This window comes from Hyperoodon ampullatus (assembly GCF_949752795.1).
Source record: "Hyperoodon ampullatus genome assembly, chromosome: 13".
Taxonomy (NCBI): domain Eukaryota; kingdom Metazoa; phylum Chordata; class Mammalia; order Artiodactyla; family Ziphiidae; genus Hyperoodon; species Hyperoodon ampullatus.
In genome coordinates this window covers 30634459-30706090 of record NC_136926.1, presented here as the reverse complement: position 1 = coordinate 30706090, position 71632 = coordinate 30634459, and the positions used below count along the sequence as shown (strand labels likewise).

At 42.9% G+C, this 71632-nt stretch overlaps 1 protein-coding gene across 1 annotated transcript; it reads left to right on the top strand.

Moving 5' to 3' along the window:
- Positions 1-12393: 12393 nt before the first annotated feature.
- Positions 12394-52021, top strand: VAPA (VAMP associated protein A). The gene is made up of 6 exons (XM_079717925.1): positions 12394-12663; positions 31793-31945; positions 33985-34088; positions 34607-34687; positions 47832-48005; positions 51272-52021. The coding sequence occupies exons 1-6, from the start codon at positions 12585-12587 to the stop codon at positions 51428-51430; spliced, it is 750 nt and encodes a 249-aa protein (XP_079574051.1). The 5' UTR covers positions 12394-12584; the 3' UTR covers positions 51431-52021.
- The last annotated feature ends 19611 nt before the right edge of the window (positions 52022-71632 follow it).

Genomic DNA, 71632 nt, shown 5'->3' with positions numbered 1-71632 from the left:
ACTGTGTTCTTGTTGATGGGACAGTGTGATATTAGAATTTCCTTTGGTGGAGATATTGGAAGTCCAGTTGTCCCCTATTTTTTAATCTTGATTTTTTTTTTTTCACTCACTCTTGAAAATTCAGCTCGTGTAATCCTAGTGGCAACACTGGAAATTTAGACAATTCTTCTGTAGAAGGACATGTTTTAATGATGAGTGGAAATTTCTGATGTTCACATACCTTTGGGATATCTGATAAGAAAGTAAAGAATTTGAAGGATTCACATATATCTAACCTCCTTCACATGGGGGAAGTGCTATGGAGGCCTCAGGAAATGTCACGGGCTCCACAAACATCTAGGGGATTCTTTGGTATCAGAGCTGAGACCAAGGCCATGTTTCCAGATTTCAAGTTCAGGCTTCTTTCTACTGATCCAGGCTCACAAAATCTGAGACAGCTCAAAACTTCTGGTTTTCTCACACCAAGAGCTTTATGGTTCAAGTTTAAATTAGTGTGATCCTTGGTGCCATTATGACATCAGCAACCTAGTAGCAGAGTTCCTGCTTTGTCATCCTGGTAACTGGGTTTCTGATACCTGCTCTCAGGTGTTTCAGAGTGTGTGTGTGTATACACATATATATTGCATATATATGCATATATTTAATATATACAATTTGGTGAGTTTGGACATATGCATACACACGTAATACCATCACCACCATTGAGGTAATAAACCTACCCATCATCTGTTTCTACAACTTTCTCTGTGTGTCCCTTTCCTTGGTGTGTGTGTGTTAAGAACACTTTGCATGAGATCTACCCTCTTAACACATTTTAAGTGCACTATAGCATATTAACTACAGACACTATGCTGTCCAGCAAATCTCTAGAACGTATTCATCCTGGATAACTAATTTTATACCCACTGAATGACAACTCTGCATTTCCCCCCGTTCCCTGTCAGCCACTGTCTTATCTTCTGCTGATCTAGACTGTTTTAAAGAATTTGAGGGCTTCCCTGGTGGCGCAGTGGTTGAGAGTCCGCCTGCCGATGCAGGGGACACGGGTTCGTGCCCTGGTCCGGGCAGATCCCACACGCCGCGGAGCGGCTAGGCCCGTGAGCCATGGCCGCTGAGCCTGCGCGTCCGGAGCCTGTGCTTCACAAAGGGAGAGGCCACAACAGTGAGAGGGCCGCGTACCGCAAATAAGAAAATAAATAAAATATTGACTCTTATGTCATATATCTGGCAAATATTGTTTCAGTTTTTGTTTCTCGTGTTTATATTTTGGAATGGGAACTTTTTTTTTTCCAAGATCAAGGTGTCGGCAGGGTTGGTTTCTGCTGAGGCTTCTCCCTGGCTTGGAAGGTGGTTCCTTCTCACTGTTCTGTCTTCGCACACCTCCCAGGTGTCTGTGTGTCCAAACTTCCTCTTCTTAGAAGGACACCAGTCAGACTGGATTAAGGCCCACCCTAATGACCTCATTTTAGTTTAATCATGTCTTTAAAGAACTTATCTTCAAATACAGTCATTTTCTGAGGTACCAGAGGCTGGGACTTCAACATATGAATTTTGGGGAGGACACAATTTAGCCCTTAACAGCTCAAGATGAGGCTCAGAGCCTGGCCTGAAGACTCCTCTGGGCTGCATCACTGACACAGTCATTTCCAAGGAAGGCCTAGGAGCCAGGGAGCACATCCTGACGTTACATGTCAGAGAAGGGGGGTATCCTAAGAAACTCTGCCCCATTCCCTGTGGAGTCAGCCCCGAAGTGGAAACAGGGGCTTCTTCAAAGGCCCAAGAGGAGACTGTGCCAGGGGGTCAGTGGTCCCCCTTGAAGGCAGGCCTTGAAGCACAGACCAAGAAACCATGATGCCAAGGCCTCAGATGGCAGTGAGGCCAGTGTCCATTGCTCCAAATGATACTCCCACCTTGAAAAAAGGCTGGGGGTGAGTGGAGGGCCCATCACCGAGCTCTCGTACCCTAGGGCAAAAGGCATGCTCTGACTTCCTACTCTCAAGCAGGCTGGACAGTGGGAGGCCGTGTCGAACTCCTTTCTGCTCCCCATGCAGGAGGAGGGGGAGTGAACTAAGCGTGGTCAGGGTCATGTTAAATCAGCGTTTCTCAAACTAGCGGTCATAGAACCACATGTGGTGCTATTAGACACTCAGATACCTAGGCCTCTGTTCTCAAGAAATCAGATTCAGTAGCTGTGGGCCAGGGCCTAGGAATCTCTCCCCATAGTTAAAGGAAAACGTCCAGCCATCCATAGTTCAAGTCCAGCCCCCATAAGCTCCCGTCCCGAACGTGCTTCCTCAACTCAGGACATCTGCTCTCCGGCATAGCATCACCTTTCTCTAATCTCCACCCTCCTTTCCAGAAACCCCAAGCCCTAGCCCACAGGGTGGTCTTATCCTAGATTTGGGTCCCTCCCAGCAGCCTTTCCTCCCTAAGTCTCGGAGACTCCGTTTAGAACACCACCTCCAGGGAGAGAGGGCCACATGGGCCATACAAGAGGCTCGGGCTTGGGTGGGTCCAGTCTCCCCTGAGATCTCCCCAGTAGCTTGAATGCCCACTAGCATGCCCCTAAATCCTCTGACAATCCAGAGCACAACTGCTGTAACAAACACACTTCCACGACAGAGTCTCTCCTATGGGACTGAATTGCTGAATCCCACAAGGACCTCTCCCCTGCAGGAACCTCTGCCTACCTATCCCTATGACATGCGAGGCTGCTTCTTTTCCAGTGGAGTTAGGACTTCACATTATTTTGTTGTTCTTATTTTTTAGCCACACCGCGCGGCATGCGGGATCTTAGTTCCCCAACGGGGGATGGAACCCACATCCCCTGCAGTAGAAGAGCAGAGTCCTAACCACTGGGCTGCCAGGGAAGTCCCTGGACTTCACATTGTCTATGGAACATCCTTACTTCATCCCCTCTCTCTCAACTTGGCCCTGAAGACCTACCTGGAATAAGAAAATGGGTTCATTGCTGAATCATAGTTACAGGCTGTTAAAAGATAAACTGAGGCATATTACAATTTTTAAGAGTTTATTTGAGCAAAAACTGATTCCAGTTAGGCAGCACCAAACCGTTAATGGTTAGGGGGGCTCAGACGACAAGAGCTGGGGAAAGACTGACACGGAGAAGGTGGGGAAGCAAAGCAAGGAAATGGTTGGACTGCTGCAGCCTGAAGCCTGGTTGGCTGTGATCCTCAGGTTTCAATTTCTTACCCTTGAGGCATCTCAGGCTTTGGTTTTGTTGGCTTACAGAGGCCACCAAAGCCCTGGAGCCATTTCTGTCTAATGGGCTCCTTGTTTAGTTGCTTTAACAAGGGCTACAGGCCAGAGTCCTGCTGGAGCAGGCTGTGGGGTCTGGGTTACATGCCTCCTAAGGGTCTGGCTAGATGGAGGGCCTTCCTTCCCCCAGTCAATGCTTATAAGACATATGGGGACCGGGAAAGCAGGACTCTGCTCTTCCAAATTCACTCAGAAATGAAAAATGGAAACAAGAGAATAAAAAGGTCCAAATACGAAGAACAGGATGATCCCTATTTTATTTGAAAATGGAATTAAAAGCATAAAGTGTTGTCATTGGCTCTCTCTGTATCGATATTTTTTCTTTCATTCTATTTTTTCCCGCTTACTTATAATAGAAGAAAAAAAACCAAACAAACAATTAATAGAGTACTTTGGAGACCCCAGTTGCTTAGAAACTGCTGGGAAATACAAAATTTGGAAGGACAAAGCAAAGGGGAGTGAGCACACTGGCCCAAGGTCACAGAGGCTCTGGTGGAGTCTTTTTTTTTTTTTTTTGCGGTACGCGGGCCTCTCACTGTTGTGGCCTCTCCTGTTGTGGAGCAGCGGCTCTGGACGTGCAGGCTCAGCGGCCATGGCTCACGGGCCCAGCCGCTCCGCGGCATGTGGGATCTTCCCGGACCGGGGCACAAACCCGTGTCCCCTGCATCGGCAGGCGGACTCTCAACCACTGCGCCACCAGGGAACCCCTGGTGGAGTCTCTGAATGCTGAACTTAACCGCAGGTTCTGTGTTCCAGTTGTGCACTCTGGGCCTTCCCGGCTTTACAGGACAGAGAGTCATAGAGACTAAATCAGTAGCAGTTCTTCTTTTGGAGATGAACTGCCTTGGTGATCTTGGGTGTCGTGGGGTAGGTGATATATTCGCTTTTTGGTGGCGAGTGACGGAAACCCAACTCAAACCTGCTCCAGCAAAAATGGAGGGAGTACTGGATCTTGGAAGTGGAGATTCTAGGGGGACAAACTGCTTCAGGTGGGTGTGGGTGTTCAAACAACAGCATCAGGACCTGATGTTCTCCACCTCTTGGCTCTGCTGCTCGTGTTGATTTTAGCATCGCTTGCTTCGCTGGCTTGTGATCACAGATAAAACGTGAGCGTGTTTCCTAATAACTCAAACCAAAGTCCCTGGGAAGACTTTGACTGTCTAGTCATATGCCAATCCCTGCACCATCCTGAGTACTTGGGGGAGACCTTGCAGGCCTGGGTCAGTGCCATGAAAGCATCAAAGCTAAGAAGGACCACGGGGGGAGGGGGAGGAGGGAAGAGGTGCTGGGCAGACTAGCGTGTCTGCTGCAGGGGATGGCGATGATGTTGGACACACTGCCTTGGACCAAGGGCTACACCAAGAATGTGGTCAGCATCAATCAGTTCCCAACCTGATAAGAAGATGCTGTGCACTTACCCAGTGCCTTTCAAACACCCCTTCTCATTTCATTGTAATCCAGTCTGATTTCCTTAAGTCTGTACCTATAGGACTTAGAAATCAATATACTCCGTGCCTTATGCAAATGACAAATTATCTTATGGTAACACTTGAGTTTCGCTAAAGATGGCATACGGAATATGAATCCAAAGACAGCATGAAACACTTAGCAACTAGATACTTAGAAAGATGCAAAGGATATGAACAAGGTAAGACAGTTTTGGGGTCTAAGTGATGCTTTAGAAATTTATTTTTCTGTAAGTATGAGCAATTTGATTTCATAGTGGGGATCTATACAGACTGTTCCTTGGATGCTCAACACGCTTGTCTTTTTGAGGCAGAAATGTTCAAATAAATTATACTTACTTAGCAAATATGGAAAAGATGTGGTATATTGTTGCTTAGAGAATTCCATTGTGATTTGGGGCAGGTTTTTAAGATCTTGCAAGGGAACTGTGAAATGGTACATTCTATGGAGATAGAAGTTAACTAAAAAACAAAATAAACCAAAAAGTACAAGGAGAAGATGACTGCAAATTCTGAAATAATAGTGACTCTTTAATCAGGAGATCCTTTAACACCCATGGTGAAAAGTGTCAACCAGGGCAACAATGACAAACACTGGGTTCAGAATAGCATGGATCCAGATTAAAGCTTCATGGTTTAGGAAAATCAGGATTTTTTCAAATTCTAGAATGGAAAAAAGTGATTGATGTGAATATGAAAAAATGGAAAGCGGTACACATGAAGTTAAGGTTGGTAGAAAGGCAGTGATTGAAACAGAAGAAAGTGAATTGTGAAAACTGAAAGAAACTGTGATCATTCTGTCTCCTATTGATAGGAAGTGTAGTGCTTTTATGCTCACATGTTGAGTCATCTTCTTTTAGGTTAAGATGGCGACTTCAAGCAAGAGTGAAACCTGGCGTGGGAAGCTCGGAGAGAAGCAGGGTCGTTCTGGCATCGAAGGTGTCTGTGGACTTGATTGCTGCTTTCACTAAGCACCCCGGGGGTCCACCCCGGGGGTCTCTGGCCTTCGGAGACCACTTACTGGTGGGTCTTGAGGAGGGTGGACAGAAGGGCTGCTTCTCTCTCCGTGCCTTTTGGTCTTTGAAAGGCAAAGCTAAATGCAGGTCTAATGACTCATAGATCAATATCTTTCAGGGACATAAGGACAACTTGGAGGAAGTCACCAGTCAGCTAATGATTCTCAGTGCAGAAATGGCAGAAGAGGCTAGGCGCCTCCCAGAGACGGCTTTAAAGAAGATTTCCTTTAAATCATGCCAGTTAACAAGGGCCAGGCTATAGTGTGTTGTCATGCTCTCATGGACAAACAAATGACTGGAACTGGAGCAGCCTCTCAGTGAAACGATTCAACATTAGTGGATTTGGGTGATCTCCTCCCCGTGTACATCCCCTTAAATAATTTGATCTCTCCCTCTGGGGGCGAAATCACTCGTATGATAAAGATGATTACTTTCAAATAATCTCTGCTTTTGCATCTGAGGTTTGTAAAAAAGCATTTACAAAGCCAAATTATAATCCCACTTTATTTTGGATTGCTACATTCATATATGCCTATAGATGTAAAAATGCTAAAATAAAATGGGTAGATGTATATGTTGCATACCAGCTGCCATCGTTTCTCCTCTTCAAGTCCCATTCATGGTACCGATTCTTTCCTTGTGTGCTTTAAAAAGAAAGGGGCCAAGATTTATTATGTGTGGTTCAGACACTAAACATGTTTATAATTGATATTCGGGTTGAAGGCAAAAAGATGGGTGCATACGTCAGAAATGAGCTCTATTCAGAATTGACAGAGAAACTGTTTTGAATGAGGTAAATATTTGGAAACCACAGGCCGTCCTCTGGGAAAACTGTTTAGAGGTACATGGGATACCAAAAACTCCTCTGTTTCTAATTAAAATTAATAAATTGATTTCTAATTCTCAGGATTCTTCTCTACCTCATTGACTTGCTTAAATGTGAGATCTTGATAACCCTTGTTTATTCTCTTGGATGGAGATTCGATGCCTTTCCAACAATTCAAGTGAAACACATCCAAACGTCCCCTCTCCAGGAGGGAAGAGTTGAGCTGACCAGCAGGGGCATGGAGAGTTCCTGAAGGTCAAGGGCAAGCAGAGGTCTCTCTCATCCCAGGCAGCAGAGGATGCCAACAAGCTGAAAATGAAGCAGTGAAGATGAGACCCAAGAAACTGGGAGGGGACTGCAGAAGTTTCTGAAGACATAAGGGTGATCTGTGGGTAAAAAAGTCAGAACCTGGTTACCGGACATGGGAACAAGATGCGCTCAGGGAAGATGACGGGGCAAGGGGTGGGAAGTGGAGGAGGTTGTCACCTGGGACAACCAGGGATGAGTGGGGCACAGGTATGGTGCAGAGGTGGGTCACCCTGGTTTCAAGGGCCGTAGTCAGGATGGACAAGATCTTGGCATTTGAGTGCTGCCCTGGCTATTGCACTTACACTTAGGATTTCTTAAGTAGATCATGGGGCTACACCAGAAATCTGAAATTGTATTGCTTATGAAAATTTGAGAAACTGGATGGCTGTAACTAGATTAGGTTTACCAATCTCACTCTAAATTAAGTAATAGGATGGGTGGCCAAAAAGTCCATCTGAAATACAAGATTTTTCTTTCTTTCTTTTTTTTTTTTTTTGTGGTATGTGGGTCTCTCACTATTGTGGCCTCTCCCGTTGCAGAGCACAGGCTCCGGACGTGCAGGCTCAGCGGCCATGGCTCACGGGCCCAGCCGCTCCGCGGCATGCAGGATCCTCCCGGACCAGGGCACGAACCCGTGTTCCCTGCATCGGCAGGCGGACTCTCAACCACTGCGCCACCAGGGAAGCCCTGGTGCTCTGATCTTTGTAATCTAGAGAAAGAAAATGGAATAAGCAGGAGGAGAAGGTGCATTCAATGAACAAGGATGGATTTAGGAAATTGTACAATTTTGGAGACCAAAACTATTGACCCAAACAATCCAAGGATACTTATACATGCCCCTCCTTCAGTTGCTGGTGTGAAGAGCGTCTAGCACTTGGTGAGGCTACAGGAGATGGACACTCTCATAAGTTCCTGATGGAACTGGGAATGGCTGCAACCCTTTGGATAAAATGTGTGCAATATATATTGAAATAGGAAACAGCCTTGATCTAGTGGTCCCATCACTGGGCATCTCCCTGAAGAAATAAAAGCATCCTATGATAAGGATGCGTGTATAAGGACGTTTATTGCAGTGCTGTTTGTTGTGATAAAAGCCTAGATCAATTTACATGTTCATCAATAAGGGAACAAATGGTACCATAGTAGGGTAATCTATTCTATGGATTCAGCTATTAAAAGACTGAGTTAGATCTTTGCCAATTGACCTGATCAGATATCCATAATATACTGTCAGGTGAATAAAGCAACTGCATATGGTTTTACATATTTACAAGAATTCTTATGAAAAAATGCAAAAGCCAAATAGCTATGTTTTCGTAAGTATAGATAAAGTTGGGGAGTGGTACACAACCCAGGCAGTTAGCATTGGTCACTCCAAGTGGAGTGACAATTGGGAGGTATAGGAGGAAACATTTTATTCATATGTCTTTGGGTTGTGTCACTTGTTACAATAATCACACATTGCTTTTACAGAATAACAGATTGAGAAAACATTCTTCAAATTATTTTTCATAAACAAAGATAATTCCTCTCATAGTTTTAACTGCTTTACATAGTCATGTAAAGAAAAAGTCCCAGGATAAGTTTTTTTCTAACTCTTCTTCCAGCCTTGATTTTATCTGGTGAAGCTTCCACCTGCCTTCTCTTGGAATCTCTGTTTCTCAGGGAAGTCTGACAAATGTGCTACAACAAGCACCCCCATCGTACCACACTTCCATGAGCACTGCATCCCTGTGATGCTTCCTGACCTCCTGCATGCTTCAGGTGGTTGTCACTCTCTACCATATCTATGTGTTTTAGAAAGAGCCCATGGTGTGCAGTGACTGTGTTTCGCTCCCGTCGTAGCCCCAGCGTCCCCCTTTTACTCTGTGGGGTGGATGGCTTCCCGTCCTCACCCTACAGGACCACTGAGCAGATTGTTACACCACTGACCTCCTTCTTGGTCCGCTCCTGGCTTCCCTGACACCTCCCTCTCCGCAGCCCTCTATTATCACAGGCAGGAAGCAACGCAACAGGGGAAATTAGGTGCTTACACGGTCTGGGGAGGGGAGGAGGGGCGGGCTTTCCAGGAATGACTCCCAGGGCCAGACCGAGCCGCTCCGCAGGGCAGCTGCTCCCCCACCATGCTTCACGCCCTACCTCTGGCCCAGGGATCTGGAAGCTGCACTCAAGCAGGAGCCACTGTTCCTGCTGACCCTGCAACAACTTACCGCCTCTGGATACAGGAAGCTAGTGACTGGGTGCTGGAATGCTGCTGCAGAAAGCTTCCAGATTCCCGGCTGCCTCGGCAGAAAACAGACAGGGGCAGAAAGCAGGCCTCCATCTCACTTTTAAATATCCCAGGAGTGTAACTCACTGGTTGAACTTATTCCAAGAACAGAATCCTACTTGCGAAGGAGCTATTTCACATTTGTATCTCCTGCTTGTATGTAAGCCTATAAGGGCAGAGACCATGTTTACTGGCTCACCACTGAATCACCCACCACATGCCGGGCACAGCGATCATTTAACATTTAACATTGATAAGGTAACAGTGCTGGAACAAGGCACTATTCTAAGCTCTTTGTATTAACTCATTTAATTCTCACAACAAACCTCTGTTTAGGTTTCGTTATCCTTCCCAATTTACAAATGTAGAACAGGCACAGAGAGGTGAAGTAAGTTGCTATGACCACACAGCAGAAAATGGTGCTTGAACCCAGCCTGTACTCTGTATCCTTCTGCCTGAATGTCTGCTGAAGGTACGCTCATTTAAATGTTTACTGAGTTGAATTACACAGAGGATTGATCATAAACAAATTCATAATAATAGACCACCTCTAGAGTAAAGGTTAACATATTTAACTATGGAGAAGAAGGTAGTTGTACTTTGTTACCATTTGTACTGGAAATTGGTGGGTTTTTAAAATTATTATTATTCTTGCCCAACGCATAAGAGATAATCTGTGCAAAGGTGAAAATTATTGATGATTCAAGTAGGCTGAAGTAATATTCAAGGACTTCGTACCTCTTAGACTCATGAAAACTTGGGAGTTAGAGAGTATATGCTTGAGTATATTTTTTGCTAATACCTTATTAAGGGATCTTTATGTAGCCACATTTATCAGTGTAAAAAGAGCAATGAACATTGGGCCCCTGTTTCTCCATTCCAAACAATAGATGTCAATTACATTTAAAATTGTTGCCTTAATCACTTTTGGGTGTCATTTTTCGTGGCTTTGGGAAGAGCAAAAATGCACAGAGTAGAAAATTGTACAGTTTCCCTCCCCCACCTCCCTCCCCCCTCTATTTACTGACATAAGATGCTCTCACCTGTGTTTTCATTTCCATATTTAACAACAAAAGTAACACTTGCTAATTGTTATAAGGTTGTCCTGAGTAGCTGTGTTGTTTGTAAAGTTCTTGGAACTGTTAGAAGAAAGGTATTAATACCAAAGCACAAACCACTTAAATAGTGCACTATTGAATGAGGGTATGCTGTGCTCTAAAATAGTAATAGGCGAATTATTCCAAAGAAGTTTCATTTATTCTTAGACCACCAGATCTGTAGATTCTTATAGGTTTAGACTCTATGCCATTTTTGAAGCGATACTGTACAGAGAAAAAGTGAAATGGGCAGAGGTTTCTGAATGATATAGATGTGGAAACTGGAATACATCCAATTTCGGCTTCCTCCTGAACTCACGGTGAACACGCCAACATTGCCCCACAGGGAAGAGACTGGCAAAGCCCTCAGCATGCTGGGCCTTCTAACTGGGCTTCCCAGTTAGCTTGCTGGGAAGACAAGTGTCCATCTAGCCCTGGAGGAGCCAGTCCAGCCAGGCTAACTTGCCCATGGATAAGAGTTCTTAGGCAAGTAAAAAAAAAAAAGAAAAAAGGACTTTGTGACAGCTTGAGGGTTGTCTGTTCATGACTAAACATATGTGGGAGCAAATCCCTTGAAGGGATTGTCAACCTCACCTTTTTTTTTTTTTAACCTTAAGGCCTCTTTTGGTAAACACAGAATTTGTGTATCCTTTAGTGAGAACTGAAATTTTAAGATAATTTTGTGAATAAAAGGAACTCAAAGGAGACGTAAATTTAGAATAAGCTTTTCAAACTATTTAATAACCGCTCCCATCCTCTGAGGTCTTTCATTGCTCTCCTTTGGCACAGTCTGGTATGAATGCTAGGTTGGCTGTTCTGGAGAGCTATTCCCAGGTGGGCTCCGATGACTGGACTGCTGTGAGAACGTAGACTTTGTGCCCGCGCCTAGGCCATGGTTCCATTTGTCTCATTTGTTTTCTAGACCCACTGGGCTGCTCCTTCATGGCAGCAGCATCAATTTGTCCTTTGTTTCTTGGTGCTTCCTAGGGATTTGAATTTGAGCAGCACTGTAACGGTTTATTTACGGCACATTCATTTTTTTCATGTTCTTGTCCCCGATTACCCTGGCAATCCGTTAAAGATTGGTCAGCAACTTTGCTGTTGGGATTCTTCTCCTTCGACTCAGTTTACTACAGGCTACCGTAAATGCTGCAGCTGGAATTTGTTGCCAACATGTGAACGTGACACTGTTTGGTTTGAGCTTATCATTATCAATCAAAACTGAAGAACAGATATGGCAACAAACGTTGTAGATTTTGACTTTTATTTCCAGTTTGATAACGTGTGTCTCGTCAGATCCCCAACGACGCGTCTGCTTCTTAAAGGAGGCGTGTTTCCTCTTCGGCTTTTGCATTACTGGAGAGAATTCAGGAAGGAGGAGAGCTTGGACTGGAGAGCCACAGAATTTAGTTCTACCGACGGAGGGATGGGTAGAATTAGGGAGCACGCTGACAGATCCACGCATATTTTCCACAGGGCATCTTCTATGTTTCTAACCAGGTGAACCTCGGGTCAGTCTCCAGAAGCTGTTTTTGTTTTTTAGCGCAAACGAGACACCCTCTGGGAACCAAAGTGAGTGTTGGCGCGCCCCACCCCTGCCTCCAACCGACCCTTCTCCTTCCCGCCCGCCCACAGCCGCTACTACAACTCCCAGCAAGCACCGCGCAGCGCCACAGGGGACCAGCTCCGGCGGAGGCACCCCTGCGGAGCATGCCGGGAGTTGTAGTCAACAAAGCCTGACCGCTCCTCCTTCTGCTATTAGGCATTCCCGCTTGGGAGATGGTAATTCGCTGCCGTAGCGGGTTCTCCAGTCTCGCAACCCTAACTGCGGCTAAACAGGACCGAGGATTGCGCCTTTCCGCCCTGCCGTGCGCGCCGCAACGGTGCCCCAGAGCTGAGCTCCGCCCCATCGACACCCGCTCCCTTGACAGCTGGGCTGGGCTCGGAGCGCGGCGGGCCGAGGGTGCGCAGGCGCAGCAGCAGGCCGCGCGGGGCGGTGTGGAGGGCGGGCCGGGCGTGAGGCCTCGCAGCAGCCGGGGCGCGCACGTAGGCACGCAGAGGCGTCACGTGGGGCGCCGAGGATCGCAGTGCGCGTGGCCGCGGCGGCTGGTGTGGGGTTGAGTCAGTTGTGAGACCCGGAGCTGCGGACGGGCGGGCGGCCCAGCGAGCCGGCGACAGAGCGGCGGGCGTCGGGTTCGGGAGCCGAGCGCTGGCCCCGCGTCAAGTCGGGCCGAGCCGCGCCGCAGCCGCCGCCGCCGCCGCCGCCCCCCGCCCGCAGCCAGCGACCCGCCGCGGGCGCGCCCCCGCTCTGCGCTGTCTCCGATGGCGTCCGCCTCCGGGGCCATGGCGAAGCACGAGCAGATCCTGGTCCTCGACCCGCCCACAGACCTCAAATTCAAAGGTGGGCAGGGGCGGCCGGCGGGAGGGGCGGACGGGCGGGCGAGGGGTGGCGGCCGCGCCCGGTGGGCCCCCTCCCCCGCCGCCCGCGCTCGGCCCCGCCCGCGGGGGTGCGCGCTCCCTTGCCTCCTCCCGCCCGGCGCGCCCGCCGCCATCTTGCGGCGCGCGGCCGCCTCGCTGCGGCGGCGGCCTCGTCCTTGGCCCGCGGGCCGGGGCGGGGTCCGGACGTGGGCGGCTGGGGGGGTGGGGGGTAGGGGGTGGGGCGGGCGGCCGGGCGCGGGTCGGGCTATGCGTCAGCGGGAACAGGCGGCCGGACGTCCTCCGCGCCGGACGACACCTGCGCCGGGGCGACACCTGCACGTGGACTCCGGGGGCTGCGGGGCCCGAGGGAGCGCCTCGGGCGGGTTTCTCCTGGGGATGCTGAGGGCGTGCGGGGAGCCTGCGGGGAAGCGGGGTCCGTTCCAGCTCCCGTCACGGGGAGACCGAATCCGCTTGTGCAGGAGTCCGTATCTTGTCCTTAATTCAGGGACTGTGCCGAGCACGGAGCCTGTGAGATGTGTGGCCGGTCTAGTCCTTAAATCAAATCCCTCGTTGTAGTTCAAGGTTGAGTCCGAAAGGAAAACAGATTGTTTTCCATAGGAAACGCTTTAAATAGGTTTAGGAGTTTTAAAATGTTGTATTCCGACGTTATGAGAGGAGTATTGTATAAAGCCTTCATTTTGGAAGCTCTAGTGCGTTTCCGAATTTCTTTGAATGGAAATGTCAGTGAGCTGCTTGTTAGGTAAGGATTTGGTTTTAAGACAGCTCCACGAAATATTAATATATTGAGAGGCGCTAAGTGCATTTTATTGTAGCAAGTTTATGTGCGCGGCATGATTTTACATAGTTTTAGGCGAAAGGAAAAAAAAAAACTTGGGGAATCATGAATATAATGATTTAGATAATACCTGACTCAAATAGCTATTATCTTAGGGCGGAGGAATTTAATGTAAACCTTTATGGTGTGTGGTTCTAACGAGAATTTTAGTATTGCTTTTATTTTTTGGGAGGCTGAGTTTACAGAGGAAGTTTTCTCTTCTGGTTAACCTGTTTGTGTTGCCATAAGGGACTTGGATGCCGTTAAAACTAGTTTTAGGTCAGGAAATGTTCGCAGAGTTTGACGCTTTCTGCTTAGAGAAGTTGTAATGTTTCCATAGTAAGAAACTAGTAATAACGAAGAGGCAAGTTAAAAAAACAACCAAAAAGGGCTTCCCTGGTGGCGCAGTGGTTGAGAGTCCGCCTGCCGATGCAGGGGACACGGGTTCTTGCCCCGGTCCGGGAAGATCCCACATGCCGCGGAGCGGCTGGGCCCGTGAGCCATGGCAGCTGAGCCTGCGCGTCCGGAGCCTGTGCTCCGCAACGGGAGAGGCCACAACAGTGAGAGGCCCGCGTACCACAAAAAAAAAAAAAAAAAAAACAACCAAAAACCCTACACAGTGACTTGCCAAATAATTAATTCATTTCAGGTATTGAAGATTTACTAGCTATGATGATAGAACAGGTTCTTGTGTTATGGATGAAAGTAGTTCACAGGGCCTATTAAAGTTTGGACATAAGTTGACTTAAAAAAAAAGTTTCATTGGAAGTTTTATAGAGACACACATTCACTTGGGCCATTTACTTAGCAAACACTAGTGAAAGCTTTGTGCCGGGACTTCCTTGGTGGTCCAGTGGTTAAAACTTCACCTTCTAGCGCAGGGGGTACCGGTTCAATCTCTGGTCGGGGAGCTAGGTTTCCACGTGCCTCACCGCCAAAAAACCAAAAACATAAAACAGAAGCAATATTGTAACAGATTCAATAAAGACTTTAAAAATGGTCCACATCAAAAAAAAATCTTTAAAAAAAAAAAGCTTTGTGCCATCTCTATATTTGATTAAGAGTACTCAACAATGAGTAATTTATTCAGCAGGTATCAGCTTACATTTGGGGATTCAGTGCTAAGCAAGGTGGAGGAAAGTTCCACAGTTTGTTTAACGGGGTAAGCATACAATTAATAACAGTAAAATTTGCTAGGTTTTATCTCAGCCCTTGAAGAACTCCTAGATGGAAAAAACATATAGATGCTGTAACAGAGGCAAAAGCAAGTATGAGGAAAGAAGCCCCTTCTTCCTTCCTCCCTGCTTGCTTTAGGAAGCAGCTTGCTTTCAAATGGCGAAGGGGGAGGGCTGGTCAAGGGAATGGTTTGCTCCTTTACTGATGTGAGAGAAGGTTGGCTTGTACTTAGATACCCAGTGGGTTGCTGTGTGGTTCGGTTTAAAAGTGGGGTAACGGGGAGGATTGGGAAAGAGGAGGGGTAGGATGAATTGGGAGGTGACATTTGGTGTCATTTGAACTTCTTAATAAAAGTTATTCTGTTAGTCAAAGGTAAATTGATTGCTCTGATGGAAAGCTCTCTGTATTCCGAAGAGCAGTTCAACACTAAGTGAGGAGACTCAGTTATAATCAACAATCTCTTTATGCTTCATTTGATGGTGGTATAAAAAGTCATTTAAGGGCTTCCCTGGTGGTGCAGTGGTTGAGAATCTGCCTGCTAATGCAGGGGACACGGGTTCGAGCCCTGGTCTGGGAGGATCCCACATGCCACGGAGCAACTAGGCCCGTGAGCCACAACTACTGAGCTTGCGCGTCTGGAGCCTGTGCTCCGCAACAGGAGAGGCCGCGACAGTGAGAGGCCCGCGCACCGCGATGAAGAGTGGCCCCCCCCCCCCGCCACAACTAGAGAAAGCCCTCGCACAGAAACGAAGACCCAACACAGCCAAAAATAAATACATAAATAACTTAAAAAAAAAAGTCATTTAACTCTACCGTGAATTACCCGTAATTTTCAGTTTAAGTAAAAGTTTATTAAAGGATAGTTTTGCAAAATGTCACCTGCTGGTAGGTTTATTTGAATTAGTTTGACTTTACATTTGATTAAGATGGTTTCTCCAAGAGTGAGTGATTTAATCATTCTGAGATTGGGTGGTGAATTTTCCTGTTATATAAATAACAAAGTCATCTTGATATGAATTATCATCACTTTGCACAATTGTGGAGAAGCAGATAGCAGTTTAATAGATTTTCTACATACCTCAATATTTTATTGAAGTTTATTGTTTTATACAATTGTTTATATGAAAATACTTTTATAATGATGTCATGAATTCTAAAGTAGTTCTTTTGTTGCATTAGTAACAAAAAAGAGGTAGATATTTTCAAATTCTGTTTTTTAAGCCCTGGCAGTAATTTGACCTAGAATTCAGATTTGAAATTTGGTATTACATGTGAGAGACTTTTTTTTGGGGGGGGGGTCCTTAAAATGTTTATTTACTATTATAAAATTTCTTCCTTTGTATTATACAACATTTTTATTTTTCCAACCTGTTAGTAATTCTGGAGGAGAGTTTGGAGAAGAAAGTTTAGAAAATGCTAAAATAAATTGTGAATGTATTCTTCCTCTTAATGATCAGAGAAAGAGGAAAATAGACCAAAACCATTGTATTGAAGGTGGCCCATAACAGTAACATCAGTAAAGGAAACTAAGCTCTCTGAGTGACGAGGGACCTGCAATGTGTCAGCCAAAGCATCTTTGAATAGCAGCACATCACGATGAAGAGGCCTGAGTGAGGATGGGGAATACTCCTCCTCTTGGTGGGTATTTGGCACATTTTTACGTATTTCAGATTACTCCTGTTTCACAGTGGCTACATCAAATCCCTGGGGTGATTCCGGCCCCCCCTCAGCCCCCCCAAATAGGACATGGTTGTCTTATTACTCCATTCCTTAACAGTTTTCAAGGAGCTCTTGACTGCCCACCAGATAAAAGCCTAACTCTTAGCGTGACATACAAGCCCTTCCGTGATGTGCTGTCTCCTCGTTACACCTGTTTGTCGGCACACGTCCACACTTTCTTCTCTGAGAAAGAAAAACCCTTCTCATATTTAAGCTTATTTGTTCTGCTATTTTTGCTGGTTAAGGTAAAAGTCTTCCATGACTCAGGCCATGTTCCATCGGATATTTTCTCGGTCATGTTTTCAACCACTGGCTTCTTCCTTTAAACATAAAAATGCACTTAAGTCTTTCATTTTAAAAACAAATAAGCCAACAAAATACTTCCTTGACTCCCAGCTCCTTGTGGTACTTGTCCCTCCTGTGCTTCATTTCCTTTGCAGTCAGACTTCTTGGAAAAGTAGTTCATGTTCCCAGTCTCCCTGTTCCTCTCCTCCTGTCTACTGTCCTCACTGCTTCCTGATTGCTACTGCACTGACCACTGCCACTTTCTCTCTCCCTTGACCTCTCTTGGCACTTGCCATTATTGACAGTTTGTCTTTTTAAAAACTCGATTCTTTTGACTTCTGTGATACAGTTGTCTTCTAGTTTTCTTCTTTGCTCTTTACTGTCTCATTCGTGACCTTTTTCTTAAACGCTCATGTTTCTGAGATTCTGACTTGGTTTCAACTTTATCTCACTCTGAACTTCCCTTGTTCAGGCTTCCTTGTTTCAAGGGCCTCTCTTTCCCCTCGCTCTCTTTTTGCACACATTGGTACACTCCCAAATCTGTGTTCAATTCAGACTTAAAATCACCTTTGGAATACATACTAATTACTTACTGACATCTGGATTTGAATGTTGCTCAGACATCTCAAACTCCGCATATCCCAAACTGGTTTTTTACATTGATGTTAAGGGGGAGAACGGTACAGGTGTGGAGGTAGTGGAGTGATATCATATTTGTAGTTAAGGAAACACACTTCTGGTAGCAATATGGAGTAATATGGGAGGGAGAGATGAATTAGGCAGCTGCTGCTGTCCACGCAAGAGGTGACCGCTTGTGGGGTGGTGTTGGAGATGCAAAAAGTTAAAGACCGTCAAGCTGGTGAGACCCGGGGGTCTCTTAGGTGTGTGCACTGGGAGAGTGTGTCTTGAAGGCTCTGATTTCTGGCTTACACACCTGGAGAGAGGGGACAACAAGCACTGGCTGTCTCATGAGAACGGGTGCGTTTTACCCAGGGGGAGTGAAGGAGGAAGGTCCTGATCTCCTTGGACAGGTTAGCTACATTTAGGTCCTTTCAGGGTTGTCATGAGGAGGTGAATCGTAGGCCTTTGGTGGTACGGGCCTGTTACTCGGGAGCGCTCTGGGCTTGGCTAATTTCTTTGCTTCAGGTGACTCTCGTTCCCTTACTGGTAAGCAGCTGGTCTTCTTTTCTCTAGCATCCCCTCCCCCCAGCCTGTCGTCTACATGGATGCTAGAAAGAACTACCCTTTGAAAAGTGCACACCTGATACCGTTGCTCCCTGGGTTGAAGAACCTGCACCATTTTCCCATTATGCACTTGACAAAGCTCCACATCCACCGCCTGCCTCTTCATTTCTTTTCTGCCGTAGCTTTGGTTATATGAAACCATCTCCCCAGACACTCTCAGCTTTTGCAAGCCTCTCCAGATGCTCTTTTCAGAGTGTTGTCCTCCCTCCTGTCAGGCAGGCTTTCTCCACTTCAAGAGCCCCTTCCTCTTGTGCTGTCTTTGATTTTCCCAGGCCACTTGGTCACTGCCTTCTTCATGTCACTATCCGAGCTTGTGGTTATCTGCAGTTACAGCACTCACCATTGTGTAGTATTTATGTTTACGTACTTTTCTCTCACAATCTGTACTGTAAAGTACTTGAGGATATGCTCATTTATTTTTATGTCCATAATAACAAGATCTGGCATGGGATGATTGTCCAGTGAGTGTTGATTGCACTAATAAGATTCTGATGATTTCTCCTGTAATTCGTATGTTTTCTGTCTTGGATCTCTTTTCAGTAGTGTTTTTCATCTGCCTTTGCAGGTACTTGTGTTTTCAGAGTTTTGTAGTTCCAGAAAAGGGTATTTTGTTAAGAGCTGACTAACAATAGATACATTGTTCATTCTTTATGCTTCACCTTTTTCATTTGTTAAGTGAGAAGTGGGACTGGGTGATTTCTTGGGTGGTGGTCTGGCTGTCAGGGTTTGTGAATGTATATGACAGTTGAGTGCAAAAGGAAGACACAGTTTTTCCCTGCAAAAGGAAAACACAGTTTTTCTCTTTACATATGTAAAGAATTGGGAGATCTTGGTTAAGTTCTGCAAAGTTTGGTATTTTGTGATTCTTACTGTTGGTAATTTTGTTGTTTACTGTACTAGTTACCTGTTAGATTTCCTTTAAGTAAGACCTTCCTTAACCATGCAGAGATGGTCTGTGAAGAGAGTTTGTTAGCAAGGACCCTTTTATTTTCTCAGAGGCTATTCCTGACTCTCTTTTTCTTGTTGCTTTTCTATCTTGACTGACCGACCCTTCAAAGAACTCCTGTTTTTCAGAGGAGATAGTGGTTAATATAGGATGGATCCTACTTTCCTTCATAAAAAGTTGGTTTAAAAGAAAATTACATGTTTGCCAGTTTATTAAACTTTACAGGCCACAAAATGTAATATTATTTTGTATAACTACTAAAAAAATTCTTGTTAAAAAAAATTAAATGCAAGAGGGGGTTATTTTTGCAAATGCTTGTTTACTGGGTTTATTATAACTGAAATGTGACTCAAATTACTCTTTAAAATTTCTTATGAAAACTTTCAAACATTTGTAAAAACCTCTATACACTTAATGAAACCTCTATACTCTTAAATTTAATAATTTCATATATACTTAAGTTTAATGATTATTAGTATTTTACTGTGTTTTTTTGGGGGGCAGGGTTACCGCAGTATTTTAAACAAATTCTGGCTGTTAACATCTCAAGCCTAAATACCTGAGCTTGCATTTCTGATAAACAAAAAAAGGGTAATTTTATTTGCAGAATCATGACACCATTGTCACTTAATAAAACCAAAAATAATCCTTCAATAATCTGATATTTCGTCTATTGAAATCTTCCCAATTACAGTCCTGGTTTTTAGTTGGTTTGTTCAGTCTGTGCATTGCATGTGGCTGTTGTATCCAGGTCATCTTAATCTTAACAGTGCCTCCACCACTTCCTTTCTATTATGCCATTTACTTGTTGAAAAGACCAGGTCGTTGTCCAGTGGAATGTCCCGTATTGGTATTTCTGGTATGTAGTTCCTGTAAATTTGGAGTTGGATTTAAGGGCTTGAAGATTCAGGTTTCAATATTTTTTTGGTAAAAATACTGCATAGATAGAATTGTGTCACATCAGGTGTGGATAACGTCTGGTTGTCCAACTTCTAGTGATGTTAAGTTGATTGATGATGACCGCCTTATCCCTCCCGTGAAAAGTTGCATAAGTATGAGTGCATTTATGGTAATATGTGTGAGGGAAAAGATCAGAAAGAAAATAATGTTAGCAGTCATTAGCTCTACTTTAGGATGCTTTTGTTTTTACGTTTTTACTTTTCTGTGTTCCAAGATTTCTGCAATGAACATTCAGTGCTTTTAAGGGTAAGAGAAAAAAATTATTTTGTTATTAGACTCAGTACTTTGAGAGATTATATCAAAAGTTTCATTTGTCCTATCTGTAATACTTTGTTTTATTTTTTATTAATAACTTAAGCCTTTTATACAGGCTGACGTCTTTTTTTAAAATAATAAAGCAGTTATATAAGGTCAATAGAAAACAAGTCTGTAACTATACTGTAGCAGTTCAGACATCAAGGCATATAACGACAAGTAGAAAATCATGTTTGTTTGAAAGCAAATCTAATGTATAATTAACTGTACATACATCTGTTTTCATTGGGCTCTTGCTGTTAGGATCAACTGGTGGTCTCTTTTTTTTTTTTTTTTTTTTTTTGCGGTACGCGGGCCTCTCACCGTCGTGGCCTCTCCCGTTGTGGAGCACAGGCTCGGGACGCGCAGGCTCAGCGGCCATGGCTCACGGGCCCAGCCGCTCCGCGGCATGTGGGATCCTCCCAAACTGGGGCACGAACCCGTGTCCCCTGCATTGGCAGGCGGACTCTCAACCACTGCGCCACCAGGGAAGCCCCAATTGGTGGTCTCTTGTGAGAGCGTGGTAGATTAGTTTGGCGTATTTATTTCTCAGAGAATGGGCCCTGCCCATAGACTGTATTAGAGGCAAGTAGGTCTAAGCAGCGTGTAAGTTCACAGGATCCCTCTTCGTCCAGACAGTGCTGAGGGTTCAGTGGTGGGCACCTCGCCCAAGGCCAGCCAATATATACATACCGATGATTGGCTAGTCACAATGTTGAAGCCTCCTCTTTAAACACGATAGGTTTTAGACTTTTAAGGTTGCAGAGACTGGGAGACAGTGGCTGATTTGGGCCATGTCAAGCAGAAGTAGCCAGTTGAGAGAGAACAGGGAGAGGAAAGCAGGCAAGAGAGGTCTTGTGGTTCCAGTATCAGTTTCTCTTGAATGCAGCCTTTTGTGAGGCCAGCTGTACCTCATGTCCTTTGTCACTGAGATTGCTTTCATCTTTATAATCAACGCTTAAGTATGATTTTATTCTTCATAATAAAATTCCTTGCTTAAATAAAATTAGACTTCAACATTTATGAGACTGTGTTTAACTTTATGACTGTGACACATTTCACTTTATAAAAATAACCTCAACTAATATCTTAAATTTTTATAAATACCATTTTTGATGCCGTGTCATTAATATACCATAGTTTAAAAAAATTTTTTTTAATTTTATTTTATTTTTGGCTGCATTGGGTCTTCATTGCTGCGCATGGGCTTTCTCTAGTTGTGGTGAGCAGGGGCTACTCTTTGTTGCAGTGCGCGGGCTTCTCATTGCGGTGGCTTCTCTTTGTTGTGGAGCATGGGCCCTAGGCACGTGGGCTGCAGTAGCTGTGGCATGTGGGCTCAGTAGTTGTGGCTCGCGGGCTCTAGAGCACAGGCTCAGTAGTTGTGGCACAGAGGCTTAGTTCCGCGGCATGTGGGGTCTTCCCGGGCCAGGGATCGAACCCATGTCCCCTGCATTGGCAGGCGGATTCTTAACCACTCTGCCACCAGGGAAGTCCCAATATACCATAGTTTGCTTAGCTACTTTTCCCTGGCATTTGGGGAGTTCTCTAGGATAGTTACCTTGAACATTTGGTACTGTTTTCAAAATTCAGGTTTAAATGAATGAGATGTTTAGTTACTTATGTTTCAGCTTTTAAAGGATGTGATTGGATTCAGTGGCCATTTAAAAAAATAGTTATGTTAAAGAATTGTTAATATGAGAGAGCTTTAAAGTACTAGTTTGTAATATAAATTGACAGATTTCTTATGGGCCTACATTTTGACAGCCTTTTATTTTGTAGCTATATACTTCCATATATATATACTCATCCATATATATTTACACGTGTGTGTGTGTATATATATATATATATATATATACACACATACATATTTTTATTTTGGTACTTGGACAATCTGACATGAATTGGAGTGACTGCTGTACCTTTAAAGGTATAGAGCACCTTTACATCATGGAGTGTGTTTTCTGTTTGTTTTCTCTATGAACAGATTTTACTTTTATAGCTTATAGGGGAAGATGAATCCCTTGGTTTTGTTTTCTAAGTACTGTTCCTACTGCCAAAAATCTCAGTAACAGCAGATAACTGAGAAAAAAGATTTTTCTGAATCTTTTCAGTCCCCACCACTCCACTTTAAAAATAAAAGATTTTCTGAACAAATTAAGGTAATATGAATTCACGTTTAAAAGTCCCTTCTGATTATAAAATCAATGCTTAATGTAGAAAGTTGAAAAAGCATAGAACAGTATAAAGCAAATAAAAATTACTCAATCCTACCACCTATAAATAACCAGTTTCTTTAAAAAATTTTTTTTTTAATTTATTTATTTTGGCTGCGCCAGGTCTTAGTTGCGGCATACAGACTTCTTAGTTGTGGCATGTGAACTCTTAGTTGCGGCATGCATGTGGGATCTAGTTCCCTGACCAGGGGTCAAACCCAGGTCCCCCTGCATTGGGAGCACAGAGTCTTACCCACTGGACCACCAGGAAAGTCCCTAAATAATCACTGTTAACAGTTGATTATTTTTTCTGTGTATGACTCTTTTATATCCTATATTTTTTAGTTAATATTATTTTGATAATTTTCCCATGTTATAAGTATTTTGCTTATAATCTAACAGGAGCTTTAGATCTGTAAATGGTGCTAAAAACATTTATTTCAGGTTCTCCCGAAGATATCCATTTCTCTTTTATTCTTTCCCATCCTGCCTACCTAGATTTTAAAAAGTAATCTAAACTCTTCAGATATGGAACACTTATTTCTGTTTTAACAGAGCTGTTAATTTAAGCATATTTAATTTTAATCTTGAGTGCAAGCATGAAAAAAAGTTTTTTTTATGTGTGTGTACATCTTATTTTTCTCTAGAAAGTTACACAGTGGAAGGACATAAGATTTATATAAAAATGTTACAAATCAAAATGTTTCATTTCTGTGTGAAGACAGTGTTGTTTCTACTCTCCCACTTGTTCTCAGTACTGTGTCACAAAGATTGTTCAGGTCAGAGTGAGCAGTCTGCATCAAAAGGTCAGAAAAAATACTTCTAAAATGTTTAGTAGCTTTATACAAAATGTCAGTGAGGCTGTGATCATCTAGGATTGAATTACTGGCCATGTTACCATGGAGTAGTAGGTGTTTTCTAATTAAGGCAGTAAGTAAAGTTGTTCATAAATGTCACATACTTTGAGGGCTGAGAGGAGTCTTAGAGGTGGTTTTGTGTACTGAGCTAGAGTGGAGGGTTAGACTGGGCTGGAGAAGTGACATGATTTGCTCAAGGTCAGTCACCTTGTTGATGGTGTTAGATTGTGAGCCTCTAACTCAGCACACTGCATTATGCTTTTTACAAAAGTCAGTATGTACACCATCAATAGCAGACCGCCCCCCCCTGTGCATCCCCCCCGCAGGAAGGTGATGGATGAGTATTTAACTTTGTGCTCAGAGCACTGCTGCATTAACTTAAAGTGATGAAAAAGAAAGAAAAGACATGGGTCCTGCCTGTTGGTTACTTTTAACTATAGCTTTAAGCCCCTAGAGTGGGAAAACTTTTTTTTTTTTAATGAGGACACACTACTATGTTGAGTGGATTTTGGACATTGTTTCATGATACATTTTGAAATTCTTTGTTGATTATGTAATGTAGATAAACAAGGGCAGTGAAGCAGTTTAAGAAATCAAAGCTTTCCTTAAATAGTAGAAGGTTTAAATAAAATAGGCAAGTTTGGCTTTTGTATTAATCTCAGGGTCTATACTTTTGTAAGGTTAATGAAAGCTTATAAAAAGATACGTTTAGTGCTTTAATAACTAAACCATCTTGAATAGAAATGACTCACTTTGTTTCCCGGAAAGTGGTCTTCTGTTTATTTTTACACTAATGTTTGTACAATAATATTTATTCAGTACCTACTATGCCAGGGATTGTCCAGCTGGGGATACAGCTGCAAATAGAACAGAGACCCAGTCTTCATGGAGCTTACATTTGCTCAAGTCCGAGATTTCAGTGTGTTTGGGAAAAAAATACAGTAAATAAATTAAGGTAACTTCATCTTAAAAATTTGTAATGAAGATGTTTTAGGGCTTTCTTTGATGTAAAACATAAAAACCGTTTTCTTGGTATTTGATACTTGTTTCCAGAAATATTCATCCTGTGGAACCAAGGGAAATACAATAAAATATCCAATAAAAATCTTTTTCTTATATTACTGATTCGACTACAGTTTCATGCTTTAACGCTGCAGAAATCTGCCTGGAATGGCTTATGAATTAGGAAATAAATATAGCTTAGGTATTTGCATAAAATACACAGAGAATTTATGAGAGTTCAGGCTCTGGAGGCAGACCTGACTTCCCACCTCCATGGCTTTGTGCTTTTCTGACCTTGGACAAGTATTCTAACTTCTGACTCAGAGTTGACTCATCTGTAAAATGAGGATAAGTAATAAAAGTATCAGCCTCATAGGCTTGTTATTAGGGTTAGTGACATAATTCACGCAAAGTTCTTGATACATGGTGAGTGTCCAATAAAGGCTAGATTGTAAAAACTTCTGTTATCACTATTTTACTATCACTACTGCTGCCATGCTACTATTACTGTGGGAGTTCTTAGTAGATATTCTGTATACTGTACAGCATATAATTCAGATGTGTGATTAAGTTAACGTAGCAAGACATATTCAGCAACATAACCCTTTGTTACTGGAAAACTGTTTAATCAGTGATGCAGCCGTTAATTTGCTAACACCTGTGGAAACATTGAAGTAGTCATCACTGACTTCACTACAGCTACATTATTTATATATTTGAGCTGAGCATCCAGCCTGCCTCATTAGGATTTTTACCTGTTCTGTTTCAGTACAGATAGGATGGAGGAGTGAAAATGTCATGCTGGGGTAAATGATTTATGAATACCTAGAGTCATAGCAGAACGTACATACTTCTGATCTATATATTTTTTGCGGTACGCGGGCCTCTCACTGTTGTGGCCCCTCCCGTTGTGCAGCACAGGCTCCGGACGCGCAGGCTCAGCGGCCATGGCTCACGGGCCCAGCCGCTCCGTGGCATGTGGGATCCTCCCGGACTGGGGCACGAACCCGCGTCCCCTGTGTCGGCAGGCGGACTCTCAACCACTGCCCCACCAGGGAAGCCCTACTTCTGATATTTTTTGTTGTTATTGCATATTGATTAAGAACAATCCATGTGATTGCTTAGCCATACTCAGGTTAAGGCCAGTGTGAATTACTCCAGTTCATTCAGGGATGAGCTGGTTTCTTCTCAGGGAGCTTATAGTTAGTGGGTGATTTAAGACGTACATAAGTAATGAAGTGAGACGTGCGGGGAGAGAGGTAGGGACACTGTGCTATGGTAGTTGTATGGTCACCCTTGTTTCTCCTCAGAGATGCATGCTTTGGTTCATTGCACTTTCTGCTGTTATCCTCCCGAGGTCACTAACTCAATCTATACCCATAGCCAAGAACTCATAGCTTGTCCAGAACTGGAGAGTCTGAAAGGTGAGCCTGCTTCAGTGTTAAAGGTGCTGTAGAAGACATGGGACTCCTGGGTTTAGAGACAAAGGATGTTATTCTCAGGGCACTGCAGGCAGCAACTTCCTAGTTGTGTTGGTTTCCTTTGCCCCTCAGATTCCATGGGGGCAACACAAAGGGGTTCAGTGCAGGTGGGTGCTGCCCACCTGGTGGGTTTGTGTCATAGCTGAGAAACCTTGAGTCTAGGGCCCCTGAATCTTTTGTGATGGGCTGCACAGAAACCTGCCTGACCTTTTTCCAGAGGAGGACCTGAGCATTATCACACTGGACAGTAAACAAACCTGCCCTCTCCTCAAGAGGGAGATGTTAACAGTCAGATGCAAGGCTGTTCACTATGTAGTAGATCCTTGAAAAGACAGTCTGTATGAAAGCCTCCAGGGCCTCCACTGGCAAAAGGTGCAGAAATGCTAGAGACCCATGGAGACTTGTCTCCCAACAGACCTCCGGGTTGCTGGTCTAAACGATGCTACGGAGTTCATGAGTTAACATTGGTGCACATAGCCTGTTTATTCTTGAGCTGCATCCCAGAGGCCTTTTCTATTTCTGAAATGCTCCATGCTATATTCAGGACCACTTATCCTGAAATAAAATTTGATTCTCTTCTTAGTAAGCAGATACTGTTGAACTCAAGTTGATATACATGCTGAGGTGTTTAGGAGTCTTCAGTTACTTTGGAATGCATCAAAATAAGATGGATGGATGGCCAGAGATGGCTAGGTAGATTGATAGGTCTCAAAGTAAGTAACAGCAAAGTGTTAATTGTAGAGTCTAGGTTATGGGTGTATAATCATAATTGTTCACTGTTCAATTTCTTTGAAGTTTTTCAAAATGCTGGGGGAAAAGCCAAGTGCTCTCCCCTTATTTCCCCCAAGTCAGTTTTCTTTGCAACTAAACAAAGCCTGGCATTTCAAGAAAACTTTAACGGCAATTTACATCAAAATAGGTATATATGATAACCATTTAAGAAACTGTTTAGTCAGAGTGGTTCTACTTTTAGCTGTTTTTAGCTTAATTGTGTTCCTTTTAAGAGTGGGAGGTTTGGAGAACTATTTAAAAGGAAATCATTGCTCTAAATTTTTTTTTAAATTTATTTTTAAATTTATTTTTGGCTGCGTTGGGTCTTCGTTGCCGTGTGCTTTCTCTAGTTGTGGCGAACGGGGGCTACTCTTCGCTGCGGTGCGTGGGCTTCTCATTATGGTGGCTTCTCTTGTTGCAGAGCACGGGCTCTAGGCATGCGGGTTTCAGTAGTTTGGCACGCAGGCTCACTAGCTGTGGCTCGCGGGCTCTAGAGCGCAGACTCAGTAGTTGTGGCGCACAGGCTTAGTTGCCCTGTGGCATGTGGGATCTTCTTGGACCAGGGCTCGAACCTGTCCCCTGCATTGGCAGGCGGATTCTTAACCACTTCGACACCAGGGAAGTCCTGCTCTAAATTTTAGGTATACAGTGTTTCATGCCGGAAATACATTTTTAGGTAAAGGAGTCAGGCTAGTCTCACTTAGGACATCCTTCTGGGTGAGCTGCCCTAAACTTTTCCTACATTTTTGAAGTTTGAGGTTCCAAGTCTTTTCCAAACTTTTTAACACAGGGACTGTATTTATGTATGTTACATTTCCATCTGTTAGAATTTGGGACTGAGAATAGGACTTTGGTTTACTGGGAATGATAATGTAGTAGAGCTAGGATAGAATACTTAGTGACAGGAAGTGGCGTGGGAGATTGAAGGAGGGCAGCCTGTGTAATTAAAAGGTGGAGTTTTAAAATATAATTTAATTTTGTTTTTTCAGTAAAAGTTCAAGTAAATGTTATCTGTATTGTGTGGAATTTTGTTTTATATGGTATATTTTTACATACAAACAGTGAAATTTCATCTGTAAAGTAGGAAGTATCAGGTGGTACCTGTGGTTGGTGACTAGTTTACAATCAAGTAATCATAAAATGGACTGTCGTAGTGATTGTTTCTAAATGTTAAACTAAGCATTTATATTGGACAAATGGCAGGATTTTCTTCAATTACAGGGATTACGTTTTAGAAATCCTCAAAACATGAGTATTTATTTCCTATATAAGTTGCTTCGAATGTTTCACTTTTTCATCAAAACACTGCTTTTCACTTTTCTTTCAGTTTTTTTTTTTAAGCTTACACCAAGGGTCAGCTTTTCTTAAAAACAAAAACAAAAAAAACTTTACTGTTTTTCATAAAAGAAAAATATGTACAGTTTAAAGAATTATCAAGAAGTTAATAGCTCTGCACTCCTGTGTTTTATGGTAACCATTTATTTGTTTTTCTTAATGGTTTAAACACCTAAGCATTGCAGGGGATGCTAGTAAAGCAGGAGATTATTGATATAATGTAGTGGTTTTTAACCTTATTTGACACGATATCCCATTTTGATATTTTATATTTTGTAATGCCCATTTTTCCATCCTGAAGTGAAATTCATATATAAAATTACTTAACCAACATACACAGTTAAAATTTTTTAATATAATGCCCTAACTGTAACATAAAGGAGAAGAAAGTGAATTTGTGATGAAATATGCATTTCAATGTGTAAATGTTTGGGCATGAGTATAGTAGAAGACTAATGAATTAGCCAGATGCCTGTAACCTACTTAAATAAATGAGTTTGGATTTAAGGGAAGTTAAGGGAGGAGTTATCTGATAGAGGGTTTTCTCTAACGTTTTAAATAAGGGCAAGAGAATATTTATGCATGTGGGTAGAATCATGTGAATGTGTCACCCATACATGTGTGCTGACTGGACCAGACGTTTGTAGGGATTTAAGTGTCCTGAGTGACATTGCTGTTGGTAGAATAATTTTCTGTAATGGTGAACTCACCTTTCAGAGTTTTAGGGAAAGAGAAAAAGGTTTCTTGTTTTATACAATAGATGTATTTCTGGGAAAGAGTTCTTTTTTTTTTTTTTTAACCAGTGTGGATTTCTGGAGGGGTATGTGAAGATCTGGTGGGATGGGGGCCTAATACTGTACTTGATCGCGTGGATCTACCCGGGTGTTGAGAAATGTCTAACATCCTGTTCCTCTCTCCCCCCAACAGTAGCACCACCCAGTCCTAATGTCAGACAGAAGTACCTGACAGTGGCAGTATTACCCTGGATTTAGGCTTGTGCTGTAGCAGATAAATTACATAACTTTTCCTCTATTTTTGAGGGCCTGTAAGGGTAGATTCTATCAGGTCTGTTTAACCTGCAGGCTCCAGGAATCCACGATACACCCCCACCCCAGATCGCCCCATCTCACCCTCACCCTCCAGAAAAACCCAAGGTAAAATTGTTGTGAATATTTGCCTGTGTATGTTTTTCTGGGTCAGTATATAGTTTTCATGAAATTCTTAAAGAGTTTCTGTGACCCACAAAGGTGGAACAGATGTTTCTGCCTAAGACCTTTTCAAGCTATTAAATCTGGTTATTATGCTAGTGGTCATTAGTACTTGCTGATTTTGCATTTTAACCAGGAAAATGGGCTCAGACTCTGAACTGGCTGCTGGGAGCAACCCTTACTGAGAGGCTTGGTTAGAGGGACACAGTGGAGTAGAAAATCTCAAATTCATTTGTTATGTGGCTTTATTGTAGGTAATTTTACTGATAAGGTTAACATATTCAGTAAAGAATTTGGCTTTTGAATTGGTAGAATTTTTTTCTTTTGACATATTCTCTTCATCTTTAGGTAGTTTGTGTTTTTTTTTTTTTTTTGCCGTACGCAGGCCTCTCACTGTTGTGGCCTCTCCCGTTGCCCTAGTTTGCGTTTTTATGTCTAGAAAGACCACAATCTATTATTTAAGATTTATAATCCCTTTTGGGCAATATAAAATGTAAGTACTGTTTCAGAATTCATATGTTGATGAAAATTGACACATGGTCATTTTCTAAGTCAGTTTAAAAAATCAGTTATTTTACCTTGTTTTGGATAGTTGGTACTTTCCTCTAAAATTGGGGAAATTTAAAAAATTGAATTTAAAATTACGAATTAAAACTTACATAATTATGTTATAAAAATATAGGATTGTTCAAAATTAAAATTTTGCAAAATGTTTCTTTTGTTATTTTACTAAGAAACTTTAAAAAATAAATTTATACTTAATGCTAATGTTAAAATCCTAGTTGAAATAGTCACATAAAAATGTACACATTCTCAGTTACCTGTAGTAACTTATGGATTTTCAGAATGTTAAGAAATGGAATCTATGTCTTTAAGACTCGTAGTTTTAACAGTTTAAAATGTTAAATCCACCAATTTTGTGGATTCACACAGCAAAATGGACAGACTGGAGCTTTCCCCTTCACTCCCCCTGGCCAGTGTATGGTGGGGTAGTTAGCTGCTAGCCAAAAAATGCAAGCAATTGGGATTGAAGAAGCAGCAAAGGATGTAAAATAATATATAAATGCAGTGATTAACTTAACCATGTAATTCAAGCAAGCTGTCCAAAAGATTGTAGTTCTTATATATATTGTATATATATTAAAAAAAAATGTGTACTTGTTGATTTAAATGCTTATTTCACATTAGAATTTTTTCCATAACTGGTTCTCTGCCTTTATATGTTTTCCTCTAATGTTCTCTTATTTCTGTCTCTTCCCTTTCATCCCAGTTCCAAATCTTTATTTGTTAGAAAATATCTTACAACTCACAAACTTTAAGCATAGGATAAAATTAATTCATTTCCTAGGACCTGAAATAAGTGCCTTTCATTTCAAGTCTCTTCTTTTCCTCTTCTTGCATCAGGCAGGTCTACTTTCAGCCCCTGCTCTCTTCCCAGTGCCTCTTCATTGTCTGTTTGTTGTTCCCCTTCAAGCCTTTGTCTAAGATAATTTTCCAATATTCAGCAAAATGGGAAACTTTATCTGGCAGAGTTGGGGAATCTTCTCAGTCTGGACTCTAAACTAGAAATATTTTAAAGTTTTAAAAGACATGCTTGTTCTGGTTTATTTAATAAAGGAGAGATAGCCTTTATAATAGTTGTCTTTGATTTCAGCCTTCTAGCTTTTTTTTTTTTTTTTAAAGTATAACTTAAAATTAATTGTTTTAGAAACCACTGAAAATTGCTTTTGGGTTAGTTAGAAGTGTGTGGTTGTTGCTTCCATTGAGACATATTTATCTTCAGTCTCCAAATTAACAGGTATTCAGTTTATTGTCTAAATCTGTATAAAATATCTTTAGGCTTTTCTTCGGCCAAGAACAAAAGTGGAGGTACTGTTTCTCCACGCCCCACTCCCCCCTTTTTTATTTTTTGCGGTACGTGGGCCTCTCACTGTTGTGGCCTCTCCCGTTGTGGAGCACAGGCTCCGGATGCGCAGGCTCAGCGGCCATGGCTCACGGGCCCAGCTGCTCCGCGGTATGTGGGATCTTCCCGGACCGGGGCACGAACCCGTGTCCCCTGCATCGGCAGGTGGACTCTCAACCACTGCGCCACCAGGGAAGCCCCTCCCCCCCTTTTTAAACAAAAAATGGTTTAGGATTGATTTAATTCAGGCAGGACTGCATCACCTTTTGGGTTCTTTGTTTTGCAGTTTTATGTTTGGGTGTAGAATCAAAGCTTAAGAAAAACTTTGTATGTAGAGCATTTGACAGCTCTTAATAAACACTTGACAAATATGTGAGTGAAAGAATGAACGAGTGAAGGGATCAAACTTAGTTGAGGTGAAGCAAGAGTGCCCTGTCATTGGGTTCATCGGCTTCTGATGGAGGTGTTTTGTGGTCGGCTCTGTCAGGTGAATCTGAAGATTGGCACTGGTTTGCAGACCACTGGAAAATCCCAATCTTTTCAGTTACGTGGTAAGAGCATATTCTAGGAATACAATTTTGGACTTATTTCATAAATTGAAACTTTAAAAATAACATTTTATTTGATAGAAACAATACATGTTCATGTAGTGATTTTATAAAGTCTGGTAAGGAATGAAGAAAATAAAACTCCTTTGTGAGTGTACACCTGGAGGTATATTTAGGTACACAGACTTTCAGTACATACTCTATATAAAATTGAGGTTATGTGCATCCAGTTTTGAATTCTGCTTGTGTGTGTGTGTGTGTGTGTGTGTGTGTGTGTGTGTGAATCCAATTAAAATTTTTTTCCCCTGTTTTTGGTTTTTAAACCTTACAGGCCCCTTCACAGATGTAGTCACTACAAATCTTAAGTTGCGAAATCCATCGGATAGAAAGGTGTGTTTCAAAGTGAAGACTACAGCACCTCGTCGGTACTGTGTGAGGCCCAACAGTGGAATTATTGACCCAGGGTTGACTGTGACTGTTTCAGGTAGCAAACCATGTCCTGAATTTATGTTGTTCTTTTACTATATGCAAACTGCTGCAGGAAATGTCTTATCTTGGGGTGAGGGTGTATGTGGTCAGTTTGTAAGCAGTTACTGTCGTTCAAAAAATGTTATATCTATTCTTTATTTCTACAGGTTACTACCACATTCTCTGCCCTTATTATTTTGTCTTTGAAATTTTGTATCATTTTTGTGATTGCTCATTCTCATTCATTCAGATCTCTAGCTGTTGTTACGTATTGCATGCAGCTATGGAGGTGTTATCCTAAATCTTTTGCTTAAAAATGTACAGTGCCTCTTTTTTGCCAATAGTTGTAAACTTAGATGCGTCTTTCTGCCTTTTATTGTTAATGCCAACAGTGTCCTGCACTTGAAAACTTCAGTTTTGTCACCCCCTTTTGTGTTTACTTGTAGTCCAGGGTGTGTGCTTGGTTCCTTGGTTCCTTCCATGTATGGATTGCTTACTCCTGCCGTGGAGTCTGTGCTGGTGCCAGAGTTAATGCCCTCAGACTTCCCTGACGATATCTTTTCATGATAGTATCTAACATAGCAGAGCGATAGGAAGCAAGTAGGAGGATGTAGTTTACTTATGGGAGAACTTCTCAGGCCTCACACAGAGACCATTTACTCTTATTTTCTAGCAGTAGTTCTCACCTCTGTGAAGGTCTGCCATAGTTGCACAGAGAGCAGGAACACACGGGGACCTTTCCAGATTAGAATCTCTGGGGACACAACCTAGACACGTGTATGTTAAACAAAACAAAACATGCTTGCATAATCCTGATAGGTATTCCTAAGATATTAAAATAATTCTGTATCCTTTTTCTAGTTTTCAAGCCCACAGCAGATTAAAAACAGAAAATTATACAAAGAGTGAGTGCCTGGGGCGGGCCCACTGAGATGTTCATCAGTGGAACCTGACTGCAGAGGCAGTCAAGGACAGACCTCAGAGTTCTTGGGGCACTCCATCCTCCCTCAGTAACTGTATTCCCACACTCAGAGCTAGGAGGCCCTAGAGAAGATGCTTTTAGTGAGTCTTGTGGTGCGGTGGCCTGGCAGGCCTGCTTTCATGTTTGTCTGACTGAACTGTCAGTTCATGGGGAAGATGGGTGGGCAATAAGAAAGAGTGGACAGTGAGTACGAGTGTTCTGGAAGTTGCTCTCTAAGTCCACAAGCCTTTTTTAGCTCAATTGGAAGAAGGTAAAATTATTTCTATCCACATGGTTAAAAATAGATTTTGGTGCAAACAGCTATATCCCTAGGAATCCATGGAACTATTCAGAAGGACTTTTTCTTTAGGATTCTAGCTTTCTGAAGTTTTACTGTATTAATGTTTGTTAAGAACCTGTATACTTCTCAAAGCCCTTTCTCCCACATAAGCCCCTTGTATTGAGCACCTGACTTACTAAAAACTCCTTACACACCAGTTACTGTTTCCATGCACGCCCTTGATCCCTCTCCTCCACTGAGAACTCGGCACTCACTCCAGTTTTCAGTGCAGTGCCTTTCCGGGTGAGCAGGCACTCCAGCCACGCTTCCTCCAGCAGCCTTCCCTGATTGACTCTGTCTACATACTCACTCCTTTTCTCCCTCTCCCTTTAGCATGCACCTTTACGGATTTACTCCTTTAATCTGTGTTAAGATTGTCTTCCTCTTGTTACATGGTCTGTAGCCTTAGAAGTATGACTCATAAAGTCACAACCATGTTTGAAGTTTTCTTTTTATCCAGTTTCTAGTGAATAGCGTAGGGTGGTTGTTCAGTAAAGGGCGTTCCTGGAGATATATTGTGCTTTATCTGGGTTCTGGGCGTTTATCCTGTGCATTTTCTACAGCTGTATATTTGGCCCTTAATTTTTTTTTAACCATGGTGGGAGTTATTGGACTTCTCAGACATACCTTATAAGTGGTTTCTTGCACCCTTCCTGGTTTTCTTTAAATTTGCAGATTAGTGAGTGAGTACTAGGAATTCAAAGAAGCAAACAAATGGAGAAGTCACTGTCATGTGTCCTTTCTTCTTCTTTAGTAATGCTGCAGCCTTTTGACTATGACCCCAATGAGAAGAGTAAACACAAGTTTATGGTACAGACCATCTTTGCTCCACCAAACATTTCAGATATGGAAGCCGTGGTGAGTAGAGAAGTTGAACAGAAGTTGTCCGGGGGAATGTTGTTTAAACTGTGGGTTTTGTTTAGTTCTCCACTGAGAAACCTGATTTTTAAAATTAACAAAATCTGTAAATCTGTTCACTACAGATAATCCTGACTCATTTCAAGAACGAAGGAATTTTGAAATAGTATTCCTTAGAGACAGTTTTGAAGTGCTACTATTAAGAGTAAAGTCCTGTAATCTCTAGGGATGTTAGTGTGATTTTAACAGATTGTGATAGTAGCTCTTCGTAGGGTTCTATAGGAAGTTCTGTGGCATTGCCGGTGCCTGTGGTGGGTGAGAATAACGCAGTGCGTACAGGCAGCCGTAGTCCTGGCTGACCTGGGGAACCCACACGTGCACGCGTACGCGCGCGCGCACACACACACACACACACACACACGGCAGCTACACTAACCCTTCAGTTGTCCCTTGAGGCGAAACCTGTTTGTCCCCATCGTATCTCCTCTGTCTCATTGTTCGGTTTTGTTTGCTTTTAGTGGAAAGAGGCAAAACCTGATGAATTGATGGATTCTAAATTGAGATGTGTATTTGAAATGCCCAATGAAAATGATAAATTGGTAAGTAGGAAAATATAAGAAAATTGGAAGCTATTAAGCTCTCAGTTACTTTGAGATTGAATTCTGCTTCTGGTTTTGGCCTTTGTGATTGTGTGATATGGCTGTTCCACTTTATCAGACTCAGTGTTTACGTTTTTTAAAAACTTAATGTGTATATGCTCTTTTCATTTCATAACATTTTGTTCAAGAAGAAAAATACTTTTAGGTACAAGCTAGATGATGGAGAAGAACCACCTAATTCTATCAAAATTTTGCTACTTAAGCCACTTCAAGTTCTTTGTTAGAATGAGACATGTATATACATAAATATAATTAAATTACAGACATAAACCACTTTTTGGCAACTATATACCTGCAGTCTGGGGATAAGATTTAATTTACATGGACAAACAGTTTATTCCAAACTTGGCTATTCCCAGGTATTTTGTTCACTATTGATTTTGGTCAAAATACATCTGATTTTATTCCTTAGTAAATAATTTTTATGTTGCTTTTTTTTGTGTGTGTGGTATGCGGGCTTCTCACTGCTGTGGCCTCCCCCGCTGCGGGGCGCAGGCTCCGGGCGCGCAGGCTCAGCCGCCATGGCTCACAGGCCCAGCCGCTCTGCGGCACGTGGGATCCTCCCGGACTGGGGCACGAACCCGCGTCCCCTGCATCGGCAGGCAGACTCCCAACCACTGCGCCACCAGGGAAGCCCTGTGTTGCTTTTTGGTTAATGTGAGGCAAATACAATTTGAGGGACTGAAGTGTATGTGCATGGAGTTTAAAAAGTAGTCTTATAGAATGGGTTGCGGTCACTTTATTCCTTTTCTGAAATGCAAATTTGAATATTTTTCTGTGGTTTGTAGGAGGAACTTGAAGGGTAAGTAGGTTTTTGTGTGTGTGATTTAACATATAAAATAATATAGATAAATAGAATTGTTTGGCACAATCAGGTTATAATTTTACATGACTTTTTTCTTTGATCTGGAGGCCATTTGCCCTATTGAAAAGTAAACTTGCAGATTAAATAAATACGTGGGGTCAATTGTTGTGTTACTCTTTTAGGATAAGCTGAAATGAAGAAGTGCCTGAATGGTAATTAGTTGTTGACCAAATCATTTATTGTGTTTTTAATGCCTTATTAAAGGGATTTTGAAATATTTGCCAAAAACAAAAAAATGTGAATACATATGTTGTTACTGGAAAGTGAGATTTTGATGGCATGTTGATGCTTCCCATTTGGAGTTTACTTTCTCTCTTGCTAGGCTGCCAGGATGCTAATAGCTTGCATAGCTCTTACTATTGGAACCAAGAAAAGAGCACGTTCATCTCAGTTGACTTATTTTATTTCTAGTTTTATTGAGCTATAGTTGATATACAGCACTGTATAAGTTTAAGGTGTCAGCATAAACACTAGTGTTACATATATTGTGGAATGATTACTATAGTAAGTTTAGTTAACATCCACCACCTCATATAGCTACCAAAAAAAAAAGTTTTTCCCCCTCTGATGGGAACTCTTAGGGTCTGCTCACTTAACAACTGTCAATATACCAAACAGTGGTGTTAGCTAGAGTCACCATGTGGTACATTACATCCCCAGTTCTTGTTCATCTTCAGTTTTGTACCTTCTGGCACCCTTCATCCAGTCCCTCCTCCCCGTGCCCTGCTTCTGGTAACCACAAACCTGATCTCTTTCTACAAGTTTGGGGCTTTGTTGTTGTTGTTGTTGTTTTTTTTTTTTTTTTTTTGCATTACGTGGGCTTCTCACTGCTGTGGCCTCTCCCGTTGCGGAGCACAGGCTCTGGACGCACAGGCCCAGCAGCCATGGCTCACAGGCCTAGCCGCTCCGCGGCATGTGGGATCTTCCCGGACCGGGGCACGAACCCGTGTCCCCTGCATCGGCAGGCGGACTCTCAACCACTGCGCCACCAGGGAAGCCCTGTTGTTGTTGTTTTGTTTTAAGATTCCATGTATAAGTGAGCTCATACAGTATTTGTCTTTCTCTGACTTATTTCACCTAGCATAATGCCCTTAGAGTTTCGTCCATGTTGTCACAAATGGCAGGATTTCCTTTTTTTAATGGCTGAAATAATGTTCCCTTGTATCTGTATATTCCAGTCTGTATATATATACCACAACTTCTTTATCCATTCATCTTTTTTTTTTCTTTGCGGTACGCAGGCCTCTCACTGTTGTGGCCTCTCCCGTTGCGGAGCACAGGCTCCAGATGCGCAGGCTCAGCGGCCATGGCTCACGGGCCCAGCCGCTCCGCGGCATGTGGGATCTTCCCGGACCGGGGCACGAACCCGTGTCCCCTGCATCGGCAGGCGGACTCTCATTCGCTGCGCCACCAGGGAAGCCCTCCATTCATCTCTTGATGAACACTTAGGTTGTTTCCTTGTCTTGGCAGTTGTAGATAATGCTGCTGTATGAACATGGGAATGCAAATATCTCTTCAACATAGTATTTTCATGTCCTTCAGATGTATGCCAAGAAGTAGAATTCATTGGAATAAGGGTTGACTTACCTTAAAAACACGTTTGGATATTTTCTCACTTTTATGAATTTTATGCCAATTTTACAGTCATTTAATAAACATAGAGCTATCTTTCAGCTGGGCTTCTCTTATGCTCTGGATAGCAGACAATTTGAGATTATAGCCTGAAAAGGGCTGGAAGCCAAGTATTTGATATTGCTGATTGGACACGAAACCAGAAGTTGATGGAAATTATATGACTGTGCTTGTTGAGCCTAGCCATCTTACTACCTCACAGAGGAGAGTAGCAGGTGTACCTAACACATAGGCATAGCCCATAGTAATCCAACAAAGTGGCTTTGCATCTGCTAAGGGGCTTGAACAAATACTGCATGGAGATCCCAGAGCCTCCCACACACCCTGGAGCTTGAGCAGAGGTAGTTTGGTCCAGGAGCTTTTTCATAGCAGGTTGTTAGTAACCCAAAGTCTGTTCAGTAATTTCAGAGTATGCCAGAGAATATCCGATTCTGAGCCTGGATGCACTGGCTGCAGAATGTATTTGCACTAATTGAACTACTTGGACTCGCAGTATAGTTATTATTGACCAATTAAATTAAAGGGAATACTTGCTAAAGATAACGATTTTTTGAAGCAGTTTATTTTGAAAAACTTTAAATACCTAGAAAAGTGGACAGTACAGTGAACCCGAGGCCAGCTTTATTAACAGTGACCAGTTTATGCTTAATTTTATTTTATGTAAACCCCACCACTTCCTATCTCACATACTGTTTTAAGGCACATCTCAGACATAATTAATTTCATCTGTAACTGTTTCAGTATATATCGTTCAAAGATAAGGACTTTAAGGAAAGGAAGAAAAGAGCAATGACAATACTATCATTAGTCTTTGAAAGCTTAATATATCATTAATATCAGACTATTCAGGCAGCATTCACATTTGCCTCACAAGTGTCATTTAAACGTTTGTTTGTTTGTTTGTTTTTTGCGGTACGCGGGCCTCTCACTGTTGTGGCCTCTCCTGTTGCGGAGCTCAGGCTCCGGACGCGTGGGCTCAGCAGCCATGGCTCACGGGCCCAGCCGCTCTGCGGCATGTGGGATCTTCCCGGACCTGGGCACGAACCCGTGTCCCCTGCGTCGGCAGGCAGACTCTCAACCACTGTGCCACCAGGGAAGCCCTAAACATTTGTTTTTTTTGCAGTTTGTTTGATTTGAAATCAAAATAAAGTCCACATACTGCTATTGGATGACATGTTTCTTAAGTCTCTTAATCTATAGATTCCCTCTGTTTTTCTCTTGTAAATTATTTATTAAAGAAACCGAGTTTGTCCTGTAGACTTTCCCACGGACTATATTTTGCTGATTGCATCTTTCAGGTATCTTTTAACTTCTCTGCTGTCTTTGGTATTTCCTGTCATTGGATCTAGAGACTTGATTAAATTGAGGCTTATTTTTGCTGGTGAGGGAGAGGCAAGACTGCTTTGTAGGTGGTTATCTGTTCTCTCAGGGAGGTACCTAATGTCTGCTTTTTTTTTTGTTTTGAAGTTAGCAGCCGTTGTTGTGCAGTGTGTAGATGAGTGGTCCCAGCCAGGGATGGTTTGCCCCCCCAGGGGACATTTGTCAATGTCTGGAGACATTTTTGGTTGTCACAGCTAGCGTGGAGGGGTCTACAGACCTCTAGTGGGTAGAGGCCAGGGATGCTGCTTAACTTCCTACAATGCACAGGACTGTCCCCACAACAGAGATCCTCCAGCCCCAAATGTCAGTACAGTCGGAAGTGAGTAAATACAGTTTAAGTCCATTGATTCATTCAAGGTTGCGTAGTGGTGACTTTGTCATTACTGCTTCATTGTATTAGAGAGTAACTGGAGCTCATCTGATACTTGCTGATTCATTCAATGGTGGAGTTCTAAAGCTTTCTCTTAAGTTATAGGCTTTCAAAAAATGAGTTGGTTACAGTGTCCCTCTGATGATCTACAGTCAGCTTTCCGTCCTCCTTCCTTTCCTCCCCTTCCCTCTTTGCCGTGTTGTTACAGACTCATGGACTTAAACTTACTTAAACTTACTACTGTTTCAGCCCCTTGCAGTTACCATATTGGTGCTCAGATTGGCTAGTAGTCAGCTCCTGAGTCCTTTCACTTTAGTAGTCTTTGGTAATTTCCTTCATGTCTAAGATACTTTCAGGCTCAGACCTGGGATTAGACATTTCTTCAAGCCCTGGGTCCTTTCAGTGGGAGGTGGTATTTCGAGACCACAGCTGGGCACTGGGAGTAAGACAGTGATTTTTAGTTTCGTGAGAATTCCTATCAAACCATTCTTTTGGCCAAGATTCTAGTGGAGGCCTGATTGTCAGTTGAAGGCACTTTTAATGGTAAAATTTTAATGGTGAAATTAGCATCACATAAATCACATAAGATGATGCTCATCCTTTTATTTCTTGAGGTGTTGTGATTGTGTTTAATGGTTGGGTTATGTTCTTGAAGCTCTTGGATAATTGAAATTGTGTAAAATCCAACACTAACTGAGAAGAATGGGCAGGTCCTCTTGTGTACCAGCTGCAGTGCTCTTGGAATAGCAACTCATATGGCTTCTTAGCTTTGCTGTTATGCTTCTTGATGGACATTTTTAAGTGTTTGAATTCACATCTCAAGTTTGGCACATAAAATGAGACTTTTAATATTTCAGTATGTCAGTATTTCAGATTTATATAATTCAAATGTGCAAAAATATTTGTATCTATACTAGAGGTGGCCTTAATTGATTAATGTGCATGTTAAAAAGAAGGGCTGAAATACAGCTGTGTTTTTATGAGGCGGTGTTTGCCAGAATGTGTTGGTTTGGAAGGGCTCTGTGGTCAAATGAGTTTGGAAAAACGCTATAAATAAGCACACTGCATATTTGCACATTAAAGGCTCTGAATAAAGAAAATCTGATTAACCTAGTATTTCTTTTTTGTTTCATATAATGTAATTAACTTCCCACGGAATGCCAGGTGTTCTGTAAAATACACTTTTGGAAACGCCATTCCTGTGTAAACTCATTCTCGTGGAGCTGCTGAACTGCAGGTTCTACGAGAAATCCCCATTACTGAGGGATCACTGAAGTGGACGCAGCCTGGTACAGACCTGGTGCTGTCCGAATTATTGATTAGTGACTTCCTGTCAAGTCATCAGCTTACTGTTGCATCGCATCCTTTACAGAAAATGTGAAACCTCAGAGTAACCAAATCTGGAGTGTTTATAATAGTATAAAATATATAAAGTTTTTGTGTATTTGTTACAATGATTAAAGATGAAACCTTTTATACACACACACACACACACACACACGCACATAAAACACCTCTTTTGTAATACTTTATTCATGTGGTAATAAAACCCTGTTGGTAAGACCCTAATGGGATCTTGCCATTTCCGGTTTAGTATTGTCTACAGATGAAGTTGATGAAACTGCTTAAAGACCATAGTATCTCTAACATACTGGTTTCTTTCTAGTATCCATAGATACAGTTACAAAATTACTTAATATCCTTTTTCTGTATGTCTGTCTTCAGTTTAGTATGAACTTTGTCTGTTAGGAAATTAAGGCATCATTGAGTAGTGTTTAACCTAGATAAAATTTGTCAGTTTACTACAGATAAGTTGGTAAGATGCCATATGAAGCTGAATCCTGACTACACAAATTGATTAAAGATGAAACGCCCTTATTCAAGGAAAACACATTTCTAAATGTGGAAGATTCAGAGAAATATGAGAACTGTTGGTAGCCTGTATTTTTAGAAGTAGAGTACAAAATATATTTTTTAGTTTATATAGTCATGATTGCTGTTAGTAAATTCCTGTAGTGACATGGTTTGACCCCTTATTTATTTTAGTTTGTTTGTCAATATGTTTTAAAAAGTTCGTTAATTTAAGCAAACTTCAGTTTAGTTTTTAACTAAGTTGCTGGTGACAACTTTAATACACAGCTCTCTCCAGATGGCACATGTACTTTGTGTTCAGCCTTAGTGTTCAGAGCAGTGGAGAAGCCCATGTTCAGTTACACATTTACTCCAAAGAGTTGCTCATCAGAACTTATGATCTTTAGTAATCACCTTAGAAAAATTTGGTTAGCATCCAAAGCAGTTAGATAGCACAATAGCTATCATGGTTATTGATACTTTCTTCTCAGAGTTGGTGTAGGTAGCAGGTAGCAAAACGTGCTGTTGATTCAGTGTTTCTTATGTTAGGTACCCCATCCCACTCTCACCCCTGCCCGCAGCTCCTCACCCGCCTTCCCGAGTCCCCAAAAGAAGTAGACAGGCAGTTAAGTACATTATGTAAGTATACCTTACCTGTTTGAGGATCTGGATCTTTTTAGGTATGCTGTTAGTTCTTGGGCATTTACTGTTTCTAAAGACAGTTGGAAACGGCTGTGTTATTATTTTGTTGATTTCTTTAGGTTTTTTAGGACCTTGATACTGAATATATAACTCAGAAAATGATTGAAGTTTTTAGTCTCTTGTGGGATAAGAAAGGTGCCAGCTTTAAAAGTATGGTGGTTGAGTCCATGTTTTTATTTTTATGGTTTAAAGAGATCATTTTTGTGATAAAACAGTCCTAATTTATTTGGAACCATCATTAGAATACGGGCTTCTTTTTGGAAAATAGCTCTCTGATTTGGATCATACATAGAATGACCTAGGAGTTCAAGAACCCTTTTATTTTAGAATAAAAAGAGGTACTATTAACAGTTATTTCTGGACAACAGGCATTAGTGCCCTTAGGCACTAAGGTGTGTGGTCCCCCTAGTATTCGGGGACAGCAGGTCTTTGACTGGATGCATTTCAGTAAGGTAATGGCCCACAGTCTTCAAATGAGTTATGTTCAGGACTACTACTGAGAGCCGCTTAGCACATTCCCTGGGTTGTTGATAGCTGGACGCAGATGATACTGGAGTGTTGACTGCTTTATATTTTACAAACTGGAGTTCTGTGAATTATTAGCTCTTTTAGTTATTATCAACTCTATATTATGAAATCTAATGTCCAGTTAGTGGTTGTGTTTTTTTTTAGGATTGAGTGTGGTTTTAATTAACTTGTTAGTTATGATGTTTTATAACCTCTTCAGTTCTTTATGTTGAAATAAAAAAATTTTTTTGGTTTATTTTAGGCCACCAACTCTACTTGATATTTTCCAAATTTAAAAAAATTATTACATTTCATTTATGCCCTCCATTTAACATCTGTTAATGACATTTTCTCGGGAAAAATACTTGTCATAATGAAGCCTGAAGGACTGTTAAGAATAGGGAATTTCAGGGGTCCTATGTATAAAGACTTTTTGTAATGAAATATACATTATTTTCTGTTGAGACAAAGAACAGATTGGGGACAGTGCATTATTAAGTAAGTTGGAGTTGTCTTAGTTATGTACAATGACCTGGATATCAGTAAGTACTTTTTTTGTTTGTTTTTATTTTTGGTTGTGTTGGGTCTTTGTTGATGTGCGTGGGCTTTCTCTAGTTGCGGCGAGCGGCGGCTACTCTTCGTTGTGGTGCACGGGCTTTTCATTGTTGTGACTTCTCGTTGCAGAGCACAGGCTCTAGGCGTGCGGGCTTCAGTAGTTGTGGCATGCGGGCTCAGTAGTTGTGGCTTGTGGGCTCTAGAGTGCAGGCTCAGTAGTTGTGGCGCATGGGCTTAGTTGCTCTGTGGCATGTGGGATCTTCCCGAGCCAGGGATCGCACCCGTGCCCCTGCATTGGCAGGCGGATTCTTAACCACTGCGCCACCAGGGAAGCCCTCAGTAAGTATTATTTCAGAGTCTGCTCCAACCTTTTTGTATAGTATTATTTTTATGTGTATTAAAGGAATTAGAGAAAATAGGAAGAGCACTGTGGAGATACTAATGGAATACTAGAATGTTCTGTGTGTCTTTGTTTCTTGATCCTGGGGGGTAAGTGGGGGTGTGGGGGTGTGTTTGGGGAGGGGTGTCATTGAATACAGGAGAGGTTTATAAATCATTGCAATTTTCGAACCCTTGAAAAAATTCATTTAACTTAAACATTGTTCAGTTAGAGTGTTAGCAAAGGTAAGAAAATATGAAGTGCTTGTTCTTCAGGTACTGACAAGTATTGAGTAGTAACAAAAATTAAGAGAAGGTACTCATTCTAGGACAGCGTGAGGCTGGCTTAAGTTTAATAAGGTTTCTACATTTAGTTAGTGAACATAATGCAAGTTGATTATAGCTAATTAATAGAAAAAGTTGAGAAATGTTGTATTTTTTGCTTTAACATAGCTATTATTTATTATTATTATTGCTTAGGCGTAACACATCTTTATAGAATAAGGTGATTGTTTTAGAACCTAATGATTTCTGTGTTAGTCATTCCCAGTCCCACGCAGGAGAAGTCAGAGCTTGGTGTGAATCTGAGAATGTGTTTCCCCTGCACCTCAGGGTATTGCTCCGCTGGGGCCGGCCCTGGCTGTCGCTCTGCTGAGCAGCATCAACAGCACAGTTGCAGCACCTGCCAGTTATAGCGCAAAGAATGAGCCCAGGGGACTCAGTGTGTTCAAACAGGAGAAACAGAAGGTTTGTTTCAGGGAGCTAACAGATAAGACACGTCTGCCAGTGTCACTGGTTATGGTGATGTGGTCACCCAGCACGTACGAGGTGTTTATTGTGAGTGTGTTGTGAAGGAATTAGAGTTGAAAATGTCAGCTATGTTTAAAATTACAGTAGAACCACAATCACTTAAAAACCAGGCATACAAACTATTCTGTTCTAAAACAACAAATTACCACACTTAATAAAATCTCAGTAGTGAGCAGGACAAATGTAAGTGGGAACATTATTATGAAATTGGTATAATTTTCCCTGTCACTGAGATTTGGGGAGCATCCTCTAAAAAAAATGTGAACAGACCAGCAGGTGTAGCAGTAAAGGTGGGAGCTGGTGAATATCACTCTCCAGGCAAGTATTTGTGTTTATATATAAAAAAAGATGAATGAGATTACTGCTTTATGTTTTCTTATCCAGTACAAATAAAGTAACCCTTCTTTAACTGTCATTGTTAGTTATTTACAGTGCCCCAGGGTAGGAGAATTTGTGGCAAAAGCCCTAAAGATCTTAGGTCATATTTGAATTTATTCATGTCTCCGTGTGTGTGTGTGTGTGTGTGTGTGTGTGTGCGCGTGCGTGTGTACACTTAACATTCACTCAAGTACAATGCCAGCACATCAGTAGATGACAGTGACCTCCTGGTGGTGTCCTGGATGCTGTATGATTCCCTTTCTCATTTCCTGCTTCTTGGGAACTCTGGGAACCCCACAGTTTGAACAGGCTGCTGATACTTTGATTTGGCTTTGCAGGGAATGTGTATACTAAGGCTTAAACAAAACCTGATCCTTTATCTAAATGTCTGATACTTTTAAAATTTTGTGATTTTAGTTATTTACTTCTGGGAATCATGATCCTAAAGAAAAAGAGTAAGTGGGTTGTTCAGAGTGAAAATATATCTTTGGTAACTTTATTGTTCAAATACTACCTCTTCCCAGTTAAGGCCTTACTCAGGCCTTCTGACAGTTTCCTGCTGTGGCTCTTGGCCAATACACTTGATCCCTTACTCTTAACAGGAGTCACGAGAATGTAGCCTCGTGTTTACATTCTTTGGCTCCTTTGTCCTTCCCAAGGCTTCAATGCAAAAACCGAATTTGCCTTGTACTTACATTTCCTTTTCTGAACAGTCCCAAAGTCCTCGCTTTTTCTAATTACCCCCAAAAGGAATAATTTAGAATATTGGAACTGAAATTCTAAAGGTTGTTTAAAAAAAAGTGCAGAAGTAAATTCAACTTATAGATGGGGGAGATTACTGTAGGTAGGCTAAATAATATAAAAGAGTGGAAAATGTACGAGATACTGTGTTTTCTCTTATCTCGATACCATGGCCTGACCGTCGAGTCTGTTCTGAGTTGCAGTGTTAGATATAATGTGCATGCAGTGTCACCCCTCAGCTGCCTCAGAGTCAGAGCGTGTCAAGTCCCTCCAGTTTGCTTGTTCCATGGTTCTCAGAACAGCCAGTCTCCTCTTTCGGGACCAGTCTGAAGCAGCTCTCAAGGAACACGCTGTTTTCCTGGAGCCACCCCTCACCGTGGCGCTCCTGAAGGGAAGCCTGTAGCTGTCTCAGCAGCCTTAGTGTTCCCACCAGGCTCCCCAGCTTGTCTCCACACCTGTGACTCTCCCCCACCCCACCCCCTTTAACCACCGCCCAGTTAGCTTATACATGCTTCTACTTTAATTAATTAATTAATCAATAAATTAGATTTTTTTGCCTCTGCTCTGTATGTTGCCGGGTTTGTAGGGGCCTAAATGGTCGTGAGCACATGGGGTAAGTGGGTTTACTCAGTGTGACTGTTTTGTGACTTGCTTGGCTTACTTTGGACAAGTGTTTAGGCTTCACTGTTATCGTTTGCACTCTCGTCTTAATATTTATGCTCCACAGATTGGTTATGACATTTCTTCTCCTTTTTCTTGTAAAAGCAATATATCAACATTAAGGAAAATTTTCAATAAAAAGAGAAATCTAATTCTGCCACCATGAGAAGATATTGATTGACATGTTAATTAAAATCCCAGAGTGGGAAGCTACCCATCAAATGTCTAACAAGAGTGAAATGTTGAAGTAATTTTGGTAAGGCACAGAATAGAATATTTAATGACATCTTGTCATTTAAAATGATAATTAAAAGATGTACATATAAATGAATAAAGATTAAAATCATGTATGCTGATTTTATAAAATATTCATATGAAAGAGAATATTGGAAGAGAATATAAAAATAATAGTTATTTTAGGTTGATGAGAGAATGGGAGGTAATTCCCTTTCTCCCTCTCATAATTCTCAATTTTCTGGAATTTCAAGAATTTGTTTAAAAATAAAAAGCCAATTGTGAAGAGTTTGATGATTCCTCATTCTAATTTTTTTTGTCTTCACTTTTTGGCCTTTTGTATCTCCTCATAATTTCTTAGTCAACTTTCTGGTATGAGTGATATTTTCCCCCAAACCTAAAGATTGCTGAGTTGCCATGTTGACTGTTCGTCTTCACAGAGGAAGGCCATGTGCCATTCTGGTTCCCAGAAGCTGGACTAGTTCTAGGTTGGAAAGTGCACACTTGAGAAGTCATTTTGAAATGAATTCTAATTACTGTTAAGGAAAAGAATAGGAAAAGAAATTGGTGGAGAGCAAAAACATCTGAAACGGGATTTGTAACAGTACGATGAGATTGGTTGGGACGGGGAGGACAGAGTGGAGAGCAAGAGGCTCGCACAGGAAGCACAGAGCCGGATGGTGAAGCAGGCTTCCTAGAACCCGTCACGGCGGGGACGCTTCTGAAGAGAAGTGGGAAAATCTGGATGATGACTGGAACCTCGGTACAGTACTACTAATTTTTACATGGATTTAGACAATGGCGATCAAATCACAGCCCCTTCATACGAAATACTAGTTTTGTCCCTGTTTATACTGAAAGTAAATTCAGGAGCTGGGATGCTGTGGTAGGTGTGTGACCTATAATTAAATCTTCCTGATGAGTGCTGTGGAAAATGCCATAAAGTTGATTTTGGAAATGTTCTTGTTAGAAGTTTATATCTGAATAAAGCGATTTATACCTTTCTTTTTGAAAAGTTAAATTTTTAGCAAGTAAAATTCTAATTAAAGACAAGAATTGTGCCTGTCCTATTAGGGAGCTTGTGAAGGCAGAGATGAGATTCCGGTGGATGGGTGTTGAGTTGAGGCTCAGGGACACTTAGGCCCTTCCCTGTGCCTTTCTCTCCACGCCTTTGCCACTAGTTCCAATGGGTGAGTGCTGGCAGGAGTTAAGATTTGGGGGCTCACAATTTTAAAGGTGCCTGAGTACCACTGTGGTTCCATGTTGAGTTTCATGAGTTAAAGCAGGTAGTGTTACTAATGATTTGAAGGTATCGTTTATATTTGAGTTTAAAGTCGTGAAGTGGACTCCCTCCCCTCTTTTTTTCCCTATGATACATGTTTGTGTTCATCATCTCCCCTTCGGTGCTCATATCCTTCAGTTATTTTTTCCCATGAATAGAAGTTAGGTTTTCTTTCAAATGTTTTTCTTAGGTAGTCTCCTGATTTCATTGCGTGTTTGCAATAACATCCCCCCTTCCCTCCAGAACCCCATTTGAATTGCAGAATCAGAGCACTGAAAATGAACTTCATGTTTGGATTTTGGTTGGCGTCACTCAGCATACTTATTGAGTAACTACTGTTGGCCACAGTGCTGGGTTTAGGGGTAACTGCAAAGAGGAATGGCTCTTGCTTTACCCAGGCTTTGAAGCATTGTAGGAAAGAACACCAAAAGTACAGTGTTGTGCTGTGTGCTCAGTGCTCTGGTGGAGGTAAGTGCACAGGGTGGTGGGCGCAGAGGAGGGGTGGTTCGCGTGCTTTGACCTTGCTGACTGCTGGTGTTTACTGCTGTCGTCCTGTGCAGTTGTTCACAGATGACCAGGCATTGGGTATTTAAAAAACTTTTAAATAATGAAATTGAAAACTGTCAAAACTTTGCATGTAAATAATTTCTTGGAGATGGATGTTTGGAGTGTAAGTCGTTTAAAAACCTGTAAGGAGAGTTAGTTGAAAAACGCCCCGCCCGCTGTCTTTGTGCTGCAGAACGACATGGAACCCAGCAAAGCCGTTCCCCTGAACGCTGCGAAGCAGGACGGGCCCGTGCCAAAGCCACACAGTGTTTCCCTCAATGATACTGAGACGAGGAAGCTCATGGAAGAGTGCAAGAGGCTCCAGGGAGAGATGATGAAGCTATCGGAAGAAAACCGACACCTGAGAGTAAGTGCTCGCTCCTGGGAAAGGAACTTGATTGCAGTGAAGGCAGCGGGGAGGTGAACGTTGTTGGGCCATTTTGTCTGTCAGCTTTTACATTTACCCTTTTTCAGTTCTTTTTCCTTTTCCCCAATTTGCTTCTGTCCTGGCCTTGGTTCCCTGCCAGACTCTTCTTACACTTTGGCGGTGGCTTCTTCTGTCCCATGCTCCTTTCCCAGCAGCTGGCCTGGCTGTTGGGGTCTGGTCGTGGCCTTGCTGGCTTCCTCTCTCGCTTGTGCAGCCTTCGCATTCTGGGCCCTGGTCCTGTCACCTGCTGCAGCAGTGCTGTCCCCAGACTGGCACCCGTTGTCAGGGTGCTTGAAATGTGCTTAGTTGGAATTAAGATGTGCTGTGAGTGACATAGTGCCAAAAATAACCGAAAAACTCTTTTTTTTTCGTATTGTTAACATGTTGAAATAATATTTTGGTTATATTGGATTGAATAAAGTATATCATTAAAATTTTGCCAATTTTCTGTACCTTTTTAAATGTGCTGTTAGAAAATTTAAAACTCCGTGTAGGGCACCCATTGGAAGTGCCTCTCCAGGTCGTGTCGGTCAGCACTGGGCTGGGGGTCCTGGAGGAGCCTCCTCTGCTGTAGCAGGAGCACTTCCCTCCGAGGGCGGCCCGGCGCCCTGTCCCTGCCCACGTGGCATGCACACACGCACACACGTCTCATGGTGCTCGGTTCTCTTCACCTTGTCAGTATGACCTTTTCTGGGACTTTCTTCCCCTGAAAAGAAAAGAGAAACAGTCTTGGAATGCTGCCTCCTCTGTTTCCAGGCTACCGCTTACCTCTTCCGGCTCCCATTTGTCCGTCTCCCTCCAGCGGGCTGGGGTGTCTCGGAGGCAGGGCTGTGTTCACCGCCTCTGCGTTCACAGCACACGTGCACAGTGTTCATTCACATTTGAGTGAGTGAGCAGTGGGCTGTGGGATAGTGTGGAGTTTACTAATATTTCAAGACCTGAAGACCTTTAAGTTGCTTTTTGAGGCTTTGTTTGAAGCTTTTCATGTCAAAGTAGATAGTATTGATACTAAAATGTACTTAAAGTAAATAAGCTAAATTGTGGGATGTAATCTACATCTGATTATTTCATAGCCTGTGGAAACTACACCCTGAATCAAAGGCACTATGTCTTGGCTTGATGTGTGCTGAGACGGCTTTTCTGGCTATTTCTTCCTGTTCCACAGCCCCGCCGCAGAGGCCCCTGCCCCCAGCGCCTGTCTGGAGAGTGGAGAGGTGGTCTCATGTTACACCCACACCCACGCCCTGTGGAGTTTTAAGGGTGCTGTTTTTTGTTACTTTTCCTTTATGTGCCATGACTTCCTCAGTCCTGTATGTGATAGAAGATGTACTCCTCAGTGTACTGAGAGCCACGGCCCGTCGCCTGGCTGGGAGGGAGAAGTGCCTGGTTCGGGCCGGGCTGGGGAGATAGGTGATAAGATTGATTCCCGGTCCCGACTCTTTATGGACTAACGTTCTGTAGATGTTATTTGAAAAAGCGTTCTGCTGTTTAAAAGAGAAAACAAAAGAACCTTGAAGACCACTGGTTTACAGAGTCAACTTCTGGACCTTTAACAGTTCACACTAAGGCCCATCATCGCTGGTTGCCAGGTTGACTTCCTTGAGGGGTCTCATCACTGCCCGTTAGGTTCCGCAGCCCTGGCCTTCTTCATCCAGCCTGTGCATCGGAATCTGCCGTGAGCTCTTAAACACACATGTTCAGGCCCTCCCGAGACCCCGTGAGGCAGAATCACCTGGAGTAGCTTTTAAAGTTCTTGCCGGGACTGAGCATCATTGTTCTGTCCACACGGGACTAATCAGAACAAGACCCAAACCCGCAAACCCTCAGAAAATCCAGACATGCAAATAAAACAGCATGACATCAGGTGCACTCTTCCACTGGGTGTTATTAGTGAACACACTAGAGGAATGAATCAGTGTGAGAAAGTAAAAAGGAGCTTGTGCTGAGGAGGTGAAAGCCCGCCCCGTATTCATCTGGTTGGGATGATGGACCAGGTAAAGCCAGCTGCCTAGGTAAACCGGTGTCATTCTGCAGCTGGTAAGTGTCATAACAACCTCCTGCTTAGAGTGACTGCTGTCCTGCTACTGAGAAACCTGGTCCCCTAAAGTCATAGACTGACTGTCAGAAACTTCGCTGGGTGAGGCTGTGTCAGTCAGCATGGAGCAGCCACCTGGTCTGGAGGATGGGAGTCACTGTGATGGCAGAGAAACGGCCTCCCTTTCTGGTCCAGGTGCAGACCCTCAGGTGCAGGGCTCTGCCTACAGCATCCCACTCCTGTTGTATTTGTAGTTTTCAAGGAAATGATTCTGTCTCTCCTCTACAGTGCAGACTCTGGTGCTGACCCTTTTACACAGAGACCTCCTGCTTTGCTTTGAGCACATTGAAATGCTGCGTTTAAATTCCATCCTGCACTCCCCCTCCCCAGTCCTGTAGAGTCCTCTCTCTTCCCTGCCCTCTGCTGTGTAGGGCCCTGCTTGCGGCGGGTCAGACTAATGACGTAACTTTGTTTCTGGTGGTCTTTGGCTGATGGAGCCCAGCATGAAGATGCTGTCGGCCACCTTGGGGAAAGTGCGCGCGTAGGATTCTTCTTTAATTGTATTAATTTTAGTGGGATTTTTCCTTCCGTGTAAATACAACCGTAGCTGATACTTGTTTTTTTTTTTTTTTTTTTTTTGTGGTACGCGGGCCTCTCACTGTTGTGGCCTCTCCCGTTGTGGAGCATAGGCTCCGGACGCGCAGGCTCAGCGGCCATGGCTCACGGTCCCAGCCGCTCCGTGGCATGTGGGATCCTCCCGGACCGGGGCGCGACCCCGTGTCCCCTGCATCGGCAGGCGGACTCTTAACCACTGCGCCACCAGGGAAGCCCTGATAGTTCAGTTTTTTAGAAGTATATTTTTTGGCTCTAGTTTTTAAAACCAGCATTATTGAGGTATAATTTACATTCCATGAAGACACCTGTTGGGAGTGTACAATTCAGTGATTTTTTTTTTTTAGTAAATTTATGGAATGTGCAGCCATCACTGGAATCAGGTTTTAGACTGTTTGTATCACCCTAGAAAGTTTCCTTAGGCTGGGTAGCAGCTCGTCCCTGCTCTTGCCTCCAGTCGCATGCATACTGACCTGCTTTCTGTCTGTATATTTGTAGCTCACTAGTCTTATGAATATTTGTTTTTAAAACCTCTTTTTGTGCATATATTTTTTTCTAGGATGAAGGCTTAAGGCTCAGAAAGGTAGCACATTCGGATAAACCTGGATCCACCTCAGCTGCATCCTTCAGAGATAATGTCACCAGTCCTCTTCCTTCACTTCTTGTTGTAATTGCAGCCATTTTCATTGGATTCTTTCTAGGGAAATTCATCTTGTAGAGTGAAGCATGCAGAGTGCTATTTCTTTTTTTTTCTCTTGACCAGAAAAAGATTTGTTTACCTACCATCTCACTGGTAGTGTGGCCCACGGTGACCATTCTTTGTGTGTACAGCGTCATATAGGCCTCGCCTGTAACAGTCTCACGGTTAGAAACACAGTAAGAGCAGAGTGTTGGGCTCCCAGGCAGCGTGAATGTCACCAGACCATCCCTAGCAGGTGTCATTGCACATTCAGTCCTTTATGAAATTCATAAATAAAGAATTGTTCTTTCTTTGTGGTTTTAATAAGAGTTCAAGAATTGTTCAGAGTCTTGTAAATGTTATTTTAATAATCCCTTTAAATTTTATCTGTTGCTGTTACCTCTTGAAATATGATTTATTCAGATTGCTAATCCCACTCATTCAGGAAATGCCAAGAGGTATTCTGTGGGGAAATGGTGCCTCTTACAGTGTAAATTTTCTCCTTTACCTTTGCTAATATCATGGCAGAATTTTTCTTACCCCTTGTGAGGCAGTTGTTGACCGAGTTTTTCATCCTTCCAACCCTGTCCCATGGTATTTAACACAAAAATAATAAAACTGTTAACAGATTCTTGCTCGATAGCTTGTGTTTGTTGTGTCATTAGACGGGATGCCAGGGAGTGTGCTGTGTGGTGATCTGGGTTTTAAAACGCATAATTTATCTCATGGAAACCCTTGTGGATATTAGAGTATTTGTGGTTCAAAGTCCTCATTCTTTTAAGGAAAGGAATTGATAAAATTTCAGGCCATTTTTGGAATTTTGGAAGATCATAATCCATTTGTCCTCAAGATAATATAAAACAAGCAAATACCATGAGTATAAAAGTGCTGTAATTTCAGTCAGTTTACATGTCTGCCCTGTGGCTCTATTGTGTTTAATTTATCCTATTCTTAATAGGTTCTTTTAGTGTCTTCTCAAGAAAGACTGATTCTCCTTGATTCTAGTCACTGCTTTTTGACCAGCCTAAGAATTCCTTTTATTTTATAACATTTCATAATAATAGTTAAAAGTAGGTTTTTCCCCGTCCAGTTTGACACGCACAGTAATTTCCATTATGGAAATTTGGTATTACTGAGTAAACCTTGGGAACTCCTTTGTGCAAAATGACCTTATCCTTTGCAGTTCTCTGCGTCAACCACGTGAAATGTGTTTGCACTATAAATGCATGACAGGGCCTGGCGTACTTTCCTGTACTTAGTCTTATGTCTCATTTAGTTCATCTGTGTTGGCATAGAAAATTTTGGAACCAGAAAAAATAGATTCACTTTTTCTACTAAGTACAGTCTAATACAAGCGAATTTTGATTTTTGAAAATAGGTGTTGGTTTTGTGAAAGATGCACTTACATTTGAAAGGGAAATTGGACTCTGGGACTTGACATGGTGCAGTGAAGTATGTTGGCCCCAGGTCTGTGTGTACCTTTTATAATGGAGTGAGATGCTCTGAAGTATTTTGGTTGCATTTTCATTTCAAGTATGTTTTGAACTCGTCAGAGCCCGTGTACTGTGGTGTTGCGCTGTATGTTATCTTCTAGAAAACCTCTTGAGTGCAAGAATAACTAAGCACAAGGGCACGTCTTCCCCGCACGTGCTGCAGGTGCTGCCTGGCGCAGTCACTGTAAAAGCTCCTTCCCACTCTGCTACCTGGGAAAGCATGCCAGCAAGCCTTGCATTTCCGTCCCGTCCGTGCAGAATCACTAATTCCTTGGCTTCAGTCTCTTCCTATAATCAACATTACCGGTGATGAGCATCAGGCTTGAGATTTCATAGCTATCAGTTTTGAAACAATTTAAGTTCTCAAAAACTTAGTAGAAGCCCGTTTTATGGGAATGCTCCTTAGAGTTCATTTTGTTCAGCCTCTTTGTTTTATAGTTGAGGGATTTGAGGCCTTCGCGAGAGCTCAAAGAACTTTCCTCATGTCTCACAAGGGCAGAGTCAGGGCTGGACCTGAAACCTGCTCTCCTGACTCTAGCTCAGTGTCTGTTTCTGGTAACTTTGTAGAAAAAGATGTACCCCAATTTGATACGACTGAATAGTGGACGTAAGATGCTCAGAGTGTGAGATTTCCTGTCATAAGACTGTACCACAGGCAGCTGTGGAATAGTCTCATGCACCTGTCTGGTTTCAGTGTTTAGGCTAGAAGTCCCCCCTCCCAATTGGTAATAAATAAATGCATTTTTAGGTAGGCATTTCACAAGATGCATAATGCAGTGGTTGGTCTTGAGCTAGAATGTAGTCTGGGTGTTGTCTGCAAAATAAAGTACACATGGGCTTCTTTACTGCTTTATGTAGCAGGACATGCTCCGACTGTTCAGGAGACTTAACTGCTGTATGAAATATCAAATTATTTTACTACCGACAGAGTCCAACTGTATTAATTGACTGGTAATATGTAGATTAAACTGTTCGTCTTCATTCCTTACACTTACATGTTAAGAAAGTTTTGCTTTGTCTGCCTGCTTACTTGTGAATGTCAGCATGAGGGAAATACACTGTTGCCATCTCTGAAGCCACAACCAAGTAACTATAAGGCCTTTAAGTTCTTATCTGACACTAAATGCACTACCTTCCTTCATTCTTTCTATAACTAATGTACCTTAATTTTGCCCATTCTTGTATTTACAAGAGACAAATTTAAGAATTGTTTTCTGAGTCTGCAGTATGTTACCTTAAAAAAGAAGAAGAAATGACACTTGGAAAAAATATGTATCAAATTCGGAGGTTCTCGTCAGAGAAAAATAATATTCTTAATTTCTCCTTCAGTTATCTTAGTTTAAAATATGCCACTTTGAAAACAGCCTTCATCAATAAGATAAAAAATATAGTTCCTTATAGGGTATATCCCCCAATTTTAATCTTCTGCCAGTTTGAAAACATTCAAGTACTAGTTTTCCCAGAGCTTTGCACATTCCTTTCAGTAATTTTGGTATGTGCATAGATTTTTAAAAATCCACCTTTATGAGAATTAGGGAAAGACCAGTTTTACAATAATGGAAAAAACAAAATAAGGTGAATAAATGATCCTCATATTCTAGCTTTCAAAGGAAAATAAACTATTGTGTGAATAAATAAACTGTTTAAAAATGTGGTGAAGTGTCATTTTCCTTTCTGAAAAGTAACAAAAAAGAATTTGATTTCAACAGACTATGGTGGTGTGTGTATTTATGTTCTATCAGGTAATAACAGCCATTCACTGGGACCCGGGTCCCGCTGGTGGGTAGTCTTTTCTTAGTGACCTGGAAGTTAAGGGCTTTTTGGTAGGACATGGGGACACCTGCTTCAGTTCCACACTTGAGATCCCACCTTGGTAGAAGCCGTGCTTCTGGAGAGTTCTATGCAAGAACAGTGGCCTCTTGGGAATGCCCACCCTGTAGGAACTGGTGCAGAGATGTTTGAACATCATCCTTGAAGGGAAAGAAAGTTCTAGCTTCCTACATTTCTGCTTGTAGAAATAATGATGTGTGCATCTTAGGGAATTCAGAAAACAGTTTATAAAAAATAAATGCTAAACTCTGCATCGGTTTCTATGAACATTTATTTCCTTATAATACTGGTGCTCTTTAAGCATAATCATAAATTACATACAACCTTGTATCTTTTTAAAAAATTTTAATCTGCTTTCTCTGGTTTATTGGAAACCAAGTATAAGTGACTGCAAAAGTACTTTTTATGATCCTAAAATATTTTTATGATCATGTTTGTGACGGTAAGGTTATGAACATTTTATTTACAATGTAAAGCTCTATTGGCCAGGTAATCCCTTTCTAATTACGCGTACACTCCTATTACCACATTTCTCTTGTTTTAAAACTGCGTTTCTTGTTTTCCAGTTGTTCCTATATGTAACACCCACCTTGAAAAAAGGTGCAGGGAACTACTAAGATAACCATTCATTATGCTAGATTTTAGTGGTGGTATGCAGCTACAGCGTGTGTTAACACGTGTGTTGCGCTCCAGAAAGTATCCTGACACTTGGACGGTACCTGCAGATATACTGCCTGAAGATTGGTCGGGGGTGGAGACCCAGCTCGGTCATTTGTTTTTAAGCTCCAGTCATTTTAATCTGCAGCCAAGACAACTGCTTTAGAGGCTTTTAAATGCCAAAAGACAAGATACCAAGTAGGTTCAAGTAAGACTTAAGTCCTGTAATGTAGGGAACCTGGCATTTTCAGAGTTCTTTGTATGTTAATCTTTTTAAAAAATTAAGTTGCGGAAATCAGCTTGAGGGGTTGCTTATCGCAAGAACTGTCTTTGTGAAGTTAGCGTTGCTAGAACACCAGTAAAGGGTTTTTGCTTGCAAATAGGTCTGAGCTGTCTGTGCAAAAATAAATGATTTCAGAAATGTGGGGTTGAGCTTTAATTACCACTTTGCTAGCAGACACCCGAAGTGATTGCCCACCTAAGCAATTTATTTCACCCATTGTGTGTTTCTCAAAGCATGAAATGGTCTTCAAGATGCTTATCCCAGTGTGCCAGGTGTTAGTTTTATGTCAAGTCATAATCTTCCCCCGGATCCTGTGATATAGGTACTGTTCTTATCTCCTTAGTAGGGGACGAGCAGACAGGTTTAGGGAAGTTAGGTATGCTCAGGTTTACACAACTTTAGGGAACAGCACAGGCTCTGGATCCCGATGGTCTGGTCATAAGAGAACAGGCTCTTAACCACTGTAATCTACCACGCAGAGGAGATGCTTTCTATCCTGTCCAAATCAGGTACTGTCTCTAGTGTGGTCCTTTTGTGATGCCTTTGATTCACTGTAAAGACAGTACAGTTGTCCCTCTGTAACCAAGGACGGATTGGTTTCAAGATTCACCGTGGAAACCAAGATCCAGGGATGCCCAGTCCCTTGTATAAAATGGCTGAGTACAGTCACCCCCCTGTATACACTGATGCGAAGCCCACAGATAACAGAGGGCCGACTAACATTTCTTGGTGGAAACTTGTGGCCCTAGATTTTCTAAGACTTTTTTTCTTGCTTTTATCTACCAAAGAAGTGAGAAGAAATAACTGGCCATTAGCAATCTCAGCTCTTAAATAAAACCAGTATGAGCATAACTAAACAACTTTTATTAACGTTATAATAAAAGAAGGGGGCTGTGGAACTCATTGGTTTATGTAACCTTCAAGGCTGGAGAGCAGAGTGTGACCTCAGTCTTTTCTGTATATGGTCCTTAAAGATTTAATGATTATTTAAAGCAAGTTTGTGGGTTTTGATAATTCATGGTCTAAAATCTTGATACTCTAATCCTACAGAGAACAAAGGATGTCAGGTAGTGTACACACTTAAGGACCTTGAGAAAAAATATAGATCTTTTTTTGGGAGAGAGAAATTATTGACAATTAAGTTCCAAAAAGTTATGGAGAGTTGCAATTGCAAGTAATTGTCTATTTTACATTCCTGAGCAATAAGAATTACTCATTTTAGTACATTCCATGTTTCAAGAAGTAGAGGTTTGTCAGGAGATACATAAAGAGTTTAATGTAGTTTTGGGGGCAAACTTGCTTTTTCATTGTGTACTATTTTCATCCAAAGTGTGTATCCTTAAATGTGCAATATGTAATAGATAAATGTATGAGGGTGTGTATCAAGCTACTTTGATTTAAATTTAGGGAAATACTTAATTTGAAAAATCCAACAAAGATAAACTTTTGAGAAGCAAAGGAGAGCTTTGTTGCAAAGTATTTCTTTGGATGCTGTTCTGTACTTTGCCATCAACTAAGTTTTATGAAATTATTGAAATAAAGTTCAGAATTTCTTGTAAAAGTTTAATGATCATGTTTAATTTATCAAATTAAATGAATTCTCATCTTCTCAAGGGAAAAATGCTCTTACACTGTGAGACCCACCCCGCTCCCCGCATGGAATTTGTCAACCGGGGAATTTCCTTACATGTTTTAAGAAATCAGTTTCTTATCAAGATTCTACATTCTGTAATGAGGAAATGGCTTAATAAGAACCTTAGTTTTTAATTGGGTAAAGTGTTCCTTTGTCGGACAAGAGGTGGGTGGAATTTCAGAGAGATAAGTACATTGGAATATATACTTAGGTTCTGGATGTGAACTTTATAAAGTGCTCAAAATCTGTGTGTTCATCTTTATAATGTTTGCATGGTGAGGCCATGCGAGGGACACAGCTGCCGTTCCTGAGTTTTTAACAAGTCTTATAACATCTCTGCATTTGGTTGAGGCAGTAAATGCTATAAATGTTCCCAACGGGTAGTGTTCACAGTGTTTAAATATGTAAATATTTCTTTCCATCCAATACTTAGATCTCTTAACTCTAAAAAAGTACATTGCAGAAGCTGGTGTGTTCCTCACCCCGCAGTGGGGGGCGGGTAAGGTAAGCTGTAGTGCCTGCAGAATGGGGTCTCCTCCCTCCTTGGATTTTATTTTTTTCACGGTGAAGTTTTCTTCAGCCTTGATGTTTTATTTTTCCATATTTGCCTTAGATTTCTCGGCTGCTTTTAAAAAGTAAATCATCAAAGATAATAACTGACGTCCCCTTTATACCATTCCCTGATGACATTTCCCTCTGTCAGGCCACTAACCCGAAATGTATGTGGCCCATTCTCGTCCTTGCATCAAGATTTTACCCCACTTGTATGTAACGGTCAGCATATAGAGTATTTTGCATGTTTTAAACTGGGACGTAAACGTGTCCTTTACTCAGAATATGATTTCTCTAGTTCTCCCCTCACCTAAAAGTTCTTACTGGGAAGCGCGCACTCTTCCAAGTATCCCCTCGGGATGTCTCATACGTGTTCCGTGACCTAATACACCATTTTCTCCTCTGCTCTCCAGCTTGGACCCATCGTAGGAATGTTTTCTGTCACTGACAAGTCTAGCGTGGAAATTGTGACACCAAGACCTCCCAAAGGTCCCGCCACTTCTGCTGAAGCTCCATCTCTCAGGGTTGGGGTTTGTTGACAAATGCTGCCCTAAAAGCCACCTGCTCTGTGTGCCTGTGTGGACATAACGCGCACAGAACTAGGGAAGGTCTGTCAGTCAGTCTAAGGGGAGGGAGGCGAAGGGTGCGCGTTCACGTGAGGAACCCTCGCGTGGCCGCACGTCCTTGCTGTTTGTGTGTTTGTGCACGTGCTGCGGACTCATGTTCGTGTGTGTGTTGGATGGAGGTGGTTTTTCTTCCATGTTTTGGAAATAGAGAAATGTTACATAAAAACTGGGGATTCGTACTTTGGAAAACCTCAAGATATGGATTTGGTTCCCATGTAAGAAGATTGACTTCCTGTTTCAGACTCTGTTTTACTTCTGAGTTACCTGTGCAATTCCCAGATTCACCTGAGCTTGTGAACCTGGCTTAGGTCCTCATCACATGTTACTGATGTTGACTCCTTTGCTGAGCCAGGCACTGGTGGCCGTGGGCTGGGGTGAGATGACACCAGATTGGGATTTAGTTCTGGATGGTGGGATCCAGGGGAATCCTGTTCTCAGGAAGCAAAAGATACCTAAACACACTTGTACCTTAGTCAACAGGTGGTTGGGCCCAGACGGTCCAAACCATGGTCAAGCAGCCTTAAAATTTGAGGAGCAACGGAAGCTACTTTCAGGGGTACCCATTGTATGTCAGGTGCTTTATATAATCTCCTTTCCGGAACAAACTTTTAAACTTTTTAACAGAGGAGAAGAGCTGGGAGGAACGGGCTTGTCCGGGCCCACTGTGTAGAGCCGAGTCCGGGTCCCAGGCGTGGGCCTCCCCTGTGCCCTGTGCCTTTGAGAAGGAGGGGGATGAAACTGAAGGTGGCCTAATGGCGTTCAATAAAAACGAGAGCTCGCTTTGGTCTCAGGTACTCAATACTGAGAGTATTAAACAGTTTTCTGCTTTTGAAAATCTTGGTGTCAAGAACAATACTACACACTTATTACACACTGCATTAGTGGCTAGAAGCTGGGGCGTGGCCGCAATATGGTTTCAGAATTTAAGGTGTTTTTCAGTCCAGGCTCTTTATAGCTGGGCTTTCGACCAGCTAACTTAGATGACTAGCTATATAAATGGTGTTTAGCATTATAGTTTCAAGTATGAAACATGAGTGGCTTGGGAAGGAAGCCTGTCAAAGAGGTTACGAGCCTGGGGCCTGGGCTGACAGGGCGTAGGTTATGGTGTGGGCTTGGTCACTTCCCTAGTTACGACCCCAGGCGTTTCTGTTCCTGTGCCCCAGCTTTCCCCTCGTAAGCCTGCTTCACTGGGTGCGAAGTGGCTGGAAGAGCAGACACTTATTAGATGGAAGCAGGTACTGTCCACCTACAAGTGAGGTGGACGGTGGGCGAGTTGTCTGATTATTTGGGTCAAGAATTCAAGTGAAATATCCAGAGAGTGGGTATTGGCTTGACATGATAAAGTCAGGAGCCAGTTCTGCAGCTGAAACGGTATCTGGCCAAATGCAGACACCTTTCACTGAACCTGTAGAGGCAGCAGGACACAGCGTGGGTTTCAGAGGAGGAACGAGCCAGGATTCGGATCTCAGCTCTGCCCTGGCACACAGTGGAGCCTCTGCAATGCCCCCTTGTCAGCAGCACGCCTGCTGGTCACGCTCCTCTGTAAGCCAGGGAGGGGGTGTGGTGAGGACTGTAGGTCATTTTAAAGAACGCAGCATAGTTTTGGGAACATAATAAACATATTAAAATTGCGTTTATACTCTGCCCTTTAGTCACGTATCAGAAAGATACACCAAGAGTTTAAAAGTTTCTAACAGCTGCTTAGTGGAAATGGATGATCTTGAGTTAGAAAATGTAAAAATATCTTAAAAATTTAAAGGAGGCTGTTCTTACAGGTTAGCAGCCGGTGAGAATTATATGTGATGCACTTTTGTTTTTTGATTTCTTTTTCTCTGAATATGAAGGTAACACTAATTGATTATAGAAGCTTAGAAATTATGGAAAAGCCTATAGTAGAATTCCGATATCCCACTCCTGAGACAACTTACTAACAGCTTCTTTAATGCTGAGCTGAGTATCAAATATGTATAATTAACATAATACTTAGTGTAAATATATATTAATACTGTTAAAATGAACGTGTGTCTGTAAGCCAATTAACAAAATTATTAAAATAATTCACTTTTGATCCGGAAACAATTTTTGAAATTATTGTGCACAAAAACCACTCATATACCCTTTAGGCAGATTCGTCAGTCGCTAACATTTTGCCTCACTTGCTTCAGCCTTTGTGCTCGCTCTCTCCACACACAGATACACATTTTATATGCACACATGCACATGCACGCACTACCAGCGTGTGGCACACATGTACACACACGTACACATTCACATGAGTGCATATATACCCATGCACACATGCACCCACGTTTTATTTCCTCTGAACCAGCCGAGCCTAGGTTGCATGTGGCGTGGAGCATGTATGATCCATCCCTCCCCACTTCGTGTGGTTTCCTGGGAAAGCTCTCCTCTCACGGGTGTGCAGTGCAGTTGGCAACCTCAGGAGGTCGAGCGCTGATTGGACACTTTGTCGGCGTCATTTACAGCATCTCCGCTTCAGTGCAAGATCCAGGCTGGGCTCGTGTGTGGTGTTTGGTCGTCCTGTCCCTCTAGGCTCCTTTTCCCTGAAATAGTTCCTCAGCCTCTGACTTTTATGACATTGAGGCTTCTGAAGATACAGTCATCCCTCACGTCCACTTTTTAAAATTGCTCATTTGGGCTTTCTTTGCTGTTTCCTCACTATTAGATTCAAGAAATGGGTTCTTAGCGGGAAGACTACAGAGCTATTGTCCTCCTCAGGGTCTGGTGCCCAGAGGCCCACGAGGTCCTGGCCCTTGTTTGTGGATAAAGATACAACTGAAGGGGCGGTGGGGAGAGGATTCACAGGCTTTGTGGTTGAGGCTCTGGCATCAGGCGGCCAGGGTTGAGCGCTGGCTTCCATGTGACCTTGGATGAGCTTTCAACTTTGCTGTCTCAGTTTCCTCATCTGTAAAAAGGGGAGTGGTTCTGAAGGTGGCTCTTGAATTAATGGAGGGAATATGTGTAGATTGGTGGAAAGAGCAGCTGTCCAGGACGAGCACCACATGGGACAGCCATCGTCATGGATGCTGACTCCTCCCATTCATGTGAAATGTTAATATGGTCACCAAAGCGGAAAGGTGGGGGGATAAATTAGGAGTTTGGGATTAACATAGACACGTTACTATATTTAAAACAGATAACCAACAAGGACCTACTGTATAGCACAGGGAACTCTACTCAGTATTCTGTAATAACCTAAATGGGAAAAGAATCGGAAAAGGGATAGATGCATGTATATGTAGAACTGAATCACTTTGCTGTAGAGTTGAAGCTCACAGAACACTGTAAATCAACTCTACTCCAATACAAAATTAAAAAAATCCCCAAACAGGGCTTCCCTGGTGGCGCAGTGGTTGAGAGTCCGCCTGCCGATGCAGGGGACGTGGGTTCGTGCCCCGGTCTGGGAGGATCCCATATGCCGCGGAGTGGCTGGGCCCGTGAGCCATGGCCGCTGAGCCTGCGCGTCCAGAGCCTGTGCTCCGCAATGGGAGAGGCCACAACAGTGAGAGGCCCGCATACAGCAAAAAGCAAAAAAAAAAAAAAAATCCCCAAACAAAAAAAAGGCCAAAAAAAAAAGTTAAATAAGAAAGTCTCAGAAATGCTGAAATGGTAGGTGCACCATTTCAGCTCACACGGGTAGGATTCTAAGTCTCAGAAGTTAACCCAGTCTCTCCTGATTCGTGACACCTCCAGTTTTTACAAGCTCCGTGGAAGCACCTAATTTCTACCGAGTAGATTTGAAAGTCGTCAGGAGGGTTTATCCTTGTGTCGCAGGGGTGGCACCTCCAGGAGCAAGGGTGGAGGGAGCGGCTCCCGCCCTCACGCTGCCTGGAGAAGCGGTGCCACGGCTGTCCCTCTGCGCCTTCAAGAGACGGGGACTGTCCCTCGCTGTCAGAGGGGGCATCACCTGAGAAGACACATGAAGTGTATTTTGATAAATCTTTGACCACTTGTGGAAAGTATTTGGAGCTTTTTAGTGTAAGAATGGTGCTGATTTCCAAATGGACACTCAGGCATTGTGGTAAAATCAGTAGTTTCCCTTTATGTGTGTTTGCATAGAACTGGGATGATCTGGGAATATTCCTTTCTTCGTTTTTGAGCGAGGCCTCCTTTTTGTGCATTAGGACAGGCAGAGGCATGTCAAGGGCAGTCTGGTTCCTCTCCTCCCTTGTTTACTTAGATACTTAAATTTAAAACTCACCTAGGTCTCCGGCCATGTCACTTCTTATTTTGGGAAGGGGTTTGATTCCATTGATTTTGTAGGGGAACCACAACGACCTGGAAACTCTATTCCAACAGGGGCAGTAGATCCATGAGCAGAACCGAGGCTGTTCTCACAGGCGACAGTTCACTCGACGTGATGCAGGAATCCCTGGGTGGCTGCCCACTCCCAAGCATCTTCCTCGCCAGCCTGCGAGGTGGCACCCCCGCCTCCTGCCCTGCCGCCTGCCCCTCAGTCTTCAGTGGGTTCGGATGCCAGAGTGGAGAGAATGAAAGGGACTGTGACCAGCTGTGCTTACCGAGTGGAAGACCTTCACTCCATCTTGCTGGTCTTGCTGATCTCAGGCTTGGCTTGAAAGGTCAGCAGGGCAGGGCTGGGTAGCAGGCCAAGGCCAGGGGCTCTGGGCCCCCGCCGGCCCCGCCCCCCGGGGTGTCCTTGTGAGCATTCAGGGAGCAGGCCTGGCGAAAGCCCACCATCCAGTGATGGAGATAGTGTGGCCTCAACATGGATAATTTCGTCAGATTTATACCTGACTCTAGTTCTGTGTGGATTGTACTGGGTTGAGATAGGAATCGTCCTGGGGAGTGTTTTGGATCCTGAAGCCTGAGGATACCCCCTGCCAAGAGCCCTTTCCCGAGACTTCAGGGAAGAGTCTTCTCCCCACCTTCACCCCAAGATACAGCAGCGCGTCCTCTTCTTGTCCATAAGTTGTTGGCTAAATCGCCTTGTCTTAGGAAATTCTCCTTAAAACCTCAGCTCCAATATTTTAACTGTTGTGACATGTTTGAAATGAGGATCACCAGAATTCACTGGCTTCACGTGACACCTGTGCTTGGAGCTTCTTTCAGGTTTTCTAAAAGTAGGTAAATAACTGTATTTGGTTTCCTAACCTCAGAGCCTTGTCGATTTGGTTTTGGCTGAATGGCACGGCTGGTTTTAAGGTAAACAGAAGGATCTTGGAAGTGTGCTGCGTCCTCCACCAGGGGCACCCAGAGGCCACTTACCGGGTTCCAGGGTTCCAGGTGTCAGTGGGGTCGGGCTTTGTTCCCCAGGACGGATGGGACTAATGGCTTTTCTAAGAAGATTTGGACGTTTTGTTTTAATTCTGCACCTCCAACCCCCTGTCCCTCAGAACCTTTCATTTTTCTTGAAGTTAAATGATAACCACTTTTTCATTGCAAACCAAAGTCTGGCAGGCTCTCAAAAAGAATCATTGTAAAACTCGATCCTGCCACCAGGTGGCAGTGTGGTCTTTTAAAAAATTATTTATTTATTTTTGGCCATGTTGGGTCTTCGTTGCTGTGCGGTGTGCGCGGGTTTTCTCTAGTTGCTGCGAGCGGGGGCTGCTCTTCGTTGCTGTGCGCGGGCTTTTCGTTGCGGTGGTTTCTCTTGTTGTGGAGCACGGGCTCTAGGCGCACAGACTTCAGTAGTTGTGGCACGCGGGCTCAGTAGTTGTCGCTCGCGGGCTCTAGAGCACAGGCTCAGTAGTTTTGGCGCACGGTCTTAGTTGCTCCGTGGCATGTGGGATCTTCCTGGACCAGGACTCGAACCCTTATCCCCTGCATTGGCAGGCGGATTCTTAACCACTGAGCCACCAGGGAAGTCCTGGCAGTGTGGTCTTAAGTCCTGAGGCCGGACCCCGGAAACCCCCAGCTAGTGGGTTTATTATCTGAAACAAATCGGACTATTATGTTTTTTATTCAAAGTGTGATTACCAACCGAAGGAAACGTCTGTCTTGATTCTAAGGGTAGATACGAAACTTCTCCCCTCTCCCTTAGAAGACAACAGATAGTTGATGTAAAGTTTGTTTTTCCATTATAAAATTGGGATAATTATAGCAATAATGTGGGTAAACCCTTGTGATGTCCTTAATGAAAAGATGCTATAGAAATACCTTTAATTTCATTGTTAACTTTCATTGCAAGCATTAAGTTTTTATAATGTCTCATAATTGCTTAAGGTGTTATGTGTTGATTTGTATCTGGTCCTTCACTCAAATGTTGAACGGCTTTTTTTTTTTTTTTTTAATTTTAATGTTTTGGCCATGCCCCGAGGCATGTGGGATCTTAGTTCCCTGACCAGGGATTGAACCCGGGCCCACAGCTGTGAAAACTCGGAGTCCCAACCACTGGACTGCCAGAGAAGTCCCAAACAACTTTTTGATTTAATAATTGAAGTGGATAAATTCTGGGTTCCTTATGTATCCCTCCTGCCCCCTGGGCTAATGTGTAAGTCTGTCCTATGTACCAACTGTCAGATTGAACCTCTAGCAAGGGGAGTGCAAAGCTTGAACAGGGGCTTAAAAACAGAAAATTTAAAAGCAAAAACTCCTCCACTTTCTATTGTTAAAAGTGTTAATACATAATTGTCTTGAGCTTAATGTTTTGAACTCTAATGAGAGTGGTCTCATTACCTTTCTGATTTTTGAAAGCTTTAGGTTTCCTCTGCTCTCTGCCTGGAGGGGTGGCCATGGGGGTGCTGGAGGGGTGGCCATGGGGGTGCTGGAGGGGTGCTCGGGTTAGAGCAGGCTTCAGGCCCCTGCTGGTTGAGGGCGGAGCCCTCCACAAACTGGGCGAACGTCAGTTCACTCACGGTTCACGCCATCCTTCTAACAAGCCCATGCCCCCCGCTTTCTCAGAGGAGAAAGCAGGTCCCCCAGAGCGGCAGACAGAATAATGTCCACAGAGATGTCCAGGCTGTAAACCTGGAAACTGGGTGTGCTGTGGACCATGGCAAGTGGTGTGAAGGCTGCAGATGGAATTAAGTTTGCTAGTCAGCTGAATTCAAAATAGGGCGATTATCCAGATTATCTGAGTGGGCCCCGTGGACTGGGGACCCTCCCCTGGACCATCAGGGGTCCCCCGAGGCTGCTGGCTTTGAGGACGGGAATGGAGCTACAGGCTGAGGAATCTGGACAGGACACCACCTGCCAACACCTTGAGACCCAATTTGAACTACTGACCTCCAGACTTGTGAGATAATAAATCTGTGTTGTTTTGAGCCAGTCAGATTGCCATGAGTTGTAACAGCGGCCACAGGAAACGAGTGCCCGGTGTCACACGGCACTGGTTCCACCCGCAGGGGAGGGTGGTTCCTGCTGTCTCTTGGCTCAGAGGACTGAGAAATGGCAATTTCTTTGTTTCATAGATGAAGTGACCATTCTCACCGACCTCCTCACCTGCATGTAGAGGATGAAGGGAAATGCACTTTTAGTTCTTCCTGAAATCTAGTCTTAATCCAATAATTAAAAAAAAATCCGTTTAGGCCATGCTGTGTTTTTTATAGTTGTTCACTCTCTCCTTCCCTCCTTGGTCACCTGCTCTACCTGATGCAGTGAGTGCAGGAGGTGACTGGTGGCAGTGGGGAGGGGTCTTTGAGGCCCCTCGGTGCCCACAGGCAGGCTGGGCTCTGCAGATGCATGTCCTCAAGTCCACCCATCCTCCACGGATGCTGCTCCAACTGGGTCCACAGGACCTGTGACCTGTGACCCACGAGGACCCTGCCGGCTGCCGGCTGGGCTGTCCCAAGTTGGCCTGGGCCTCTCTGGTGGCCTTTCAGAAGCTTCTAGGCCTGCTGGCCCTCCCCCCTCCCCCCCACCCCTCTGATCTAGTCCTAGTGACAGGGAGGGGGTGAAATTGATTTGAGTTCTCCAACTTTGGTTTTTTAAAAACTAAAGGAAGTCGTAATACCCTTCCCAACAGGTAAGCAAGCCTGGTTTTCAGGCCTCTTGCCCCAGGCCAGTCACTCTGGACACCACAGAGGAACATGGTCTTTAAAGTGGGCTGTTGCAGTGCACAAGCTAGGATTTGCTGTACGTGTCTCTATAGCAGAGGGTTACCTGTCAGTCTCAGCCTATGATAGTGATGCTCTTGGCTAGGGATGCCTGGGGTGCTCGCCTGGGCCATCCTACCTGCAGCAGCCTCCACAGACATTTCCCTGACCAGGATCCAGTGATGTGGCTGGACCAGGCCTTGTGGGTCTTATGACTGCAGGACGCACCTCAGTGACAACAGTCAGGGAACTTTGGGAAAAAAGATTCATGACTCACAGGTCCTGGAGGACACATAGCACACCTGGGGCCACACATCGAGGTTGAGGTGGAGGGAGGGAGGGAGTGAGGACCTGGGGCTCTGCCTTTATTAGGGTCCCAGGTGGGGTGTGTGAGGTTTTGTGGGTTCATTCTTTTTTTTTTTTTTTTTGTGGTATGCGGGCCTCTCACTGTTGTGGCCTCTCCCGTTGCGGAGCACAGGCTCCGGATGCGCAGGCTCAGCAGCCATGGCTCACGGGCCCAGCCGCTCCGCGGCATATGGGATCCTCCCAGACCGGGGCACGAACCCGTATCCCCTGCATCGGCAGGCGGACTCTCAACCACTGCGCCACCAGGGAGGCCCTGGGTTCATTCTTTATTGGCGAATTTAAAACATAAGAATGGGAACTGGGGTACAGGAAGGGAGAAGAGAGATTACTTGAGTGGTCACCCAGGGCCTTCTGAGAGGGGACCTTCCTGGGTGGGCAGCCAGCTGCTCACCTAGTTGTGTAGCTGGAAGTCTTTGAAGTGGGTGCCTCCACAATCAAAAGCTAATTGTCAGGCACTTACCTGTTCCAGGGGTGGAGCTGGCATTGGATCTCTGTCCTCAAATGTGCAAACCCTACACCATGGGCAGGTGGGCAGAGGTGGAAATCTGGTCTCGTGGCCAGTCTGGAGGGGAAGGACAGTGTTGCCCTGCTGTAATGAAAGGGGTGCCTTCCCCTCTGCCCGGCACAGTGAACCAGGAAAAAGAGAATGACTGGCCCCCTCTGCAAACAGCTCCTTCTGAAGCTGTCTGCCTCGAAGGGAGAGCAGAGGGCGGGGGCCACTGGGACTGTCTGCTTCTCATTAGGCTGTGCAGAGAGCACAGTTGGGTGGAGTTCATTAGCACCGTTAGATGGTTTATCCTAAGGATGAGTAAATACACTTCCTCGACCTACCTCAATGGAAAGGAATGATGCCTCGGGACACTTTCAATTAAAAAAATCTGATTTTTAACTTTTGGGGAACAGTTTTAGGTTTATTCCTCTGCATACCATTTCTAATGACGTTCTTTGACTTCAAAGAGGACATTTTTATTGACTGTAAAGAATAAAACAATCTTTGTGGTGCCCAAACCATGTTCTACAGATTCAGCCTGGAAGCATCTGTAAAAAGCAAACAAACAAACCATAAAATTCCACACAGACTTTCAGAGAATAGAATGTAACTTTTAAGAAGATGTTTACTGCTCTGAATAAAAGACATTTTGGAAATCCAAGCGGGCATTACAATGAGTTTTTACAAAGTTAGGATAATGGATTTCCTGTGAAATTGGCATGGCTGCAGCAGCCCTACCTGCCTTTTCTCCACCCCACTCTCCCTTCCTTCTTCACCCACAGACCCTGCTGTTGTTTGGAGTAGCATTTGCTGGACGAAAACAATGACATGTCTTGTTGGGGGGATGATCATGTGCTACTGAACAGTCAGAAGTAAGTGGGAGACTGCGGGAAATTGCTGGGACATTTCATTTTCTTATTTTCACTCCCATCACTTTTTTCCTGTTGTTATTTTCCAGACTGAAACGTGAATTTGGTTGGCTTTACCTCTAGTGGTCATCTTGAGACCATGAAGTAAAGACTAAGAATCTCAGAACTTCTCTCCTGCCACCCTCCCCACGCCTCACAATTGACCAAAGGTGTCCATACTGCTTCCAAAACCGGGCAGAGAGAGAAATGCTTCCCAAACGATGCTGCTGTGGTTGAAAAGTACTCCTGAGCTCTGATGCTTCCTAGCCTGCCCTTGCTACAGCCTGTCTTTTAAAAAATTTATCTGAAAATGTCATCATTTCACCTATATTCTGGAAGGATATTTTTGCTGGGTGTACCATCTGGGTTTGGTGTTGTTTTCTTACAGTCCTTTAAAAATATGCTTCCATTGTCATTGGCTTCCACTGTTTCTGTAAGAAGTCAGCCACCAGTCTATTTATTGGTCCTTTAAAGGAATTTGTCTATTTGTTCAGGCTTCTTTAAGGTATTCTCATTGTCTTTTTGTTTTTAGCAGTTTTACTATCATGCAATGAGATGTGGGCTTGTTGTTGTTTGTTTATTTGTTTGGGATTTGAGAGACTTCTCTTTGTGACTTGATATTTTCATCAGTTTGGGAATATTTTCCACCATTATCTCTTCTAAGACAGCTTCTACCTAAATTCCTTCTTCTCCTCCAATGAATTTCTAATTATTTATATGTTAGGCTTCCTTATTGTATCCCCTGTATATCTTACCCTCTCTCCTGAAAAACATTTTATTTATTTATTTATTTGAAAATTTATTTATTTTAAATTTTTTATTGACGTATAGATGACATACAGTATTATGTTACTTTCAGGTGTACAACACAGTGATTTGACAATCAAATACTTTACAAAATGATCACCCCGATAAATCTAGTAACCATCTGTCACCATACAGGGTTATTACAACATTGTTGATCATATTCCTTATGCTGTATATTATATCCTCATGACTCATTTATTTTATAACTTCAGGTTTATACCTCTTAATCTCCCTCACCTATTTCAATTAACCTCCCCCCACCCCCACTCCTGCCCCCTCTGGCAAAGACCAGTTCACTCTCTGTAAATGTGAGTCTGTTTCTGTTTTGTTATGTTTGCTCACTTGTTTTTTTTTGTTTTTTTTTTTGTGGTACGCGGGCCTCTCACTGTTGTGGCCTCTCCCGTTGCGGAGCACAGGCTCCGGACGCGCAGGCTCAGCGGCCATGGCCCACGGGCCCAGCCGCTCTGCGGCATGTGGGATCTTCCCGGACCGGGCATGAACCCGTATCCCCTGCATCAGCAGGCGGACTCTCAACCACTGCGCCACCAGGGAAGCCCTTGTTTTGTTTTTTTGATTCCACATATAAGTGAAATCATATTGTATTTATCTTTCTCTGTCTGACTTATTTCACTTAGCATTATACCCTTATTTCACTTAGCATAATACTCTATTATTGTATTGTTGTCAATTTCTCCTTTTATGTCTGTATTTACTTCATATATTTAAGTGCTCATACGTTGGGTGCATATATATTTATAAGTGTTATATCTGTTTGTTGGATTGATCCCTTTATCATTATGTAATGCCCTTCTTTGTCTCTTCTTACAGTCCTTGTTTTAAAGTCTATTCTATCTGATATAATAAGTATTGGTACCCTAACTTTCCTTTCATTTCCATGGAATATCCTTTCCCATCCCCTCACTTTTAGTCTGCATGTGTCTTTTGATCTGAAGTAGGCAGCATATATATGGGTCTTTTTTTTTTTATTATTAAATTCATTCAGTCACCCTATATCTTTTTTTTTTTTTTGCGATACGTGGCCTCTCACTGTTGTGGCCTCTCCCGTTGCGGAGCACAGTCTCCGGACATGCAGGCTCAGCGGCCATGGCTCACAGGCCTAGCTGCTCTGCGGCATGTGGAATCTTCCCGGACCAGGGCATGAACCCACGTCCCCTGCATCGGCAGGCAGACTCTCAACCACTGCGCCACCAGGGAAGCCCAGTACTACATTTTTACTCTCCCCCTACCACATTTTTTGTCTTTGATGTCACCTTTTATATCTTTTTATTTTGTATATCTCTTAACTAATATTGTAGATATATATGATTTTACTCGTTTTGTCTTTTAAACTTCATACTAGTGATACAGGTGGTTGATCCACTATCTTTACTATATTTTTGCCTTTACTGGTCAGAATTTTTTCTTTCATAATTTTAATATTTCTACTTAGGGTCTTTTCTGTTTCAATAAGTTCTTTTTTTTACTTTTTATAATTTTTTTATTAGTTTTTGCTTTATCAATAAGTTCTTTTAACATTTCTTATAAGGTTGATTTAGTGGCGATGAACACCTTTAGTTTTTGCTTGTCTGGGAAACTATCTCTCCTTCATCTTTGAATAATAACCTTGCTGGATAGAGTATTCTTGTTTGTAAGTTTTTTCCTTTCAGCACTTGCATATGTCATGTCACTTCCTTCTGGTCTGCAAAGTTTCTGCTTAAAAGTCAGCTGAAAGTCTTTGGGAGGCTCCTCTGAGTGTAACCAGTTGTTTTCCTCTTGCTGCTGTTTAGAGTCTCTCTTTAACTTTTTTTTTTTTTTTTTTTTTTTTTGCGGTACGCGGGCCTCTCACTGCTGTGGCCACCCCTGTTGCAGAGCACAGGCTCCGGACGCGCAGGCTCAGCAGCCATGGCTCACGGGCCCAGCCGCTCCGCGGCACGTGGGATCCTCCCAGACCGGGGCACGAACCCGTATCCCCTGCATCGGCAGGCGGACTCTCAACCACTGCGCCACCAGGGAAGCCCTCTCTTTAACTTTTGACATTATAATGTATCTTGGTTTGGGTCTCTGGGTTTATCTTGTTTGAGGCTCTCTGTGCTTCTTGGACCTGGATGTCTGTTTCCTTCACAAGGTTAGGAATGTTTTCAACTATTATTTATCCAAGTAGGTTTTATGTTCCTTTATCTTTCTCTTCTCCTCTGGGACCTCCATACTACAAAGTTAGTAAGCTTGATGTTGTCTCTTAAACACCTTCATTTATTTCCTTTTTGCTATTCCGATTGGGTTATTTCCACTAGCCTGTCTTCCAGGTCACTGATCTGTTCTTCTGCATCATCTAATATGCTCTTGGTTCCCTCTAGTGTATTTTTTCATTTCTGTTATTGTATTCTTCAGCTCTGATTAGTTCTTTTTAATATTTTCTACCTCTTTGTTGAAGTTCTCAATGTGTTCCTCCATTCTTCTGAGTTCAGTGAGTAGCTTTATCACTAGTACTTTTGACTCCTTATCTAGAAGGTTGCTTATCTCTGTTTTGTTTAGTTCTTTTTCTGAAGTTTTGTCTGTTTTTGTTTGGAACATATTCCTTTGT

What these genes read in the sequence shown, in the direction of transcription:
- VAPA (XM_079717925.1), top strand. Translation starts at nt 12,585, where the DNA reads ATGGCGTCCGCCTCCGGGGCCATGGCGAAGCACGAGCAGATCCTGGTC. An exon ending in TTTCAGATATGGAAGCCGTG is followed by an intron (nt 34,089 to 34,606) that starts GTGAGTAGAGAA and finishes GTTTGCTTTTAG; the next exon opens with TGGAAAGAGGCAAAACCTGA. An exon ending in CCAATGAAAATGATAAATTG is followed by an intron (nt 34,688 to 47,831) that starts GTAAGTAGGAAA and finishes TTTGTGCTGCAG; the next exon opens with AACGACATGGAACCCAGCAA.